Below are 60,948 nucleotides of genomic sequence, written 5' to 3'. Positions count from 1 at the left end.
AACAGCTACAAAATTATATTGTAATATAATGTTATATTATAAATTACAAAAACAGAGACCCATCTCAATAGAAAAATTAGGTCAAAATAGGCCAAATTTCTTCATGCAAATCGAATGATTCGGCTCAAAGACACCACAGCGTGTTTAACCCCGCCCCTCCCCCTGCTCAGTGTGGACACAGAGACGCCGCCACACATCCTGACCAATTACATTCGTCTTTAACGGAAAAAAAGACGATGAAAAACTAATCGGCTCCCAATTGACTCCTGTCTTTCTTTTCAAAGAGCCGGCTCTTAGAGCCGATTCGTTTGCGAACGGCACATCACTAGTGTGTGCGCGCTGCTGCTCGGATCGGTTCGTTGCGGTTTCGACTGGGACTTTTGCGCTTTTCCTCCGGTCTGTGCGTCCTAGGACGCAGAGGCATCGGGAACATGGGGTCCTCATCATCTTCATCATCATCATCAGTATTGCCACCATCTTTCTTTGCATTAAAATCACATTTTACTTTGGTTTTTAGCATTGGATCAGGAGGAGAGCTCCCTTGAATACGTTTGAAAAACTCAGGCTTTTGGCGTTCATTTCGACTGCTGGAGAAACTTTGATTTTATTGTTAATTTTAAACCTGTGTGAAGATGGAGCTGCCAAATTTCTTGCTAACGAGCCTTGCTCTGCTGCTTCTTGGAAGGGATCTTTTCACCAGGTGAGATTGATTTTACTTCTTGCAGGTGTCCAGTTATATTTGAGAACATGCTGGTTGCTGTTAATAATGCATTAAATTAGAATTATTTTTATTTCAGTGTGAAACATTTGGTCCTACTTTAAAAGACATGGTGTTTATTCCTTTAGCCTTTAGCTACTTTTCCAACCTATTGACCTAATACATATTAATGAACTATACTCAATAGTGAATTGAATTTACTTGCATAAAAGCACAAACACAGCCTGCTTTACCTCTGACACCATTTGCATAATGCATATGCATCGAAGGAGGTGACTTGTTTGTTATGGAGATGAATGCTAGATGAGGGTGGGCAGGTGCACCCTTCCGTGTGTGTGGTGGACACACAATGTCACCTACATCCTCACACACACAGGGCAATAGGGGGCAAACATCAGGTGGTGCAAAAGAGAGCGTTTAAGACAGACTTATCTCAGCTGCTTTGACGAGTTGTGGTCTTACCTTAGACACGGTACCCTTGGCTGACAGCTTGGAAACATACCCATTCCTTTTATGTCAAAGACAGTTACCCAGAAGTCCAATAACTACCAGTGAAAGGCACAGTATCTCACAAATGGGACTACACGCCTCACATGTCAGCAGCCATTTTTATACATCTTCTCAAGGGACAATCCACTCCTGATCAAAATTGGAAGACCAGTTGAAAAATTGAAAGCAATTAACTTTTGCACTGTTGGATTTGAAGGAGGTTGTAAGTAAAACTTCAAAATGCTGAAAGAGGAAGTGGGAGTGAGTCAGAATATTTTTTCAGTAAGCAATTAATTTCAAACAACCATGAAAGTGAAATATGCTGTTCATGAGCTGAAAAGTTTAAGACCATAGCGATCTTATGGTTATTGGACTGCACTCGGCACCAGTGGCAACCTTAATTTGGGCCGAAGATCGTCCTGCGTCTTGATGGACAGCCAATCGGACACTCCGGCTCAGGGCTGGTGACATTTTTTTGGGTCTACCACTTGACTTTATTGTTCCATTACTCTCAGGATCTTTTAAGAGGTTACAGCGTCCAGCCTCAGTAGCAATGGCGCACTGCTTTTGCAGCTCCACAATCCGATTGCGTTCAAAGAGAGAAAGCTTTTTTGCCTTTACCATCAAGAGATCATGACACTGTGTCAGAAAATCACATTGAATCCACATTTTTCCATCCATTTTTGAATCCATCATCCACAAGAATTGGGCCTTTAGAGACTGTGATCTTAACATTTTGATCTGCTGATGAACAGCCTATTTCGTCTGGTTGTTAGCAATAAACTGCTTACTCAAAATCTGTTTTCCTCTCACTCCAATTTCTTCTTTTTGCATGTTGACGCTCTAGTGCAGCTCTGGTGAATTCCATTCCCCAAGAAGTGGGGGTATCTCACAAAAGTGAGTACACGCCTCACATGTCACTGTTTTATTATATCTTATCAGGGGACAATACGATAGAAATAAAACTTGGATATACAGTACTTTAGAGTAGCCAGTGTACAACTTGTAGAAGTACAGATTTACAGTACCTACCAGTGAAAATGACTCAACACACCGCCATTGTTGTTTAAATAAATACTGTCCAAATTGTGTTGAAAACGCCAATGTATAGTGTGAGCACCGTTGTTGCATAGGATTGCCTTAACTTCAAAGGGAAATACATGAATGAGACACACAGACCTCACAACCCTATAAAGGGTCCAGGAGAAAATGACACATGATAATGTAAATGATAATGTAAATGATGATGTAAGAACAATGTGCCTTTATGCTTTTATTTCATGTCCATTGGCTGCTGTCTAGCACTCATCATAAATAAACTGAAAAATGTACAGTTAATCCATGTGATTGGTATCAGCAAATCTCACTCATGGATGATTGTTATCGGAATCTGCAGCATAAAACCCTTATCGGAGCATCCCTAGTATTTATATATACTGTACATACAGTATACATGCACATATATGGCCTGTTTAGGCTACCGGACGTTTCCAAATTATTGTTATTTTTTTAAACCTTTAACATCGTAGCAGTAGCAGGCATTTGGATTTGCAATGATATTTTAAAATGACCGTCTTAAACTATTAAAATGATTCCAGTGTTTTTTGAAGTTAGAGACTGTGCTTACTAGTGATGTATGGGTCATTTCGGTACTCGTACTGCTTCACATGAGCTTCAGGAAACTGAGGTTTTGCTAGAAAGCAGAGTGGACGGAGTCCGTGTACTAGGCAGCTGCTGCCCGTGTGACGGAGATGATCGTAGAAGCAAGCTTTCTGCGACAAAGTTCTCCAGAAAAGTGTTATTAGATATTTTCCAAGTGTTTTATACTGTTTGTTTCCTTTTGTTGTGTTTGTTGTGTTTCGCCATGTTTGTTTTTTTTTTGCTTCATTGCAAAACATGTTGAGGCTGTCTGTGAAGTGAACAAAGAGGGACGATCACATACTCTCGCTATTCAATGCTTTATAGTTCACATTGTAAATCTCACATCCGTTATTCACGTACATTGTGGGTGTTTTAAAAAGCTGTAAAATTCAATTTCATTTCTTGAGGTGGTCTGTCATAAGATTTTAGCTGTATGCCATGTTGATGGAGACTTATCAATTTTTATTGTCTGTGCTCTGCTGTGTGCCAGTCTAGTTCGCCCTGTTCTAACCTTTTATCTGCGGTCTGTTAATCTGTGAATTTTACTTTTTTCCCTACAACACATAAACTAGGAATTTGTAAACCACAGTTTAGTGTGGTAATGTTTACATACAATACATGGATTTCATGGTTTGTACTTACTGTATCTGTATGCTGTGAAAAATAACCCAGTCTTTGGAATAAGCTCTCACAAGTTGTTGGGATAAACACCATAATCTACTGAGCTGCAATTCCCCCGAAGTGCATACAGTGTACTGTATATGGCATCAAGGCCCTCAAGTGAAAAGGGCAAAGGGTGAAGCTGCTTAGGTTTTGGGTTGAATTTGGTCAAATCACTGTTATTCTCCCTTTTGGCTGTCTATTGTGAGGATGACATTTCTCGCTCTCTTTCTCGCTCTCTCTCTTCATCTAGCAACTATATTATTTTCTTCACAGTACAATGCGTAGTGTAGGCTGGGTTTCTTCCACCTCGTTGTGTGTCAGATCTTGGACACACACACGCACGCGCGCACACACACACTTAAAGTTGCCTGCATCACCACAACCGCCTACCCATCTGAGAAAATAATTATACTCTTTCTCGCTTTTCAGCTTCTCGTTTCTCCAGTCTGCTGAAGTTGCTTATGGCTCAAGTTAGGACTTTTGCCACCTTTGCAGTTTTTTTATGTCACTTACTGTTCTTGGCTGCTGAAGTGTCACTCACCTGTCAATTCACCATCTAATAATAGATGATTGTTATTGAATGTGCACGCTGTGTACTGTAGTACTGTAGTAAAGTGTCTTTGTCTACTTTAATTTAAAGGATGTGTTGTTAATTGATAGCATTTTGATGATAGACTATTGTTTAGATTTTGTTGTTTATGTTTTAATCAGATTAATCAGTGTACAAATCAATTCATCATGATTAATCACCATTAGCAACTATATCTGAAATATGCACATTTCCACTGTATTTTATTAACAGAAAGATACATGACATAAATTATAAATTATATATATTTAACAGTTTCAAATGAAATGAAAATGAAAATCAAGGTAAAACATCTACATAACATATTATAATATCTGTCCCTTGCATGCCTCTATGCATTTCCTCTGAACTTGGTTATCGGCTGGAGTTACAGATATGTGCAACAGTATTGTCATTTTCCAGTGTAGTACAGTTAGAATAGCATAACAGATCCTACAGAATTAAGTTGGACCATCTTAGCCATTGCTGTTTTTTGTGTGGAAAATCGGAGATTGCTTGCGTAAGCTATTTTTCTGAGGCCCTTATTTGGTCAGTGCAGTCAGACAGGATGTAACGTGCAGTGCTTTATTTTGAAAGCCGGAAGTGTATTGTTTGTTTTGGAGCTCTTGACGGCTGTACTTCAGAGTGTCCAAGATGCACCTAGCGGTAGTGCGGTAATGTGGAATATTTTATAGCAGACTCGGGTGGTGAAGTTAAACAGAAAGATGCGCTAGCATAGTTGAAATCAAAAGTGTGAACTCACTTTGGCTTTCATAGCGTGGATGAGACAAAGCTGGTGAAGGACTTTCCAGTATGGAAGAAGTGTTTCACAAAAATACAACACCTGGCCGACACGACAAACATAGCCGCCTCCTATGTCACCACACTCGCGGAGAAAACTGTGCCTAGTAAGAGAAATGTTGATTTTTCTATTTAAATGCTAATTCTATTCAAATGTAAATGTGTTCAAGAGACGTGTATTTAGTTTACATGTTTTATTGTCAACATTGTCCTCATGTTCCTCAACCTTATCCGGGTCATTGTCTGTCTCTTTCCAGTGATTACGTCACGACAACTATACTACACTAAATATTTATATTTTTCAGACTTCTACTTAATAGATTTGATCTACTTGAGAGACATGAGATGTTGTGTTTTCTGAATGACTTGAATGACACCTAAAATAAAATCCAGTTTACACTTATGTTGCACTAAAACAGTCTCAATGTTTTTGCAACATTGCTGGTTGTATTCTGGTTAAAATCCATCCATCCATCCATTTTTTTATACCGCTTCATTCTCATTAGGGTTGCGGGGGCATGCTGGAGCCTATCTCTGGTTAAAATATGCCGCAAAATAGCCACACATTTTCTATATGTCTTGTCCTCATTAGGGTCATGGGTAAGCTGGAGCCTAGCCCAGCTAAATGCTGCAAAATCTAAAATGTGTAATACATTTTGGGGGTTTTGTTCCACCCTACCACCATATCAAGGTTTTATTGTTATTGTGAACCATTTATTGCAAATTGTATCGATCGTGAGCTACGTGAGAAGTGAGAGTAAAATGCCATAAGATATTTTATTCACCATCATGTTATGACAATATTTGGCATATTATAAGTTAAGTTCCTGAGAAGGACCATTTGTGATTTTGGTCTTGAGCTGAAAAAGTTTAGGATATCTCGAAACTGCACTCTGTGTGTGTGCTACCGGCCCTGCCTTCACCCACCGAGACAAAGAGACTGCATGACTGATGAAAACACTCACGCCGTTCATGCCGTTGTTCTGTGGAACAAATGCGGCAAGGTGCTGAAACCAATGCATAGAGTCAACTCCCTTCCTGCCTGTTTGGAGGCGGGAGACGAGGAAACACGCATGCACAAATTATTGACTTCATTTTCATTTAATGTGTGATGAATTTATTCATATTGTCCCGGGCTTGGTGCCCATGAGACAGTTGTTTTCTGAATGAGAAATCTTGTGACACGAGACCTTGTGACTCCGCTAATAATAAATGTTTCTGCAACATTATATTATTGGCGACATACTGACAAACAGAACGGGACAGGCGCCATGATCCATCTCAGTCCACTCAAACGGTTGGCAGGGCATGCACACTGAACCAAAAAGAGACTCTTGCAGCAGCCTCATCTAAGGCTATGTTCACACTGCAGGTCGGTTCAATTTTTTTTTGCTAGTAAGTGATCTGTATCTGATTTTTTCATGTCAGTGTGAACAGTACAATTCTGATTCATTCAAATACAACTAAGGCCTCGTTTGTATGTATAAATCTGATTTGTCTCCAAACTACTGCAGTCTGAGCAGTGAGGTTGCATATACTGTATACGTCATCGAAAGGCGTGTTTTGCCCTGCAAGACTTGGATAAAGGTACTCACCTTTGTAGGCAAAAGTTATTCAATTAAAATTAAGACTGAATTATTAAAGTCATTTCAGGGCTGCATGGTGGCCGAGTGGTTAGCATGTTGGACACACAGTCAGGAGATTGGGAAGACCTGAGTTAGAATCTCCATTGGGCGTCTGTGTGGAGTTTGCATGTTCTCCCCGTGTGTGCGTGGGTTTTCTCCGGGTACTCCGGTTTCCTCCCACATTCCAAAAACATGTATGTTAGGTTAATTGGTGACTCTAAATTGTCCACAGGTATGAATGTGAGTGTGAATGGTTGTTTGTCTATATGTGCCCTGCGATTGGCTGGCGACCAGTCCAGGGTGTACCCCGCCTCTAACACTAAGTCAGCTCGGATAGGCTCCAGCATACCCCCGCGACCCTAATGACGATAAGCGGCATAGAAAACGGATGGATGGAAAGTGATTTAAAAAAAGTGTCAGTGTAGCGGCTCACGTCAATGTCCCACCACTCCTGGCTTCGACATCCACCCACATGCGCGTCACTTCCTTCGGCTTATTTTTGGTAATATGAACGGTAATGTGAACGGCCACATAAGATTGGATTTTAGCAAAAAATGGGAATTGGGCCCCTGTGAATGTAGCGTATGGTTTCTGCACTGAATTTGATCAGGAAATGTGCAAATTCAACAATTTTTACTTAAGAAAATGTTAAAAATGTTTGGAATCATACAGAAAATACATACAGAATACAGTTCAATGGATGAACATTAGGGGTGTCACGATACACTCAGCTCACGAGGCGAGGCAATACACCATATTGAGTTTATGAGAGCGAGACGAGACCATATTTTAACATTACTTTTAAGAAAACTACAATTACAAAATGTTAGGCGTCATGCACAGATCGATCACCACAGATTTCTTTAATTTTGGGAAATTGCCGATCGTCCAATCCTTACATATTAACCAATCTTATCCGCATAGGTACGTCTTCTGCGTGAGTAAACAACAGTCACTCGGAGCATATCGTCAGTCCGGCAGTATTACACAGTAAAAGAAAATTTGCAAAAGATCGCAGTTTGTAATTTATGTAAGGCTAGGCCTGTCACGATAATCGATAAAGAGATTGAAAAAAAACAATAATTTTGCCAGCCTCAATAAATTAATATGTGCATGTGTGTTTGTTTTCCTCTCTCTCCTCTCTCTTTACTGCACAGGCTGGATGAGGGTTAACTCTGCACCGTGGTGAAGTTAGTTTCATGTTGGACGTTGGATATTCGTCTCCGTCACTGTTAATTTCACGTTGGCAGTTGAACATTCGGCTTCATAGCAAGAGCGGTAATTCCCACTCACTGTGACTGGACTGCTCTCTCATGGTGCGGGGAGCTCGCACAGGAAGTGTCGCTCTAATTGCTGGTTATTTATACTAGGGACCGCCTGTATCCCCCATGCGGCACAACACGGGGAGCTAAGCTAGCAGGCAAGAGAGTGGAAAACATGCCCTCTGTCGCTTTCTTCTTTTGTCTTTGATCTCACACCGGTCCGATTTAGATGAGTTTGAAGAGAAAGCACAGAGCACCATAAAACAAAATAAACACAAACAAAACAGAACAAAATGGGGCGCACTCACAGACAGTGGCATTCGCTACATGTTAAGCCTTGCTGTTAAGTTCATTATTTATTCAAGTGCAATTTTTCTCTACATAGACTTGATACTTTATTGTTGTGTGTGCATTTTATTGGAGTATTTATATTTTTATTTATAGCGATCTTATTTATTATGTATTGTGTAAAACGAAGACATGAACAACATCTGAATGCCGACCCACCATCCACCAGTTCAAGCCTGGAGTTTTTCCAGAGAGATTATTACATCGCTGTTTGACGTGTGTGGTAAAAGGCAGTGCGCTAGCATGAATTCACTTGATACAAATGTGCACATTAGCACTCAATAAGTCATCAAAACTTACCTTTATGCATTCCCACATAGTATCAGCATTTGACACCAAATATGAGGTGAAAGAAAAATGCTAAAAATACAGTAGTGGTCTATCTGGAGAGAAAGTTAGCACACGCACAATGGACATGCGTCAAGTGAGACGGATGTAACAGAGAGAATTTGGCCACTTTTCAAAATAAAACATCATGGAACTTATGTTTTCTTTCTGTGCGGCAAATGACCCATGGCCTGGTACCGGGGCGTTGGGGATCACTGCTGTACATTACAATCTTATATAAGCGCAGTGGAAAGATTGAGGAGTTCATAGCATTACGACGACCAGCCATTAGTTTGTCCTTAAGAATATTATTTTATGAACTACTTCAAACCTTGTGATTTTCTTTATTTGTAAAAGCAAAATACTGTTGTGCCCTCTATTTTTGATAAGAGGCTCAAATCAGATCGACAGTGTGACCTGTTGTGCAAGTTGGGTTTGTTTTTAAAATATGAAAAAAAAAGACTAAAGGAACTGATAGAACTGATTAAAAAAAACAACCACAATATTCAACAATGGAGAATCAACTATGGAGAAAATAGAACAAATCAGATTGAACTGTGAAAATCCTTAGTTGAAGGCAGCCCTACAATATACATACAATTTGTTGTGTGCTGTTTTTTTTTTGTACAGCTGGCTTGCAGTGGGGTGAAGTGGGGAAGTGACCCACCATATCCAACAGATAGAGATGCGATAAAAAAAATGATGTGGGAGTTGGCATGCGCTTTGCATTAGCTCCATCAACAGGACTGGAGCGGAACAGGCAAAATATCATTTTTTCAATCCCACAAGTCTGTGGAAAAAGTCTAAAGAACATTAAAAAAGGGAGGAAATCAGAGAAGAGCGTGTATACTTGCGGATTATTTGGATAAACACAGTGAACATCCCACACAACTGTACTATATCAGGACTTAATCCCAACATTCTATGATCGTCCTGCACAGTCACACTTGTCCTTAAATCAGCACTTAGGTGACACAGAGTGCACAAACTAATCTGTAAGAGAGGCTGAATCAGCTGTGCACACATACATACCACACACACACACATACACGCACACACACACACACACACACACACACACACAAAGGTCATTCCCCAAGGACACACTCTTTCGTGTCCCATGCAGCTATGAAGTCAAGTTCAAGCATGACTCTGCTCTCAGGCTGCCAAGGCAAGGTTGTGCAGGTGTTGAGCTTCATGTTTGCCTATTATGTTCCTGGCTAATATACAATTTCATTTTTAGGCACCTTTAAGGGCTGTTAGAGAGACAACAAAATGATTTCCATTGGCAATATACGGCTCATTCCGGAACTAGAGGACATTTCGGCTTGTTCTGATTTGTATTCATCAATAATAGGTAATAATGAATTTGCTCAGCTCAGGCATCAAAGGCATCATTTTTATTACGTTTTGTTTTTTATTTGCTATTTTTGTCCCAACCGTGACGTTGACAACAGATGTTCAGGTACTTGAAAACAGGTTAGAAAAATAACAGCGTTGCAAATTTGTGCTTTTTCTATAGCTGTTACTATACTTAAAGCGGACAAACTTATTTAAGTAAATGAATAAAGAAAAACATTTTTTTTATCCCGATAATTTGCGGAACTGTGTTGCATGAGGTAAAGGGAGACCTTCAAGCAGGACTAAAAAAGTTATAAAAATAGAAAAAACAGACGCGAGGACATTGCTTTGCTCTAACTGTTAGAATCTAACAGTTGCTAACAGTTGTGAACTGACATCATACAATAACAGTTCGATGATGTCAGCTCCCTAAAAATGTTTGGGTAACAAGGTTGCATGCGTGTTATTGTTGCAATATTGCATTTGAATTGTTTTACTTGACATTCAATTTGATTAACATAGGAGTGCGACAAGAGAAAAATTGCATTTTAGGCATCATTTATTTTAAAATGTATTATCCATCCATCCATTTTCTATACCGCTTCATCCTCATTAGGGTCGCGGGGGCATGCTGGAGCCTATCCCAGCTGACTTCGGGCGACAGGCGGGGTACACCCTGGACTGGTCGCCAGCCAATCACAGGACTAAAATGTATTATATTTTCAGTAAATATTTTCTTTTGATTTGGTCTTAGGACAAGTACAGTTTACTGAACATCTGCATGCTTTTGTAATTTTATACATGGATTATAGAAAATGTTATGGCTGGGACATAAAGTGTCCTTTATTTATGGAGGACCCATACAGTGATTATTGATTTTATATAATTATTGATTAAGGGCTGTCAAATTATACTTTTTAAATAAAATTAATCGTAGTTTTCAAATTAATTCATCATGATTAATCGCCATTTGCAACAATGTGTGAAATGTGCCCATATTTACTGTATTTTATGAACAAAAAGATAAATGAACAAAAAGATAAATGACAGGACAAAATTACATATATTTGTCTGTATTACTAGCTCCAAATGAACTGAAAATTTAACTCAAACTAAAAGATAACACACATATCTGAAAATCAATTTGCACAACACTAGTCTCTTTAATAGGAGCAGAACATTTAAATCATACTTTAACCGTGTTATTCCGAGCCATTAATTGCGGGGTAGATCTTGCGCAGGTTCACGGCAGAGACCAGCGATCTTTAATGCATCTTTCGCACACTTTCCCTTCACAGAGTTTTGCAGCCTGCAAAACATTCCACGAAAAATGTCTCGCCGGGATCGCACGTTTAAAAAACTTTAGTTTGTTGCGGCATTTGGGGGGCGGGCACTTGGCAGGGTGTGGTGAGTTATCAAGGCTTGCGATGTGATTATCGGTCAGGCGGCGGCTGATGTGGCCAAAACTTGTGCGTGGCAGTCAGAGGTCTAAGGCAGATAGCCCGAATAGTGGTTGGATTTTGTCTGACTGCCTGGTGGTCCTGCTGGAGCGTTTCATTCAGTTAATAATGTGAGAACACTAGAAAGAAATGCATTCTGAAATACAAAATGTGAGTTGTGGACACCAGCATTTTGTTAATGTTCTGGTAAAACAAGCATATTTGGTTTGTTTGGGTTGAAATAAGCTATGAAAATAAATGTCACAAAAATGAGTAGCTCTTGGCCATTTTCATTTTGTAAAAGTAGCTTTCACAAGGAAAAACGTTGGTGACCCCTGGTATACCCCTGGTATAGTCAATAGCAAATTCAAAAATTTGCTATTGACCGGCTTGTGTTCCCACAAATCTCTCACGGACCGGGGGGTTGGGGGGTTGGGGTTCGTACATTATAGCGATGTAATTTATGTTATCTCTGGAGTTTTTCCAGAGAGATTATTACATCGCTGTTTGACGTGTGTGGTAAAAGGCAGTGCGCTAGCATGAATTCACTTGAGACAAATGTGCACATTAGCACTCAATAAGTCATCAAAAGTTACCTTTATGCATTCCCACATAGTATCAGCATTTGAGACCAAACATGAGGTGAAAGAAAAATGGTAAAAATACAGTAGTAGTCTATCTGTGCGGCAAGAGAAAGTTAGCACACGCACAATGGACATGCGTCAAGTGAGACGGATGTAACAGAGAGAATCCGGCCACTTTTCAAAATAAAACATCATGGAAATAATTTTTTCTTTCTGTGCGGCACGGTACCAAATGACCCACCGCCCGGTACCGGCTACATGTAATTGATCGTGGCGGTGCACCACTACAAAATAAAAGCCGCCACACCTTAAAAATTAGTTGTTGTTTTTTTTACTTGTAAACAATTTTAAGTAATATATTGTATGAATGTACGAGGGGTGTATGAAAAGTTTTAAGCATCAAAAAGCATCAGAAAAACTAGGATTTTTGATTGATTGATTGATTTTTCAACATAGTCCCCCTCAAGGGCTGAACACTTGCTCCAAAGGCGCTGAAGCGCTTTTATCCCGGCGTAGAACTCTTTTGTTTGGGACTCAAGAAACCCCTCAACTGCAACTATGACATCATCATCACTGGCAAAAAGCCGACAAGCCAAGGCTTTTTTCATTTGAGGGAAAAGATGGAAGTCGGAGGGGGCCAGGTCTGGCGGATAAGGTGGATGGGGAACAAGTTCGAATCCACAATCATGAATTGTTGCCATGGCAGCCACTGAGGTGTGGGCTGGTGCATTGTTGTGGTGGAAGAAGATTCCTCTTCTGAGCATTCCTGGTGTTTTTTCTTTGATTACTTCCCGTAGGCACAAAATATACAGTATAAGAAGCATGTTAGAATCTTAAAATTTGGCAGGAATACTTACAAAAGGTTGAACTTTCAAAAAATCATAGGTTTGACCATGAATCAACGCTTCTTATACACGATGCTTAAAACATTTCATACACCCCTCGTATATACAGTATATGCTATATAGATACAGTACATATGTAGCTTATTATTTACACTCATACATACAACAGTGCTGCCTTGCTTGCACTTGACCAGTGACCAGATACGCGACACGTCTTGTGTTGACTTTCACTTTGTTTGTTATTATCAGGAGAATGAACAATAGCCCGTAAAATGTGTAGTCAATTGACGACAGATTGTCACATGCTAAGCCTATCTATGCCAGCGTGTGTGATCGCTCACGTTTCAGTATCATTCCACTTTCTGGCATTTTTGTTGACATGCCTGGCTAGTGGCACCTCGCTAGCTCGGAGCTACAAATGGCTATCACGTTCATGGGATACAACAATCATTGATCATCATCATAACATACTTTTGTGTCACTTTACAATCTTGCTCTTGTTATCATTGTAATACTTACGGCTTATCTTCAAAATACTATACTATAAAATTAGCATCATAACTCCTCTCTGATGTTTCTTAGCTTGATGCATCTCTCCATCACCATCTCTCACTGGTTTGTGTGAGTGACTGGAAGAAAAGCTCAGACTTGCTTGGGGAGAAGTCGTTTGGCGCCGCCTGTTGCATGTGTGACTTCTTCCACGCCAAATATGAGACAACCTGTCTTATATTCATTCACGTCTATGAGGTAGAAAAAAAATACATCACCGGACATTTGTGGTACAAAATACTTGTCATTGAGGCTGTTTTTCATTGTTTGGCAAATTTCCACAAGATACTTACAATATTGTGTGCATTAGTGCTGTGTCGGTCGCAAACGAATCGGCTCTAAGAGCCGGTTCTTTGAAATGAACGACAAGAGCCGGTTAAATATGCCCTATTTCAAGACCAAGGATCCCGATTTAGATGGCTTGAATGACATCCTGGCCCATCCCATCAGCCTCTCCAGCCCCGCCAGGATCCACCTGCCTCGTGGCACCAAGTAGTCACTGTCAGGTCGTCCATGAAAACGCGGAATTGGGGGTTGTCGGATCCCAGATTTCAACTTTGGACCACGGCACTCTGGTTCATCAGATTTCACCAGCATGTTCATTGCCAGAGCTAACAGGATCACTGAGATAGTGCAGTCTGTGATGATTCCAGGCTCCAGCCTGTGCTGCTTTGATGTTATTGATCCTCAGGATGAACTCACTATAATAGTCCTGGATGAGGTCTCTTACTTGGGCTGGACCGTGGTGCCTCTGTAGAGTTTCAAGGATCAGCTGTGGCGTATTGAGCTGTAGGAATTGGCCAGATCTAGCCACAGCGCCACTAGATCTCCCTTGTTCTCCCTCGCTTCTCTGAGGACCTGTGTTGCCATGCCTGTGTGCTCCAAATACCCCGGAGTGCCAGGGATGCTGCTCTGCACTGAAGTATCGATATACCCCTTTTTGAGGAAGAACTCTGCCAGTGGCCTAGCTACAATGCTGAAGAAAATCTTCCCTTCAACTCTGAGTAGCGAAATGATACGGATGTGGCTGATGACCTTGGAGTCTTCCTCATTCGGGATCCACACTCCTTCCACAAATAGCCACTGCTGCGCTGTTCTTCCCCTCCTCCAGATGACCTTCAGGGTTTTCCAAAGCCTGGGCAGAAGCTTGGGACAGTGCTTATAGACCTAGTACGGTGTTCTGCTTGGCCCAGGTGCTGACCTAGACCTAGGTGCTTTGCGCACCACCTCCTGAACTTCTTCCACCTCTTTAGCCTGAGGTGGTGTGATCACAGCCGTGCACTGCCCGAGCTCTTGGTCTTGTGGATCCCTGTCAGTCACAAAGGTGTTGGTGTACTTCCTCCTTTGTACAGGCCAACCGTCTGCTGCGCTTCTGTCCAAGCTCCTTTGTGACACCAAAGGGGTTGTTGATGAAGGCAACCCGCTTCCTTGCCCTCTCCTTCCTCCACCTTCTGTGATATTCAGCTCTGCACAAGATTAGGATCCTCTTCCTGATCATTATTCGTAGCTCTGCCAGTCTCTTTTTTTCATTGGCTTCCTTGTGTTGTTTCTTCAGGGCTTTCAGCTCTGTCCTGATGTTGTGGATCTTAGCTGCCTGATTCTTGGTGTAATGCTGCTTCACTCCCCTCTCCTCCATGCCAAACCTCTCCACGGCCATACGCACTATGATGGTTGTCATAGTTTGCAGCCTTTTTTCGACGTCCCCTTTGCCTGTTGCTTCAAGCATCTTGTCCACATCCTCGTCAAACGTCTGCCAGTCTGCTGTTTTCGAGGCTTGGGTCCATCGGATCCTTCTTTCCTCAGACTTCCTGGTGGAAAGAACTGTTTGGAGGCTCTGGCACTTGGAGGCTCTGGGCTGTGTGGGGTGTCTCCAGACCCGGCTCCTCCTCTGTCTCACCGGGTACTGTACCTGTGCAATTGTGATGCTTGCAGTCGCTCCTTGCATTTCATCCTCGCTTGATGGATCTTGAGTCTCTTCTCATTTTTGCGGATCTTTCCGCACAAGCATTTTCTGATCGTCAACATTTGTCCATTGCAGTTGTTCGTTAACCTTGAATCTGTCCGGCTGGGGTGCTCATTCTCCCCCCCCCCTCGGGCTTCCCTGAGGGTATGTTTCCTTTCTTTGTTCATTAGCTTGTCTGGTTCCTCCTTCGCATCATTATATAAGTTATTAGATCATTTACATGAAATACATGTGAAATACATGTGAAATACACATATGTAATACACATCACATATAAATATACACATCAAAGAGTAACATGATGTTCTGCTATTGAATAAAGATAAATGAAAGCAGGTAAACCATGAGCGCCTTTCAAAACTGAAGTTATACAGTGACTCTACAAGATAGAAAGCACGGATTCAAAGCATATTATATAACACAAGAATAAATACACATTCAAAGATCTGTCTGTGTAGGCTCTCAGTCGTACAGGAGTTGTCCATCGAGGAAAAGGCTTCTTGAGACGTCATCTGTACTTCTGTGTAGAAGGTGTCGGACGTTTCGCTCCTCATCCGAAGAGCTTCGTCAGCAAACTAATAAGTGCTGGTAGCTTAGGCCTTAAATACAGTAAGAGTGGGCGGAATTGGTGTGCCAACACCCTCCTCCTATTGGTTCGTTACACTAAGCCTGCATTCCTCATCTTTACAGTGGTATAATCCTATCCTGTTATTCACACCTACGATAAAAGGGAAGTGTCGCTCCCTGAATTGGGTATGAACGACTCTGATACTGGCTTGTTAGCATCTATTGTTCTGGCTCGGCCCTGCCTTCACCTCATTTGCAAGACTAAGAGCTGTGGGTTTTGGTCTCAGTAACCTGCTGAACACAGGGTCCAAATTGAACCTCAAACCACCATTCCGATTCAATGATGGGTTCTGTTGTTTGACAAAAATAGCTTCCTTTACTCCTCTTTCAAACCATCTGTTTTCTTTGGCCAAAATCTTTACCTCGCTGTCCTGAAAAGAGTGATTGGTAGCTTTCAGGTGTAGATGTACTGCTGATTGAGGACCACTAGCATTGTCCCTGCGATGTTGATAAAGCCTTTTTTGGAGCATTTGCTTAGTTTCCCCAATGTAGTGCTCTTTGCATTCCTCATCTTTACAGTGGATGGAATAGACCACATTGCTCTGTTTCTGGTTTGGAGCCTTGTCTTTAGGATGCACTAATTTTTGTCTCAGGGTATTTACTGGTTTGAAATAGGTAGGTCTATTCCATCCACTGTAAAGATGAGGAATGCAAAGAGCACTACATTGGGGAAACTAAGCAAATGCTCCAAAAAAGGCTTTATCAACATCGCAGGGACAATGCTAGTGGTCCTCAATCAGCAGTACATCTACACCTGAAAGCTACCAATCACTCTTTTCAGGACAGCGAGGTAAAGATTTTGGCCAAAGAAAACAGATGGTTTGAAAGAGGAGTAAAGGAAGCTATTTTTGTCAAACAACAGAACCCATCATTGAATCGGAATGGTGGTTTGAGGTTCAATTTGGACCCTGTGTTCAGCAGGTTACTGAGACCAAAACCCACAGCTCTTAGTCTTGCAAATGAGGTGAAGGCAGGGCCGAGCCAGAACAATAGATGCTAACAAGCCAGTATCAGAGTCGTTCATACCCAATTCAGGGAGCGACACTTCCCTTTTATCGTAGGTGTGAATAACAGGATAGGATTATACCACTGTAAAGATGAGGAATGCAGGCTTAGTGTAACGAACCAATAGGAGGAGGGTGTTGGCACACCAATTCCGCCCACTCTTACTGTATTTAAGGCCTAAGCTACCAGCACTTATTAGTTTGCTGACGAAGCTCTTCGGATGAGGAGCGAAACGTCCGACACCTTCTACACAGAAGTACAGATGACGTCTCAAGAAGCCTTTTCCTCGACATTCAAAGATCTGTATATAATTGCCCTATTTAATATATATAATGTGGCCTCTGCTGGAGTTAGCATTTGGTGACCTGGCCTGTGGCTTTCTTGTGGGCTTTGAAAGATGGGAGCAAAAACAAAAGTGTTAATATTTTTGTTGAGTGTATTTTTATACACTTTGTTTTGTGGGCACACTCCCTCAACACTTGCGACATCTGTGGCATTGTGCTGTGTGATAAAACTGCACATTTTGGAATGGCCTTTGCGGCCAGCCCTAAGGCACACCTGTGCAATAATCCTGCTGTCTAATCAGCATTTTGATAAACCACACCTGTGAGGTGGATGGATTATCTCGGCAAAGGAAAAGTGCTCATTAACACAGGTTTAGACAGATTTGTGAACAATATTTGGGAGAGTGCCAGCTGAAGGCCAGCTTCTGGTGCGACAATTAAAACAGTCGACGGACAGTGACTGTTTGACTTTTGACTTTTAACGCTACAGAGAAGTGAAGTCAACCTGTGTAAAATGTGCGGATTATGCAGTCCCTTTTTTTCCTAACTGATACTGCATTCAGGTGGTACAGACAAGGTCTGTTAAAGACATTTTAACATGCACAGTGTACATAAAAAAAACAATGCCACAAACATGACATATGAAATAGAATAGTAAAGTGTGAACTAAGTTTGCGAGAGTTTGTCTTGGGCGCGTGATCCAAGATGCCTGCGTAAACAACAGTTTGTTACACGCACCATATTGCACGCAAACCAGGCAGGCGAACTCAAACCAAGGCAAACTTTTAGCATACATTTTTTTATGTTAACCGAAAAACGTGCTAACTGGGGCGGACGATGACCGAGGTATCACTGTATTGTGACCTTGAGTTGAGGTATTTAATATTGGTTAGATTTCAACCAATGGGAGCCAAATATGAGTGAAATCACTTTGATGGACACATTAATAAGCAAATAGACAATAGCATAGACGGGGTAAAAATACTTATACCCGTTTAGTCCTGGAAATTTAGCATTTAATAGCAAAATGTACAACCTTTCAATAAATGGCTACTTCCAATAAATAGTGACTGCTCGTAATATCCATCCATCCATTTTCTATACCTCTTGTCCTCACTAGGGTTGTGGGTATGCTGGTGCCTATCCCAGCTGTCTTTGGGTGAGAGGCGGGGTACACCCTGGACTGGTCTGCTTGTAATATTGGTAGAAAAAAATAACATATTAGTTGTGTTGCACTATTTGAATGGTTTTTGTTTTGTTGGTTCCTTGAAAACTACTCTAATCTGTGCATACAATGATAATAGGGCATTAAATCATTTTGAGTGAAGTACCTGTGAAGTCCATCAGTGAAGGACGAAACTGAACTCCGATACTGTACTTCTATTTCTGACAGTGTCCCCTGCAGTGTATGGCATTTTTGGGTCATAAAAATAGTTATTAAGGTCATGAAAGCATGACATAATGGTTCACATTTCCCAAAAACAACAGTCAAATTGATCCCAAAGCTCACCATTCATTCAGTCAAATCTGCTTAGATCTGAATGAATGCTCCTTAGCTGTTTTTGTGTTGTGATTATGGTGAAAATGGTTTTCTGTTCAAACGAAGACAAAAGATGTACAATACAGTGCATACGACAACAGTCAGTGTCATTACGATCCGAGAGCTCTTCCCGCCATGAGGACTATGGCCTGTTTGACCTTCCTGTATTAAACATACTCCCAGTACAAAGAAAAAAATAACTCTTCAATTTCACATTCAGAAGCCACCAATTTGTGAACACAATCCAGGAGTCACACGGTGATTAATTAATTTGCACGAGGCTCCCATTTATTTCAGACATGGCAGTGATTGCCAGGCTAAAAATACGGCTGCTACTGCCACTACAAAATGGATCCAGTGAGGGAATTATGGCAGAAATATAATTTGAATTGCTATTTTTTTGAATGAATGATGACAGATATTGTCTCGGCACGCTTTATAACATGTGGAAGTGACTCGTCTATGTAGCAGGTGGAGTGCTGCAAAGGTGACTCTTATCAGATGCTGTGACCTTATTTCAAAAATTTCAAAAGGTCATGCTCGCTTTTCATTGGACAAATATAAATGCTTTCCATCGAGCCCTCATTCCCCATCGATGCCTTCATGGGACGCTCTTGACTGTGAATGTCAGCGAAAGCGTTTACAGTATTTGCTTGCATTTATTTTCTGCACGTCAAAGTCAATCTGTGATGACGGGTCTTTGCATTCAATGAAAACTCATTATTGAACATGGGCCCCTCTGGTGACAGGGTGGAGTGGATTTGACATTCTGTCAAGTGCAGTAAGATGCAGAGTAGACTGTTATCTGCATGGAAGATGACAGGCTCTCTGTTGTGGAGTGCAACACTGCTACCCGGTGGTCATAGAGCAATACTGCACTCAGATTACATGCGGTACTGAGGCTGCTGACGGGTTGTTTTTAAAACCAAATAAAATGTTGCATATCAGTCTCCTCCAGAAAGCTGTGTAAAAAGTTGCAAAGAAACATCTCATAAACTGGTGCTTTGAAGCAAAAATAATTAGAACTCATTTGGACTCCATAAACGATTTTTTTTTTAAACTCTGAGACAACACTGAGCTGAATGAAAGCTTGACCCCTGCTAGGAATTTTTATGCTGTATGGATATGACACAAGAAAACATCCCAATTTGGATTTAAAGGTGGATAGATTATTTTGTTTACTTGTAAATATGTACTGTACATTTAATGTACGTCATACTCAGTAAATACCCAGATTCCAATGCTTCAATTAGTCTTTAATTAGTTGATTATGTATTCATTTCTAGTATAATAGTCCTTGTGTGGCTTTTCCTTTATATATACAGGATATAAATATCAATGAAAATTAACACGTGCATAATAAAAATAAAAACGAGAATTATTTTATGGAAATTATTAATGATTAAATTACATCAAATAAAGTTAATTTCTTTTTCTACTGCTTATCCTGTTTGCAATCACAGGAAAGCTGGAGCCTATCCTGGTGAACTTTGGAGTACACATCTATATCGGTATCAGAGCGAGATATGGGTACACGTGAGGGGTGTCACGAGATGACAAGATGCATGAGATTGGGTCCACGAGAACGGGACGAGACGAGATCTTAACATTGAGTACAATGAAAAAATATGACTGGACAAACTAATAATATATCTCGGGAACTCGATTGGGCACCTTTGGGTACTTCGCCGGGTACTTTGGTTTCCTCCCACATTCCAAAAACATGCATGTTAAGTTAATTGGCGACTCTAATTGTCCATAGGTATGAATGTGAGTGTGAATGGTTGTTTGTCTATACTGTATGTGCCCTGCCATTGGCTGGCAAGTCCAGGGTATACCCCACCCTCTCGCCTGAAGTCAGCTGGTATAGGCTCCAGCATACCCGCGACCCTAGTGAGGATAAGCGCCATAGAAGATGGATGGATTTTAAATGTCAAAAAGAGTAAAAAGAATGCAGTTATAAAAAACACGAAAATCTGGTTTAGACAATTAAAATACAAAGCCCAATGACAAAACATCATTACGCTCGTTTTTCTGTGAGCATTAAACTCTATTGTTTGATTTCTGACTGTATTTGATGTGCCTGAATGTCCTTTAAAGGCTGCTCTTGTTTGTGTCTCCTTCAGGGCCATGCTGAGTGACATAGGAGACTATGTAGGTACAGACATTGAAATATCCTGGTTACCCAATCTGGATGATCTAATGAAGGGCTATGCCCGAAACTTTCGCCCTGGGATAGGAGGTGAGTATGAGATCTTCTGCTGGTGGCGTTGGATTGCATTTCATCCCACATTTTACAGCCATCCTTAGCATGATGTCACTCTAATATGCGGTTTTAAATATTCTCAGCCAGAGATGCATTACACAAGCAACAACAGATTGGATCAGTTGCATCTGGCTAACAATGGCTGCAAGATGTGAACCATCCAATGACCACGCAGAGAGATTTCTCAGTCTCACAGCTTAACTCAGTTCTGCAAAGGTGAATTTGTGCACAATGACCATCATCATGCAGCATCCTGTGCTCAATGCTTGATTGCTAACACATTCAAATGAAGGGCTGCGCTGACCATTCAGGAATCATTTATGTTGTTGTGTGCTGCCATTTTCCTCATTCAACTCACTTCCATCAAAAAATAGTCTCAAAAAGTATAAAACATTCAATTCAAATCTACATTCACAAATATGCTTTGAGTCATGGTACTGAAACAACATCATGTCTCATTATTATAGTATGCAAATAGCTGAAACTGAATTGCAGACTGGAAAACATTTGTGAATGAAAGACGTAGTGTGAACAGCTTTAGAAAGTGACGCTATCACAGGGTCTCCAACAAGTAGTTTGTAAGCTAGCAGTAGCTCACCAGCTGATGCTGAATAGTTCACCAAATATTATTTGATTCACCTCTTTGTATTTTATACTGTAAGTGTTCTATTCAAACATGAAGCCTGTATTTAATGACAAAGGAGCACACTGATTGGAGATCTGCTTTGTAAATAAAATGTCAAATAGATCACCTCTACTTTCTTTTTGTCAAAGTGGTTTTAATAGTGTTGCAAGTTGGACATACCTGTGCTATCATAACCCAGGACTCTCAATTTATACTGTTTATACAGGACAGATTTCTACAACAAAAATATTTAAATTGTTATTTTGTTATTTGTGTTGTTTTGAACTAAAAATATATTATATCCATGTATTTGTATTACTCTAAAACATGCATCAAATAAAATTTTGGTTTGTGTCAAATAGTACAAATTGTACCTTTAGTACTATTGGACTAAATAGGTCAGGTAACAAAAGAAAGCTCGACATTTTAGACGTTCACTTTAAGCGCTCTCAGCAACTTTGCCATTAAATTAACTTTTGCAATGTTCTCGGCTCATGTGCTGCTGGTTGTTGAAAAATTTTAAATGAATAAGTTAATAAATAAATAAATCATAAAAAATTGCTATTTGTCCTTTAAAAAAATGCAGACGCAGCAGCGCACCACCACAACTTAAAAAAATCCTAGGGGAAACCCTGCACATTGGGAGAGACGATTTCTGCAAACTGACTTTATTTAAGTCTTCATCATTGGAAAAAAACAACATTTTGTATACAGTGGAACCTTGCTGTTATGACGCTGCTTGACCTCCAATTTTTTCAAATTTAGATTTTTCCCCAGATTAAATTTGGGGAGTGACCAAAAGGTCAACATAGCGGGTACAAGCGGCCAAAATGAGTTTTCTCCGTAAGGTGGCTGGGCTCTCCCTTAGAGATAAGCACTGTCATCCGGGAGAAGCTCGGAGTAGAACTGCTGCTCCTCCGCATTGAGAGGAGCCAGATGAGGTGGCTTGGGCATCTGGTCAGGATGCCCCCCGGACGCCTCCCAGGGGAGGTGTTCAGGGCACGTCCAAGCGGTAGGAGGCCTCGGGGAAGACCCAGGACACGTTGAAGAAACTACAGTATGTCTCTCAACTGGCCTGGGAACGCCTCGGTATCCGCCGGGAGGAGCTTGAGCTGGGGAGAGGGAAGTCTGGGCTTCCCTGCTTAGGCTGCTGCCCCTGCAACCTGACCTCGGATAAGCGGAAGAAGATGGATGGATGGATGGATTTTTCCCCATTCAAAGTAATATCAATTATCAAAATGATCAGTTTCAGTGTCAAATTGTCAACCCCAAAAAGGGAAATATTTAAATTCAATATTACTGCTCAGTGTTTGATGACATGATTGACATGTAGCTTTTAGGAACTGTCATACAAGTGTAGAAATACGTAAACTGCCATATATTAAGAGCTAAAATGCAAACATACACCTTGAGATTACTGCTTCACAGGTTGGATCTCATGCACGTAAACACATAAAGATTAACACAGCTGACTTTTGCAGTATACATTCCGTTCTACTTCATGTATTATTATTCTCAACATATTCTCAACAGCCATATTGTACTGAGCAGCCAGGACAAAGGCCTGAATACCACTTTCTTGCCATAACTGACATTTCTGGTTCTGTTGTAGGTGTCATAAAATTTCACGAGATTAAAATGTGGCCAATTTCATGTGACAGGCAGGAAGAGAGTTCACTCTGTGCATTGCTTTCAGCACCTTGGTGTGCTTGTTCCACACAACAACGGCATGAACGGAGTGAGCCCTTTTGTCAGGCATACAGTGTCTTTATCACGGTGTGTGGAGGCGAGGCCGGTAGCATACACAGAGTGCCGAAGAGTAGTAGAAATGAAATTAGTAGATTGCGAAATATTGTCATATATTTTGTCATTGTGCTTTTCTGAAAAGGAATGTTAAAATTTTGTTTTGTCTCCGTCTTGTAAACCCAATCTTGTGTATTGTCTGGTGACACGCCTATTTTCATCATTTTGCACTTCCAAGAAAAAAGTTAAAATACTAAGATAAACAAATAAACATGGTAGGGGTGCAACAACAGTACCTTTATGTATTTAGTAACACAGAAAGCAAGATGAACAAAACCAAAAATGAGGGTTGGCAAGTGGGCCTAGTAATATGCCCACTTGCCGACCACTTGCCGACTTGTCTTGAAGTGCATGTGGGCATATTGGGCATATGGTGCATCAGCAATGTGCACATAAAATAGGATTAAAATGGCTTGAAAACAACACCTTGCCAAAACTCTCAGTGAGCTGCCTAATTTATTAAATTAAAATCCACAGATGTGCTATAAAATGACGTTGGCGTAACAGCCTGACCTGTTGTTGTCGTGTGATATGCAAGAAGCTGCTGACACAAGTTGCACATCACGTTCTTGGGGTTATCTTTAACCTTCTCAAAATACCTTCACACTTTGGATGATTATTTAGTTGCCATCATGAGCCAATAATCCATAGATGTGTACGGTTTACCTGGCATTGAAAGCTACTGTAGTGCTCACCTCAGCTCCTTTGGATTGTGATACTGCAGCAGATGATTTTATTAATGATTTTATTAATATTTATTAATTCATAAAAAAAAGGACATTCTTATTATTACTGACTTATTGTCACTTTAGCCTGTTTTTATGGGTATCTGATTCTTTCCAAACCACATAACCACAGTAAAGAAAATGTGTATTTAATACTGTAAATGCCGATTGAGATGAAATCTTTTGGCATTTGTCGAAGTCTTGTGACATATGCATGCATTCATCTTTCGAGGTTTCACTGTATACAGTGTATGTGTGGGTCCGTGCACATCTTCATTGAATGCATCGATAGTGAATGCATCACATGACACTCTCCTCCATCGTGACTTTGACAATGTGCAGTAGTAAACATGTCATGTACTGCATAATTCATCTCAAAGCATCATTATGCAGGATCTGGCCAATGGAGTTTTCCATAAACAATTAGAGTAAGGTGTTGAATGGTGGGGGAATAGCTATAGGTGATTCCTTAATGTTCAGCCTAAATAGCCTCGATTCCGCATCGCTGAGCTCCCCTGCAGCTTATGCCGTCAAGCCTTGCAGGCACACACACTTGCAGGCTAATGTGTGTGTGTGTGTGTGTGTGTGTGTGTGTGTGTGCTGAAATGCCAGAAGAAGCTCGCCTCATGTGAGGCCATGAAAACTCAATGCTGTTTATGACGGCCCCGTAGTGTGATGGGCCACTTAGCGTGGTAAAACCGCATGCTAAGAATGCCTAATCTCTGTGCATGGCAGGAGTGTTGGCGATATGGAAGGGAACTAGATAGACAAGTAAGGATGCAGGATAAGCACTCTGTGTATGTGGAGGGAGGGTGGAATAGCTTGAATGCATGTTTGTTTTGCTGCGCTAACGTCTCCCCCTGCAGGTCCCCCCGTGAACGTGGCCATGGCTATTGAAGTGGCCAGCATTGATCACATCTCTGAAGCCAACATGGTAATGTCGAGCCACTCCTATCTACACAGAAACGATCACAGACGTTGAATATTATTATTTATTATTACCATATTTTTATTTATCCCTCTGGACGGCTTGGAGAGAAGCAGTCACATTTGCCTGAGTTGTTTCATCATTCATCACTTTTGTAGTAAGAAACACATTTTGCATTGATGCTAAATGTTAACATGTGCAAATCCACTGAGAACAGTTTTTTTGCTGTAAGAGCTTACCTAAATAATAAACCATGCCTGGTTTCATAATAAAAAAGAACAATATGTAAATTACTGTAGCCCTTATTGGTAAAGGAACCATATTTGGCAGCTTAAGTGGGTGTTATACGAGCAGTTCCCAACCACAAATCTTCTGAAGGGACAATACTATACTGTAGAACAGTGGTCACCAAACTTTTTGAGCCCAAGATCCCTGGTCTAGACCGTGAACCTGCTCAAGATCTTATTTTATCTTTTTTATTTTATCTTTATCTATATTTATTTATTTTTCAGACCGTTTACTCTTATTTTGTAGAAAGTAACATATTTAAAGATTAATCTTTAAATAAAAACCTTTGTTTTATTATTGGTTGTTGGCTTCAACATTTTAAAAAGTAGCATATTCCAAATCATACAACAACAACGAAAGAAGGAGAGATACTGACGGGTGTGTGGCAAGGGAATTGTGGAGCTGTTCGGTTCTGAGAGTGAAGAAGACGACTTTGGTGGTTTTAGTTCCCAGGAGGAGGAGGAGGGCAGCGATTAATGACTTTTCTGGTAGGCTACTGTTTAACCAGCCGTGGTACACGCACTGTTCGGCACTGTTTGGAAAAAAGGCATTTATTTAATTAAAAGTTTAAACACACACTTTCTGTGTACCAAACATCCCATGTTACGACGTGGTCACCTGCAGCATAGAGATCGGTGTGGTCCATATATATGTACAAATATTTTTTTCTCCTTAAATGGGGCTTAAATATACAGTATACAGTAAATATATAGCCTGGAAATTATGGATGCAGCAAAATATGTTTGGTGCACAATGAGAAATTGCGAAATTGCAGCAGCTGCATGTCACAAAATGGCGATGTGCAAACGGGCTGAAATTAGCATCAGATCAGGTTTTATACACAACACAACCAAAGAAAATATTCAACACTGTCTCCCCTGTTTTTTTGTAGTATATTTTTATTCGCTTATAGCTGCAAATCACTGTCGTCTGTGTGTCACGCTGCTTAAAGTGACAGTACCCTCTCTGTTACCCTTTTCAGGAGGCTGACCCATATACTTTAAGAATAGTGGGTGTACAGTTTGTATAGCAGTATAGACTTCCAGTCCACTGAAAATGAGTTAACACACAGCAATTGTTGTCTAAATAACTGGCAACAAATTGAGTAGAAAGATAATTGCATCTTTCCTATGTTACACAAAATGAGGGGTCAACTCCTCTCCGCTGCAACATATTTATTTTTGTAGGAACTCCATGTCTCTCCACTTCCTTGACGCACTGACTAAACTGCTTCTTCTCACTGTGTATTACAATGACACAATATACTTGCAATGTAAAACACAAAACCAAAATGGTAGTGAAACTACTTTAAAAACTATAGTAAAAACAGGAAAATACAGGTTACCAAGGTCACACTCGATGTGTGTCTGTATACTTCCTCATCACGTACTGGCTAACTTTTTTTACTTCTTCTGACATGCCATCAGCTACTGCAGGGGTCACCAACGTGGTGCCCGCGGTGCCCGTGGTGACCCCTGAGCTACTGATACCGAGTGCCCTCTACTGGTGAAAATGTACATTACACTCTAACAGTGCAAAATATACATTAACAGTAGCTTTACTACCAATAGTTAAGCATATAAATACATTATTTTATGAATTAATAATTAATAATAATTTAATTGATAATTACTAATTTAATTATGCATAAAATTACTTATTTTCATCTATGTCACGCTCTGGGCTGCACGAGTGCTGCTGGCACATGGGAGCTGCGGTTCGTTGAGGGGAAACATGAATTCCAACATGTCCTGTGATATTGTGAAGCAGAGCATGAGCCCCTACCTAGGAAAATTAGGCTGCTTGGCAGTTTTCAAAGATGATAAAGAGCCCAAACACACCTCCAAGATGACAAGCGAAGGTGGTGTAGTGCTTAAGTATGTCTCCTCCAAACCTGAACCCAATTTAGCACCTGTGAGACATCCTCAAGAGGACGGAAGGTGGTGGAGCGCAAGGTGTCCAACATTCGCCAGCTCCACCAGTGATGTCATCATGGAGGAGTGGAAAAGGATTGCGGTGACAACCTGTGCAGCGCTGGTGAATTCTATTCCCAAGAGGATTAAGGCAGTGCTAGATAATGGTGCTCATCCTAATTAGTGACACTTTGGACACAATTTGAACACTGTCTCAGCTTCTCCTTACCAGCTATTTAGACAATAATGGCTGTGTGTTGATGTATTTTCAGTGGATAGTGAAATCCTGTAAGAGATACTGTGAGATACTGTAAATCACAAATAGCCTTGTAATGTCCTTCAATAACACTTAAAATGTTTATGTTATATTTCAAGTGTGTTGGTACAGCCATGATTCAGACTGTCTGTGTGTGTGTGTGTGTGTGTGTGTGTGTGTGTGTGTGTGTGTGTGTGTGTGTGTGTGTGTGTGTGTGTGTGTGTGTGTTGTTCTTGGCAGGAGTACACCATGACCGTATTTCTACGCCAGAGCTGGCATGATGACCGCCTGTCCTACAACCACACCAACAAGACACTGGGATTGGATAGTCGTTTTGTGGACAAGCTTTGGCTGCCTGACACCTTCATCGTCAACGCCAAATCTGCTTGGTTCCACGACGTCACAGTGGAGAACAAACTGATTCGCCTGCAGCCCAATGGGGTTATTCTGTACAGCAGCAGGTACGGACAAGCAGAATGTTGGAAATGTTGCTGTCCTGCCCTCATTCACACCATGATAGGCGAATAAACACGGTTTCTATGGTAACCTCTAAAGTTTTTACTTGTGCGTCTTTAAGTTCCTGCAACTGTCTCACACTGCACGCCTTCACTGTCTTTGTAACCGTCTGAAATTACATTATACAGTATCAACCTGCAGGGCACTAGAAGTTGAGAAAATCACACACAAACATACTGTACATGGCTGTAGACAACCACTATGTATCCCAGCAGGCAGCTGGCATTGTGGCAGCCTACTGCTGGGGCACAAACTGACATTTTTACCTAATTTATGACAAATTAACTTTAAAATTGAAGCAAGTCAGTGATCAGTTAGTGAAAGATATGAGTGCATTGCTGATATGCCGGGTGTCATGAGATCTCATGTCACAAGGTCTTGTGAGATTAAAACGTGATGAGATTTCTCGTTCAGAAAAAAATGTCCTGCGATAAGAAATAAATTAATTATTCACATGATAAATAGAAATAAACTGGATAATTGCCTTCATATATTGCCATGTGGGCCGCACGGTGGTCTAGTGGTTAGCATGTTGGCCACACAGTCACAGTCAGGTGATCGGGAAGACCTGGGTTTGAATCTCCTTCAGGCATCTCTGTGTGGAGTGGTTTTCTCCGGGTACTCCGGTTTCCTCCCACATTCCAAAAACATGCATGTTAGGTTAATTGGAGACTCTAAATTGTCCATAGGTATGAATGTGAGTGTGAATGGTTGTTTGTCTATATGTGCCCTGCCATTGGCTGGCGACCAGTCCAGTCCTGTCACCCGAAGTCAGCTGGGATAGGCTCCAGCATACCCCCGCGACCCTAATGAGGATAAGCGGCAAAAAAAATGGATGGATAGATGGATATTGCCATGTGCATGCATATCTGTTTTCCTTGTCTCTCGCCTCCAAAAAGGGCAGGAAGAGAGTTCACTCTGCATTGGTTCAGCAGCGAGACGCTTCATAGAGCAACAGCGTTTCATAGAACAGCGGCAAACAGAGTGAGACCTCTTGTCAGTCATCCAGTCACTTTGTTGAAATGCAGAGCCTTCGTCCTGACAGACGTTTGTTTGTCAAAGTAAATACAAACGGAACAGCGCAAAATTGTGTGCATTCACAGAGAGTCATCGCAAAATAAATGCTACTTTTTATGACAGTTTAAAAGTCAGCATGTCAAGAAATGCTGCAAACATTAGACAATACAGCCTGTTAAAAAATACATGTCACAAACGGCAATTCCACAACTTTACAGAGTGAATGATCGCGTATTAAAAGAAATATTACATTCTTATAATATATTATTATTATATATTATCATTACATTAGTCGTTTATTTGGTCTCAAAAAATGTTGACAGTGATATCGTTTCATTTCAAATTTCAAAACTCATTTCAAAACTCACCTGTATTTTTTTGTGATGCAGTTAAATAAAAAAAGTTATATTGTTGGTTTGTCCAGAAATATTTTTATTGTACTTTTCTTAAAATTAATGTTAAAATCTCATCTTGTCTCTTGGACCCAATGTCTCTCGTCTTGTGAGTTGGATGTCTTGGTGCCCCGAGCCGATGTACATTGAAGAATTCACATTTTCAGTGTCTCTGATTTTGTTTTATGGCCTACAACTTGATGGTCTTAATGCATTCTTTCTTAACAAAGTGGGTCACTGCATATTTGTGCTGTTTTAAAATGTCCCCAAACAGCTCACAGGCAAAGTTACAGTGAACAGTTAGTATATACTGTACAGTATATAGATCATGTATTGAGCTAATGAGTAACCCAACCCTTCAAAAAACTTCAACTAAATGTTTTTAAGGACTGAATTCATCTTTATTGTTTCCTTCCCAGAATTACCTCAACAGTGGCATGTGACATGGACTTGACCAAGTATCCCATGGACGAACAGGAGTGTATGCTCGATCTTGAAAGCTGTAAGCTCCTGCACACAAAAGTAAAAAGGCAAAACATGCACCCCGACTGCGTTAATTTTCTGACAAATACACCACATGGTGGCACTGTTAATTTAATCATAAAGTTAAACCCCAATGCGCCCTACAAAAGACCAGCTGTAACTTTAGGGTGTTAAGGTAGATCACCACGAAATTTGGTACACACCTTTTGTGGGCTAACAAGCACATGTTTGTAAAATATGAGAAAGGTTGAAAAACACGGCTTCCATCAGGCAAAATGTACAGGCAGGCATTAGCAACTAATTGTCCATAGGTCATTGACCATTTGTCTAATGATTATAATACTTTGAGGATGCCTTTATTACATGAATGCCAGCATGTAGTCCAACAGCACACAGGGGCGCCACAAATGTCATTTACAGTATGGACATGCTTGTATTAAAGACTGCAGTACGCTTCCCGAATAAACTGTTAATCTTTTTTGTTCTGTTCTAGATGGTTACTCCTCAGAAGACATTGTGTACCACTGGTCGGAAAGTCAGAGGCACATCCACGGGCTGGACAAACTGGAGCTCTCACAGTTCACCATCACAGACTATCGCTTTGTAACAGAGATGATGAATTTCAAATCTGGTGAGTATCCATTTTTAGTTTGACACTTCATTAGCGTTTCATGCATTCTTATGTATCTTTTTGAAGTAACTTATTCTTTTGAATTGAGGGTTTATATTCTGTGCACAGAAGGAATGTACTAGCGGCCATACTGCAGCAATAATGCACTCTGCAACGTCACTTTGGATGTCTTACAGTTTAAAGCTTTGATTCCAGAGAAGAGACATATTGCTCCGACATCACCATAACTCTGAAGAACAGCAGAAGACATTTGATAATTACTCTCAAAAAAATACCACAGTTAACCACGGGTTGTCTTTTTCTTCTCAGCGGGAAGATTTCCAAGGCTGAGCCTTCGCTTCCAGCTGAGACGGAACCGAGGAGTTTACATCATCCAGTCATACATGCCTTCCATATTACTGGTGGCCATGTCCTGGGTCTCCTTTTGGATTAGCCAATCAGCAGTCCCGGCTCGTGTGTCCTTAGGTCGGTATCAGTTTAAGCAGATTTGGTTTAATTTAACCATTTTGCTCATCGGTTGTGAATAGTTTTTCGTTTCAAGCCTGTTGTGACAAATGGTATGGTATTTCAGTTATACCTAACAAATTGTATTCAGCATGTGATTACATTTTCACAATTCAACACGTCTGACAAAGAGCAGGAAGAAGCTTAGAAGTGTCTTTTACTGATAATTCATCCACACCATATCTTTGACATGAGGACACTTACAATGTTTCACTTGCTTAGAATTTGTCATTTACATTTTGCTGACTTCCCGTGTGAAAAGAAAGGAAGGTGTTAAAAAAATAACAAGGAGCAAGTAGGAGATTAAAAATAATACTATAAACCTTGTGCACTGTTAAAGAAAAGGAAGAAGCAGAACAGCTTTAAATTGTTGACCCATTCTAGGGTCCCTGAAACAGACGTTTTTGTATAATTCTGAAATAGACAATATATTTCAGTTTTGGGTAATCTTACCTTTTGTTGCACTTCACCACTTACCGTTGTACCATTTCAAACTATTCATTAGACTTGAATGACTTGAATTTCAATAAATAACTGGAAAAAATGGGGTGTTCTAAAACTATTGATAGTGTATATTGTGATATGTTTTTAACATTTTTTCATTTTACTTTTCTGAAAAGTGAAGTTAAAATCTTGTCTCGCCTCGTTCTCGTAGACCCAATCTCGTTTATCGTCTGGTCCCGTGACACCCCATTCATAATTTCATCCACCTCACAGTTTAACCGGTTTAACTGTATTGAGGGGTCTGAAAACCAGTCATTATCTGCTCTGACCATCAAATACCATACAGGCAGTAACATGCGGTCAGGGGAGGCAGATGAGGCAGCGCCTCACTTGTCATGATAAAAAAAAACCATTAAATAAATATGAATATTTGTCCAATAAACTGTAGTATACTGTGAATGTATTTTATGTGTGATTTCAATAATTTTTTTCATTTTCTTAATTAAAAATCGCTGAATTTGTACATTTCCTTATATGGATGAACTGTCTTCATGTCCACGATGTGTGGACATTGCTCGATTGCTCGAACTCCCCTCACCAGAGATTCTAGCAGCAGTAAAAACATCATAAAGCATGCATTGTTGTATTAAAATACTGTAGCACACCATAACCTGTGTTCATGTATCTCCCAACAGGTATCACGACTGTCCTCACCATGACCACCCTGATGGTGAGTGCCCGCTCCTCTCTGCCTCGCGCATCAGCCATCAAGGCGCTGGACGTCTACTTCTGGATCTGCTACGTCTTTGTGTTCGCTGCGCTAATCGAGTATGCCTTCGCTCATTACAATGCCGACTACAGACTCAAAGAGAAGGCCAAGGTGAAGGCTAACAAGCTTGGCTCCGAGGTGAGGAACCCATGCAGTACATGTTGTCCTGTCAACCGGTAACTGCTGAAGGCGCTGTTGTGAGTAATTAACATGGCTTGTAGGCATACAGTAGACCTCCACAGGCTTCAACCTTCAACATGACTATGGAATACCTGAGCACATAATGGGACAATTTAACACATTACCTTATAGAGAGTAATACCATTCTGTCCGTTTCTGAAGGTAAGGCCATGGCACTTGAAGGCCATGGTGTATCAGGTGGAGATACAAGACATAAATAATCTCAAGGACCGTATCACCAGTGCCATTACAAGTATAACTTTAACTGTGCTAATGCAAGTTCATCAACTGTGGAAAACACGTATTAGTATATAGAGATGTAGGTAATCATCCATCCATCCATCCATCCATCCATCCATCCATCCATCCATCCATCCATCTTATTCCGCTTATCCGAGATCGGGTTACGGGGGCGGCAGCCTAAGCAGGGAGGCCCAGACTTCCTTCTCCCCGGCCACTTCGTCCAGCTCCTCCCCCGGCAGATTCCGAAGCGTTCCCAGGCCAGTTGGGAGACATACTGTAGTCTCTCCACCGTAGGCCCGGACATGGTTCTTTGATGGACTGCAAGAAGGCTGGGCACTCTGAACTGTCGTTCCGTGCGTACCCACAAACGACAGTCAGGACCCTTTTCCCAACCCGAAGACGTAGGGGAATGACCCTCTTGTTCACCGGGGATGACACCAACACAGACGCACCGAGCCGGGGGGCTATTAATAAGCCCACACCAGCTCACCACCTCTCCCCTGCAGTAACTCCAGAGTAGAACAAGGTCCAGGCCCTCCCGAGGAGTTTGGTTCCAGAACCCAAACCGTGGGTCGAGGTGAGTCCGACTATATCTAGTCGGAATGTATCAACCTCTCGCACAAGTTCGGGCTCCTTCCCCACTAGAGAAGTGACATTCCATGTCCCAGGAACCAGATTTGGCCGCCAAAGATCAGGTCGAGCAGGCGCCCGCCCTCAACTGCCACCCAAAACACATTGCACTGGAACCTTAAGCTTGCTCCTGCAGGTGGTGGGTCTACGGGGGGGGAGGTCCCATGTGACATCTTCGGGCTGGGCCCGGCCGGGCCCAACGGGTGAAGGTCGGACCACCAGGCCCTCGCCTGCGAGCCCCACCCCCAAGCCTGGCTCCAGGGTGAGGGCCCAGTATCCCACGTCCATCCATCCATCCATCTTCTGCTTATCCGAGGTCTGATCGCGGGGGCAACAGCCTAAGCAGGGAAGCCCAGACTTCCCTCTCCCCAGCTATTTCATCCAGCTCCTCCCGAGGCGTTCCCAGGCCAGTTGAGAGACATAGTCTCTCCAAAGTGTCCTGGGACGTCGTTCGGACGTCCGGTTGGACGTGCCCTGAACACCTCCCCAGGGAGATGTCCGGGAGACATCCTGACCAGATGCCCAAGCCACCTCATCTGGCTCCTCTCAATGCGGTTCTACTCCGAGCTTCTCCCGGACGAGCGTGCTTCTCACCTTATCTCTAAGGGAGAGCCCAGTCACCATATGGAGAAAACTAATTTTGGCCACTTGTACCCGCGATCTTGTCCTTTCGGTCATTACCCAAAGCTCATGACCATTGGTGAGGGTAGGAACATACTGTAAATCGTCCGGTAAATTGAGAGCTTTGCCTTTCGGCTCAGCTCCCTCTTCACCACAACGGACCGATGCAGAATCTGCATCACTGCAGACGCTGCAATAATCCGGCTGTCGAGCTCACGTTCCATCCTCCCCTCAATCGTGAACAAGACCTCGAGGTACTTAAAATCCTCCACTTGGGGCAGGATCTCATCCCGGACCCAGAAATGACACTCCACCCTCTTCCGAGCGTGAACCATGGACTCGGACTTGGAGGTGCTGATTCTCATCCCAGCCGCATCACACTCAACTGCAAACCGATCCAGTGAGATTTGAAGGTCACGGCTTGATGAAGTCAGCAGGACACATCATCTGCAAAAATCAGAGACCCAATCCTGCAGCCACCAAAGCGGACCCCGCCACGTATAGAGAACATACAAATCCTCTATTTCCAAAACATTCTATTTCACAAATATTAAAATTTGCTGATCTAGTCAATTTTCAAACAGCTAAAATTATGCATAAAGCAAACATTAACCTGCTACCCAAAAATGTCATACAATACTTTTCAAAAAGAGAGGAGAAATATGATGTAAGGGAAAACTAAACTTAAAACACTTGAATGCGAGAACAACGCTAAAAACCCACAGCATTTCAGTATGTGGATTTAAATTATGGAACGGATTGAGTAAGGAACTCAAACAAAGCACCGAGATGAGCGATTTCAAGAAACAATACAAACAGTTGATGTTTGCAAAATACAAGGAAGAAGAGTTTCGAGCCACTGTGTACAAAATGCTAGTATGTCTAATCACTACAACACTCATTACTCTTTTTTTTTGAGAGTTCATTGTCAGTACTCAGCCATTATTACAGCTAAGTTCAGTTACGTCTTTAAACTGATTATTTTTTATTTACTATTATACAAATGATGTGATTATTATTTATTATGATTGAAGAAAAACCCTGTCAATTATATTTCTACACTGTTACATTACCTTATCATTTTTTATTGTATCATTTTCCCATGTATCAACTTGTAAAGATTACATCGGAATACAGGACGTGAACAAATGTATCGTAATTGATGTGAAATTGATGAGGGGTAGGATTAAATAAGCTTTGCTTCTTCCTACTACTTTTGGACATGTGGAACTGTGAATTGAACTATGTGATGTATTCCATTGTAACTTGTACGCATGTTCAAATAAAATGAACCATAACCACTATCATTAATACTTCCCTCTGTTCGTAGCCTTTGAAATGTCTTTTTGTCTTCCACCTTTCTCTTCCTGTAGTTGTCATTGTAAATTATAAACACTGGAAGATGGTCATTTATATAATTCATTAGCAGCCCACTATTTGTTCAAATCAATAGTGTTTCTCACCTTCTCCATCAAATGCTGGCACTTGCAACTTTCTTTGGCTTAATTGTGGATTATTTTGCAGCCGTGATTAATAAGAAAAGCAGAGACTTGTGGTGTAACTGTGATAGTTAGCATATGCGTACATTTTCTGAACCGAAAAATGCGCTAACTGAGGTTCCACTCTGTACTTCACTGTTCTCCTGTTGAGATTTGTTCTGCTTAATAAAAGCCTTAGAGTTTAAAAAATCCCAAAAGCAAAATATATGCCTGCTCAGTTGAGGCCAAGATTGGCCTGACGCGATGAATGAGTTCTTGTACAATTTAGAGGCATTTTTTTTTTCTGAAAACCTTGAAATTGAGGCGCATTGAGAGCTTCTACTGCAATAGTAACAGCTACAATTCAGACTGTTTTGACCTTGTCCTTCAGAGAGTGGTTCCTTGTGTGTCCTTCCAGGCCATCGTGAAGAACGGCAAACAGGCCATGGTTCTGTTTTCCTTGTCCGTCACCGGCATGAACCAGGGCGTGGTCATTTCCAATCGCCAGAGCCGAGCCCAGCACTCCAGCAGTGAGATTCCAGGGGAGGCCGTCTCTGAGGAGTCAGAGTCCAGGAGGAGGTCCAGGCAAATGAGAGAGAGTGAGGAGGAGGAGAAGAAGTGCTGTTCCAAGTGCGTCTGCAAGCCCATCGACGCCGACACCATCGACATATATGCCAGGGCCGTGTTCCCGTTTACCTTTGCAGTGGTCAACGTAATCTACTGGGTGGCATACACTATGTAAAAATGTAAAACATGGCTGCCATCCAAAGAGGAAGGACTGTGTGTGTGTGTATATACATATATATATATCTATATATATATATATATATATATATAGATATATATATATGTATATATGGACTGCTGGAGCTGAGCCACTTAAAATTGTCTTATGCAGCACTGTGGGAAACACACAAAAATAACTTCAGAGGAAATGAAACAAAATGTTCCAGCCCAGTCTGTCAAAATGGAAAATGAAATCCTTAATGAAAGCGGTGAGCTGTCTAAACAGGCTTGGGACCTTCAAAAAGGGACTTAGTGAGAAATAAGTGACAGATAGTGAGCAAGGTCACAACTTTAACAGCTTCCTCACCCTGCAGTAGTGACCACACATATATCCTTCAAACACAACTATTGTTCGCTTGGAGCTGCAGTCAGGAGTGGGATGCGTGTTGTTATATAACACCACTCAAGCAAGGATGACAAGACGATGTCAATGATGATGATGAAGATGTGTTCCTACTATTCTGCATGGCTGATAACTCTTTCACCTCATTGCCATTGTGCCCTTACCGGCCTCATCCCCGTTCTGGTTCGCTACTTGCTTTTGTTTTTTTTTCTAATCATTTTTCATTTTGGACGCTGTCAAGAGTGTCTTATCTCCTTCTTCCATATTTGCCTGGTCCCTCACCATTAAATGACTTCTTCCGCCACTGGTCTGAGAGTGTGCATTACAAAAAATGGCATGAAAAAAAAAGAAGCCACCTATGGTACATCATATGATATCCTAAAACAAACATTTCTGGATATCGGCAATTCACAAAAACTACTCCTACTACTACTACTACAACGACTACTAATAATAATTCATTACCGATATCATTACCGATATCAACCAATACCAATATTGACAGAAGCTCTTATGCACTGTAATAATTTTACTGTCTTCTTCTTTTCCTCTTGGCTTTTCCCTCCAGGGGTCGCCACAGCGAATCAATTGCCTCCATCTAACCCTGTCTTCTGCATCCTCTTCTCTCACTCCAACTACCTTCATGTCCTCTTTCACTACATCCATAAACCTCCTCTTTGGTCTTCCTCTAGGCCTCCTGCCCAGCAGTTCCAAACTCAGCATCCTTCTACCTATATATTCCCTATCTCTCCTCTGGACATGTCCAAACCATCTCAGTCTGGCCTCTCTGACTTTATCTCCAAAACCTCTAACATGTGCTGTGATGCCACAAATAAACACTGTTTGTGCAGAAACACACAAATACTGCAGTATGCAAAGTCATAGAAAAAATGGCATATTTATTTTAAACATTTTGTCTCAACAAAATAGTCATTGTAAAAATCATGACCTATAGTCAACCAAAATAACATGTTGTACTATTGACAAGCAAGACAGACTAGTGTAAATAAATTCACAAATAAGAATCCAATTAAATAATGCTGGCAGAGATACAATTTGGAAAGCTATAAGAACAAAGTAAAGTGCAAAGAATGAAAATGTGGAGTAATACAATCAGTGAAATACGTAAGTATAAACTGAGCTCATTCAGCACGTTAACTGTCCCTTATTATTTTGCTGCAAGTACGCTAGCTTTGTCTGTTATTCTTCCTGAGGTGACATTGAATTACAAGTATTTGTAAGACATCATAGACATCATCGATGTTATGATAGGGTGTCAGGCTTCGTACCGCTCTCTTGTAGTAGATGGCGTGGAGGATGGTGGGTGGTGCAAAATTTGGGAGGGCGAAAAAACAGTTACAACCGATCATAAATTAAGAGTTACCTTCAAGAAGTTTTTTAAAATCTTCTACTCATTTTAAAGTGTTTGTAGTCACTTTTATAGTACATACAGTTATCCCTCACCACAAACCCTCACTCTATTGTTCTTATTCGCTAATTCATTAATAAATGATCGCTGTTTCGTGGTTCGTGGTTATTACCTATTATTAGTAGGGGTGTCACGAGACACAAAACTCATGAGACAAGACGATGGCGATATTGGGTCCGCGGGAACAAAACGAGACAAAATTTTACATTAAAGGGGACCTATTATACTACTTTTTGGGCCTTTGTATTGAGTTCTGGACTCCTATAGAGCAGCTACACACAATAACCTGCACAGAAAGCTTTCTAGATCTTCCAGACTCTCCACCTCTTCCTGTAGTGTTTCCTGCCTCCCGCCCAAACAGTCTGTGTAACTTACTCCAGGTACGCCTCCCGCTGAGCCCACTCCACTGTGATTGGTCACACTCCCAAGCGCTCCAGAGGACTTCTGGACAGCTGCCAAACCCCTTTTGTCCCATTACTTACACAAAAGAACACAGTCAGGACACTGATAAATTGTTACTTACACTCTGCTCTCCTGACTCTTCAACACGACCAAGTAACATTGGAAAAGTGTTGGACTTCAGCAACAGTTTGGTGGCTAGTCCAGCTTCGCATTGGCCCCATGTTCACAAAACAGTTCCGTGTGAAATGCCGTTGACAGATGAGCATATTTTTCTCTTTCTGGCTGGGAATCAGCAACTCCAACCACTTCTGGCTGATGCTTGCCTCTTTAGATCACACCCGAACAAACGCTTACTGGGAGCCACTGCTCGACGTGTTAACACCGTGAACAGCGCGAAGCAGAGTGGGGGTGCTGGGCATATAAGCAAGTCCGAGTTGTATGGACTGACGGAAATGGAACTCTGTAAACTCTGCAGAGCTGTCCAAAACTGCTTTCAGGGCCCAATCCAAATGTGCAAATCTGACACATTGGCGTTGTTTAACACGAGAATACAACATTTATAGGTCAGAAAAGAGGAAAAGCATAATAGGGCCCCTTTAATTTTAAGAAAGGTACAATGAAACAATTTCTGGACAAACAAACTTTTTTATTTAACAGTGTCACAAAAGAATGCAGGTGCGTTTTTGCTACCACTTTTGGATAAATTCGGCATTTAATATTCATTAATATTCCCACACAAGGACTGTGGCATATGGTTCTTTTTCCCTTATAATTTCTACAACGGAGCTCCACTCATTTTCTGTGTGTGTATGCTAGCGACACCGCCTCCCCCCACAAAGCGACTGTATGAATGACAAGAGGTCTCACTCTGTTCGCCGTTGTTATATGAATCATGTAAGTGCTGAACCAATGCACAGAGTGAATCCTATTCATGCCTGTTTGGGGCAGAGAGACAAGGAAAACAGACACGCATGCACATGGCAGTATGGACGCCAGCAAACTTATCAAGTTCATTTTCATTTATCGTGTGAGAAATACACTCCTAATCAAAATCTTAAGACCAGTTGAAAAATTGCTAGAATTTGCATTTTGCACATTTGGATGTTAATGAGGTTTTAAGTAGAGATATAATACGCAAAAACAAGAAAGGGGAGTTTTTAAACGTAATTTATTGAAAACAACAATTAAACTGAAATAGGCTGTTTATCACCTGATCAAAAGTTTAAGACCACAGGCTATAAAAGCCAAAATCTGCTCAAAATGTTCATTTTCTGTCAGGCATTCACACTGTCATGCCCTCCTGATGGCTAAAGCTAAGAAGCGTTCTCTTATTGAACGTGGTCGGATTGTGGAGCTGCATAAGCAAGGCCTCTCGCAGCGTGCCATTGCTGCTGAGGTTGGGTGCAGTAAATCAGTCATTCTACATTTTTTGAAAGATCCTGAGCATTATGGAACAAAAAAGTCAAGTGGTAGACCCAAAAAAATCGTTATTCTCTGATGAGAAAAAATGTAACCGCACACAGAGCAATGAACAACTTCATACTTCTGTCTCCTTTCGCTCCGTTCTCCTAGCGCTGTGAGGCGTTCAGGCACACTTGTAATTGTGAGTTTTACGCGCTAATTGTTTTTAATTTTTATTCATGTACCCACTATAACAACTGCTGTACCTCTGGGGGTACATGTACCCCACTTTGGGAACCTAGGTTTTAGAAAACTTAAAAATATGCCTCCTCATCCCGTGGGCGTCAGGAGGTGGATCTTCCTGAGAAGGTGACATCAGACCAATGCACAGTAGGTGATGGCTTATGACTGCTGAGGAGACCAACTTTAAACATCGCCTTCTCTCAGAATTGAAGCAGTGTGGACTGTAGGTTAGTTACTGCATGCATCTTCACTATTCATACCGTTATGTCAAGAACTGAAGTGTTGACTTTCAGCTATGATTTTAGAGGTTTCACAAAAATATGGCACTGGCCATGTACATGTACATCCATTTTCAGGTACTCAAAAGTTGTTGAATTATGACATAATTGCAAATACAGTAACCCCTCGTTTATCACGGTTAATTGGTGATGAGTGATCGTGATAAGTGAATTTCATGAAGTAGGAATCTTATTTATAAATAGAATATTTTTGTAGAGCACCTATTCACAACCTTTTAAATACGGTTTTTAATAATAATAGAGCCCTCTAGAAATGAAATAACAACCCTATAATCACCTCTACGCTGGTACTACCCAATATAGACTTAACAGAAAATAAGACATTAAATATATAGTACAGGACACACCTTCTCATTCAATGCATTTTCTTTATTTTCATGACTAGATTCTCACTGAAGGTATCAAAACTATAAAAGAACACATGTGGAATTATGTACTTAACAAAAAAGTGTGGAATAACTGTAAATATGTCTTATATTTTGGATTCCTCAAAGTAGCTTTTTTGATAGCGCTACAAACCCTTGGTGCTCTCCCAATGAGCATGAGTCACCTGAAATGGTTTTCACGTCACAGGTGTGCCACAGGTGTACTTTTTATAGACCTGAATGTTTTTGTCCGTACGGACATTTTGGGTTTCTGTCGTACGGAGACTTTTAGTCAGATTTCCACGCACATTTTATAGATGACCGCATTGCAATAGCTGTTTCCCACTAGATCAGATACTTCACTCATGAACAACACAAAACGAAAACCGGACGAGTCAGGAAAAGATTACACCAAATGCATGTTATTCACTTGGGAAATCCACACAGGAACTTGGCCACTAACTGAGCCTTTACAGAAAACTTTTCAAACAAACACTGATTGAGGGACAGGATAACCCTATAAAACTTGAAGTGGAACGGCTGGTGGGAGGGGAAAGACATTCCCTTAAACCTTTGGAGGTCTATCCTCGCACATCACCTCGACTGTCATGATGAAAAAGATCCAAACAACAGGACAGGGAAGTGGACACGCTCAGTGTCCAGCTTCTTAAAGTGCTCATGACACCAAAACACGTTAATCTTTTTATTTGCGCCGCAAAAAATTACACGGAAAAGCATATTTCCTAAGTTACAACTGTGCTTGAATAATGACTTTTGTTAAGGTTTTGTCACTAAAGACAGTGCCTCCCCTTATTCTGGTGCAGAATGCGGAAGTGACCCCCTCCATTTCTTTTGTGTTGAGGTGCCACCACAATAGAAATGCAACAAAGAACAATCGTGTGGCGTGGGTCCATGATGAGCAATCAAACCTGCTGCCACAGGTGTGATTATAAAAAGGGGTAACTCAGATAAGGAACATCTGTGCCTCGTTCGGCAGCTCCAGCCATCAAGGTAGCCCAGGGTCTAGAATGAGAAAAAACACCAAAAGCAAGGCAGGAGAAACCAAACCCAAAACAGAGAAACCAATAAGGTGCTCACCTGCAGCACCAGAGTAGTGTGGCTGCAGAGCGTGACAAGGAAATTCAAAACCGCACTGCTGAAACAGGGAAAGAAGCTGAATGGTACCAACATCTACATGAATGAGTATCTGACAAAACGCAACGCTGAAATTGGCAAGAAGGCACGTGATCTGAGGAAGCAGGGAAGGATCCAAGGTACCAACTGCAAAATGTTCATCAAGTTAAATGGAGGGTCAGAGGCCAGAGTGCTTGTTGTCAAAGACATCAAGGATCTGGATAAATACTAAAGATCATATCAACATGAAAAAGGAAAATAACTCAAATGTCATCAGTATGCCACACGAAGATCTACAATTGGATACCTCTTGTTTCACAGACCACAAACAATTGGAAGTAGAAAAAGACATAGATCCAGACACATTTTGTTTCTCATTTTAAAATGACTGGCTGTTACTACACGGAGGAGCAATACAACAACCTTAACATCAGCAATAAGTTCTCAATTATCCACATAAACACACAGGAGCTGAGCGGTGCCTCATTCACGTACACGGTACAATTGGCAAGTTGAAAACGGCTCGTGTGGCGTTGCCCGCTGCCTCCGCTTTATTAGGTTTTCCTTAGCTTGCCTCTATTTCGGTTTGTATGTAAAGTTACTTGGTAAACTTGTTTCGTGAAGTACGCGGTGCATTTGACAAGACAGCGCTGTGCAGGCTTGTGTTGCGTCAGTCACTTATGCAACACAATTGGGGTAGCATGACCGCTTTTTTCCTTGAAATGTATTTTTGCGTAATTCCATGAAGTCATCATAAAAGAGGCGTGCTACCTACAATATAAGTATTTTGTTTTTAGTTGGCAGTACACAGACAGTGGTAACAGTAACATAAGCATTGACTGGCCACAACATTAGGTACACCTGCATAGCTGCATCAAACATTCTGCCTGTATGGCTATCATACTACATTATATACATAAGCGTGGTCAAATATTACACCCGTCAATAAGCTGCAGTATGCACGTTGCAATGTTAAATTTTGTAACATACTGTACGTGGTGCATTTCACAAGACAGCTCGTGCGTCAGTCACTGATGGGTTTTTTTTCGTCTGCTTGCTTGTAATTTGGCCGGTGATATAAAGTTGGAAAATTTAGCTTGTAGTACTGAACGTGCTTCTTTTGAGAAAGCTACAGTGAACAAGGCTGACACATTATTTTCCTCTTTGCCATTAATGGATGTTTGCATGACTCACCAACTTCATACAGATCATTAAAAAATAAGTAAATAATAATGTCTTACAGATGACTACTGATGAGCCAGATACTCGTAGACGAGTGTCCGTTACGGATAATGCATTTTTGCCGAGTACGAGCCTGGAACGAGGACAGCGCCTCATTATCCGTAATCCTCATGACGGAAAATCCTCATTATGTATTTACTCTTCACGCTCTGTGATTGGTCACTCACACACAGCGACTGCCTCTCCCTAGACATAAACACAAATGCACATCTCCGCTATCACATAAACATTGAAATAGCATGCTAACAATATAATGAATTGGTGGCAATGCTGACGAGGCTAACTTTGCTCAGCCATTAGTGACCAGCTCGGCGGCTGGATGCTTAAGGCACATAACACATACAGTACATACATCACGGTGCAAACAGCGTTTAGCATTGAATGAATGAGAAATAACCAGGATACTCACATTTATAGACGCACACTGTTAGTTGAACATCAAAAACAAGGTCCGTGTTACAACAACTCTCAAAGCTCCGCGGCTTCCCTGGTGCATTCATGTGCCCATCTCACGTCGTAATTGATAGCTACGTTTAATCACATGTTAACTTAAGGGAACAAAAGGACAGCCTTTTGTAAAAGTGTTTTTTTTCATATATTGTCATTTCCAGTTTGCATGAAAGTGTGATTTTAAGAATAGCAACTAAAAAAAAATAGCTGCAGCTCGCAGGTAAGTGGCACTATTTCAGCTCTCTTTAGAACAGGCTGGCGAGCGACTGGTGGGGTCCTTAAGGGCCACCTGGTGCCCGCGGGCACAACGTTGGTGACCCGATTTAGACCAGACATACACCATAATAAAGACGACGTGACGTTCGGAGTGTCCATGAATCATCTCGCGGTCTGTCTTGTGACAACAAGGACGTGTTGTTGCAATGATGACTGGACTAGACGTTTATTTAAAGTTGGAAATACATGTATGATGAAGACTCTGTGGGGAGCTACACTGTCGTCATAACAGAGAGCAGTGGCTTGCCATGATGCGCATGTGTTAAATATGCTAGAAAAAAATTACACAGTACACATATAGCTGAATAATAAACAATATAGCAACTTCTGATCAATCCATGTCAATTTCAGACTTAAAATAGGCCCACACATTTCCGGTTAAACCACGCCCACTTCCGGTTTATGCCCTGCCCATTCCGAGTACAGATACAGATAATCTATATGGGTGAACAGATACTGTCTGTCACAAGTGGGAGTAGCCACTTGTAGAAGGGGCGGAACCCAACGCAGGGAAGCAGACCAAAAATAGATACAAAAATGTATTTAATAACATAAAGTGTCCCAAGCGGGGTAAAGTACAACACAGGAAAAGTCACAAACCAAAAGTAGAAACACAAGACGCTGTCAGCAGAAGGCTGACAGGAAATAACTAGAATATAACTGAGAAACGCTACAGGCAAACCTGAGCTGGAACAACAACTAGTGCAACAAGAAATAGTACAGAGCAGAGGGTACAAGGGTGAGCCAGAAAGCGGGGAACAGGTAAGGAGCCGGACGAAGCGGTACAGGTAGCAAGGAGTACAATCTGGCACTGGTCCCTCGTAGCTGCTGAGTATAAGAAGGGTGCCAGATGAGATTGCCTGCAGGTGTGTGCTGGGGACTCCACCCACACCGGCTGAAGCTGCACAGAGAGCAAATACACAGCAGGCGGCAGCAGAGCGACAAACACCATGTAACACTGTCATGAGTTAGGGTGCTGCTCTGCTGCCATCTAATGGTCTCTTATTGCAGCGCACCTGCCCACCTTGGGGAGGAGCTCAGACACACCTGTTCTCAATCTTCGTTGGACTACCTTAGCTCTGCTTCCATGTTCAGTCATTGCCGGATGGTTCTTCCATGCTCATGTCCTGCCTTGTATGCCCTTCCATGTTTCTGGCCTCGCCTAGTTCTTGCAAGTACTTCTAGTGCAAGTTCCGGTCAGCCGTTTTGCCACAGTCCATTTCTTGTTATTTCAAGTTCTCGCTCCTGCGCAGTTTTTCCATTGTAGTGAATTTTCTGGTTACCCTTCTCTGCTGGTTTTTCAGCAACTACCTTAGTTAGCATTTTTGCATTTTTCTGTTTCCCCTGCCTGTTATTTGTGCAGCGCCTTTAGTTACTGTAGTGTTTCCCGGACTTATGTTTTGGACTGTTAGTGTTTTTTTTTGTATGATAATAAATCTTTGTAATTCTACACCGGTGTCTTCTCTGCATCTTGGAATCCGGTTACCGGCTGTGTGCCTACCTGTTACAGATACAGGTGTACTCGCTCATCCCTACTTAAGCATTGAAATGTTTGAGGATTGGAGTAAAACAAACTTCACAGACATTAGTCAAAAAATAATCTTTGTATGTGGAGACTTCAATATTAGAAGAACAAGGTAATAGATGACTTCATAGACACAATGTGTAGTTTGAGTCTATATCCTAAACTCACCAGACCAAGCAGAATAACAGACCACTTTGCCACCTTTATGGATATATTCGCAAAGACTTTGATAACAACACAACTAGTGGTCTGCTTATCAACGACATCAGTGACCATCTTCCAGTGTTTACAATTTACAACTAACACTACAAGAAAAGAAAGATGGAGGACAGAAAGACTTTCCAAAGACTACGTAGAGAGGACAGCGTCAACGCTTTTATGAAAGATTTAGAAGAACAAAGATGGGAGAGTGTGTATAGCGCAAATGATGTGGATGAGGCATACGAACACTTTCTAAACACTGATATGAAGCGCTATGATAAAAACTGTCCCTTGAGAAAAATGTCCAAGAAGCAAAAGAAAAATAATCAGCCATGTATAACAAAAGGACTAAAAATGCCTGTAAGAAGAAAAAAACACATTATATAGGAAATTTATCATTCAACAAACTAAAGCAGAAAAAAAACATGTAAGACATAAAAATAATTTGACTAAAATCTTGAGTGTGTAAGAAAGAATGTTATAGTCAATTATTAGACACAAATAAAATCATCATTAGAGCAACTTGGGACATTCTAAACAGTATCATAAGGAACAGCACTAAGAAAGCAGACTACCCTCATTATTTTATGGTTGGAAACACCAATGATATCAAAAGGGGTTAGTTGAAAAGTTTAATAACTACTTTATAAATATTGTACCAAAACTGGAAGAAGAGATTCCAAAATTGTGGACAGTGGAGGAAAGCAATGAAAATACATACAGGAATCCTAATTCCATGTTCCTCACCGATGTGACAAAAAAGGAAATCACCGATAAGCAAAACCATCAACTGATTGTAATGGAATCAAAATGGAAATAATAAAAAGGGTTATTAATGACATCATAGAACCACTGACTACATCAGTCATTTATCATTCCAGATTGGCAAATTTCCAAACAAAAACCCCCCAGCTAAAGTAGTTCCAATTTTCAAAAATGGAGACAAACATCAATTTACAAACCTTCAATAACAGGTTAGACAAATTTATTAATAACAATGAATTACTCGCAGATAGCCAATGCAGATATAAAGCTAACATTTCAACCTCCATGGCACTGATCGAGCGTAATACAAAAGGGTGAACATAAAAGGCAAAAGTACAACAAAAAATCCTGCGGGCAAGCCACGGGTAAAGTACAAGAACGAAAAGCGCTGCTAGCACAGGTAGCAGGAAACACACTGCTGGAATTGCCAAGCAGGGGAGAAATACTCATAGGATGTCACGATAAACACCTGCTGGAAATAAGCAAGCAGGGGACACGAGGCACGAGATGACCAGAAGATAAGGCGGTACAGGAGGTACAAGAAGCCGGCAAGAACATGGAACAAGCTGCATGAAACAATCTGGCAACAGAGGACAGGTGTGTGCTGCTTATGAAGAGGACTAGGGAATTAGCTGCAGGTGTGCGTGCATGGCTCCTCTCAGGCCAGCCGGTCTTGCACTGCAACCAGAACACAAATAGGGGGCAGCAGAGCAGCACCACAGATCATTACACCTGTCATTAAATGCCAAACAATGTCTATTAATTTGTCAGTTGCACACCACTGCAAATGGTACTTCAACCACTCCTATTCTTTCCATACTTTATCACTAAAACCATATTGTGACTGTAACTATAGTTTTGCCATTTACACCGCATGTAAATATAAATAAATATGTAACACTTCACTTCAAATTTGTCGTGCAAAAATACATAATAACACATACAACAGTATAGTTAAATAACGATTTTTGTTGTAAATTAATTATTGTAATATTTTGGGTTTGTTATACGATGTCCAATAAATACTGCCTTCGAAAAAACACGTTTAATCTCACCACGCTAAACTAGGTTGGCTGCTTATTAGCTAAAAGAGGCCCGGTCACACCGCCCGAACTTTGCTGTAGCGTCCCTGGAGCGGTGAAAAAAATTCATCACCGCTCGTAACCGCACACCACCGTTTACAGAAGTTGGCCCCCGTTAAGGCAACGCCGTATACGCTCGGCCACCGCTGATGGTCCCTCCTACCGCTCCGAAAGTTTTGAACTGCACAAAATATTCCCAGCGGTGAGGAGCGGGCAATTTTCTACGTTGTACCCTGTTGCCACTTAACGTACCTTTTAGAGTGTCAATCGTAACCTCGTCGAGTGTATCCATCGCCAGACAGACTTTTTTGCAAGTTGGTTTTCCTTCCACGCTAATCTTTTAGTCCCAATAGCAGTACGACTGCAGTGCCAGGTAGGCCCGGGTCGTAACAACTCTTCGTGCTCCACCTTGGATTTAAAAAAAAAAAAAGCACTGGGCACTGGACTAGTTCATTGTGAGTGGGTGCGGGTCAACAACGTAGTTTGGCATTTTGCTATAATCGTTTTAACAAATTAAAAAAATATATATAATATATATAATAATTAAATAAGTAGTATATAGCTATATACACACCTGATCAAAATCTTAAGACCAGTTGAAAAATTGCTAGAATTTGCATTTTGCACATATGGATCTTAATGAGGATTTTGTGGCTATGTATTGAAAAATCATATATGAAATACAGGAAGTGAATAAATGTACAGCAGCAGATGTGAAACAGAAGGGGGGTAGGATTAAATAAGCTTTGCGTCTTCCTACTCCTTTTGGACATGTGGAACTGTGACTTGTATTATGTGATGTATGCCACTGTAACTTGTATGCATGTTCAAATCAAATGAAACCATTGCCATCACCATTATCATATTTTTTGATATAACGCCTGAGTATTGTGAGGCAGGCTTTTGCTCAGACATTCGAGCAGAAGGAGTAAGCTTGTTCACCTTTCCAAAAGACCTAATTCGTCGCGATAAATGGACCGGTAACGCAGACGTAGACGGCAATCAATACAAAAAGTCAAAAACCCAGAAGACGTTCAGATTCTACCAATCTTAGAATAAGAGTTTTCATGTAAAATGTCAGTGCTAGCATACAAGCCAAACAGTATGCTAGTCTTGTAACTAGCATACTGTTAAGACCCGAAATGGTCTTGTAACTCCTACATAGATATCTGTGCAGTCACAGCCAGTAACATAACATTCCTGTTTCTTATTATTAATATGTTTTTGTGTGCTATATCATATGTTCAATGAACTGCTTGGTCAACAAGTGGAGACAGCTCTGGCTTTGCAAACTGATACAGTGCCAGCCGACAGTGCTTGTTTAAGTGTTGAAAAACAAATGTATACGTGTATGTAACAATGCACAATTTATTAATAACTACTCATCACAACCATGTAGAACCATGTTCACGTGTGTTTTTTATTCTATGTATTGCGTTGTTAATATTACATTTTGCAGACTATGTCAAGGAACTTGTGGTGAGTGTTCAAGACATCCGTTGCAGCAAGGGCTACGATGGAGACGACTTCAAGGACCTGTCGTGTGTAACACGCACACTTGCCACTGACTGCTGCATGCTGTCAAAAAAGATGCTGTGAGAGAGCATGTAAATTTGTCTCATGAATATATTGTCTCTTAATTAAGACAATTTATTGTCTTAATTAAGAGCAACAACAATACCTGTTACAAATAGCAAATATTTTGGCCAAACAATGGGGCCATTGGTAACTAAATCTTCCTGACTGCAGTTACAGCCCATAATGGGAGTGGCACGTGGACGTGTCCGCCACACTACTGGTAACACCAGCAGATAAACTGTCTGTAGGCAGTGTACCCCTTCCAGCTGAAATGACATGTTAATGCCATGTTATTTTATAGTACATTATATGCCCTGAAGTCAAATGTGATTCAGACTAACATCTTTTGCAGCTTCAAGATGACAAAATTAATAAAAATGTACAAATTGACCTATTTCAGGTACTCTGAGGGTATTCAATTGATCACAACTGGACTGTTCAGGCTGTGATCTACTTAATGTCTTGAGAGTACAATGACATGAATGAGAACATTCACAGGCATATTTCAGGTACGGTTATGAATATACGGTGTGTACACATATATGAGATAACACCCATTCCTTATATCATGTCGGCAGTGCTGAGGGTAAGCATTGTATGCTGTTACTAAGACGTTGGTGTTGAGACACGGGTTCAAATCCAGAGTGTTTAGTGGTGCAGCAGATGTTGGATTGCTGCTCTGTCTTCACCATCACTTTGGGCTGTTTGCAACACACTCTCTCTTCCACAGACTTCACTGGCTAACATCGCCCACATAAACTTAATAATATCATGGTCAGAGTTCAACATTTTTACATTGATACAAATTTACATCAAACTTTACATGAGCAAATACTAGTATATTAACAGTCAGATTATTACTATTGCTGCCATTATTGTTGGACAGTTTCAAAACATGTACAGTATGAGCTGATGTTGTATAAAGTAATGACTTTATACTATATAAGGTATATACTGTAGTATATACTGTACTTGTTGTATATCTGGGGTCACAGCCAAGATGGCGACGGTTCAGCAACTTACTGGGGACCGTATCCAAATCGTGTCCAAATAACCACTTCATTTCATTCATATTTCATTGTTGTTTATTTATCCATGGTTATGGTTGTGGTTTAATTTATTTCGAACATGCATAAAGTATACATTGAATGCCTCATGTTACAAGTCACAGTTCCACATGAAGAGCGTATTCCTCATTTTATTTCTTTATTGAGCTGGCCCTTGCAAAAGAGGTCATTGTTATTGAATGTAGTCCTTCTAGCTGCATGGTTCTTTCTTGTAGGTTGTATCCTCCATTATCCTTATTGTCATAGTAATGTGATCTTTAATATGTACCCAGATTGTGGATATCTTTGACTGCAAGCACTCTTGGTTCTCCTGGACCTCTATTTAGCTTGATGAGGATTTAACCGTTGGTGCTTCAAGTGCTTTGTACGTTTGCCTGCCTCCTCAAGTGTCGTGCTTTCTTGGCGATGTCGGCATTGCGTTTTGTCAGATGCTCATTCATATAGACGTTTGTGCCTCTTAGCTTCTTTCCCTGTTTCAGCAGTGCAGTTTTGAATTCCCTGTTGGTGAACTTAACAATGATGACAGGTGCGGTGTTGTTTCTGCCATATAGTGGGACGCAAGCGTCGATGCTGTTGATATCTACATCCACCTCCTTTGATTGTAGGAAGTTAGCAATCTGTTGTTTTATTGCAGGAACATCACTTGGCCTGGGTGTAATTTGGGGCCCTGTGAGGACCACATCATTCACTCGTGCATTCTGATCCATCTCAATTAAGTTTTTCATTTGCTTAGTGATATTCTTCTTTGATTCTTTCTCTTCCTCATGGGTGGTGCAAAAGGCAGCATTATCCTTCAGTAGTGCCTTGTTATCATCCTGTAGAATGTTGATATCATTGCATAATGCTCTATTTTCTTCGGTAGGGTCTTTAACCTCCTTAAGAGCAGAGCACAAGGCAGCGTTGTCTTCCTATAATACCTTAATATCGTCCTGCAGAGCCTAGATATCTTCTATAGGGTTTTTAACCTCCTTAAGAGCAGCACTCAACTCCGCATTTTCATCTTGCAACTCCTTGACCTCTTTTCTTAGTGCTTTGGTAGCCTTGCTCAGTGTTCTATTTTCTTCCATAATGTTTATGACACCATTATTGACATCCGTGATAAATTCATAGAGGCTATTATGTCATGTTTTGTGTGCTACGTTGCTGCCCTCTGCTGGTTTTGTCTTGCAGCACACGTTGGAAGTCAGCATATGGGACTGATGAGGCACACCTGCAGCTCATTACTGGCTGCACATATAAGCAGCAGCCAGGCACTCTATCTTTGCCAGATTGCCAACTCCTCGCCAACACCAGCCTCTCACAGCAGTTGCTCTCTGTGCAGTATTGTACCTTGTACCTAACCTTTTCTACTAGTGCCCTGCTAGGCTTCCTCCTGCAGTGGTCTGTTTTCGTCCGTTTTTTCCTGGTTGGTTACTCAGCAGTGATTTTGTGTTGAACTTTGTGTACCTTTTCTCAGCCTTCTTTTTCGGCAGCTCTTTTTGTTCTCATTAGTATTTCCCCGTGAGTGTTCCGGGAGGTTATTTTGTGTTACCCTTTTGCTACCTTGAGTTGTACTTTGTATTTTTGTATTACACACTGTGTAATAAATATTGTTTTCATAACTACTTTGGCTCTTGCATCTTGGGATCCAGAATCCGGCTGCCGCCGTATCGTAACATATTGTGATGAATTATTGTGATTTAATTTCTGATTCCAGACACGCTTTATCCATCCTTACATTTGCAGAATTTTTCACTGCTTTTAACTGCTGATTTCAATTCCTTGCATTATTTGTAATGGAGTAATCTCTGATGTCTTGAAAAAAAATCTTTGAATCCTGGAGTTTTTTTTTTTTTCCTCCGAATCTGCGTTTTGTTGTGTCTTCTTCTTGAGAAAATCTTCAAATCCTGGAGTTTTTTTTTTTTTTTTTTTTTTTTTAAATAAGTAAATCCAGAGCTAGTATCATTTTGCTTTGTGTTTGGCATTGTTGCTAGGCAACCGCTTTGAGCTTCAGCAGCTAGTCAGTTATCTTGTAGCAGGTATCGACACTTGTAACTCGTTTATTTCTATCCAAGTTAAAGTCGGGGGATTCAGCAAGCAGTGATGAACTTGTGTTCATGAAGTGTAGCCCAGAAAGCACCAAAATAGTTAAAATTTCCAATATCTTCAACAGTGTTCCTGCCATATACGTCCTTTCCAGTCGAGGGGAAAAAAAGCAGTATGACAAAAATGCTTTTATTAAGTGAGTACTTTCATTTTGTGATTGGTTTTTGCAAACTTTTTGGCTGTCATGAGCACTGTAAAAGTCAATTAAAATCCATATTGAAGTTTGCTGTCAAGGATGGTTTTGTGAGCTTTGTGCCTTGGCAGCAAGGATCTCCAGGTAGAAGGGTACTCCTGAGGTTTATTAGAAAAAATTGGAGGTATAGAGTTTGTCCTTTTAAATGTGACTATAATATAGAAAAACTACCCATAAAGTTGTCGTCCTTTCACAAGCAGGTTCTGTTATGCTGGAAAAGTATATCATAATTTTACGCCACACCAAAGACCTATCTGGAACAATAGATATGTCTGTGTAATAGAAAATCTCTCTTTTTGCAACACTGGATGGATAAAGGTATTTGGTCAATATCTCATCTTATGGATAATCATATCCATAAGATGAGATATAGAAAATCTGAATTGGTGTTAAATCTGATGGTTATAGAAAATCTGAATTTAATAAAGTACCCAAAGCAATTCCTACACCACTCAACTTGTACAAAACATTGATTTGGAGAGTCTGCCCCCTCCTAATTTACCAGTACTCTACATCAATGAACAAGACTTTCTTAACAAAGAGATACCAAACAAAATCCTACGTAATCATTTGAATAACACTCTATATCCAATATGTTCAAATAGAAACTCCATTATGCTGAAGTTCTTTGATTTAGAGGTAAAAAAAATGGAGGACCCACTAAGTCCCTGTAAGTCCAAAAGTGAAAGAAGTACATTTTAAGACCTTAAATGAGATTTATCCATCTAGTGAAATGCTAAGAGTAAGATTTCATATTGATCATAACAACTGTATTTTCTGTTACTCAGAGATTGAAACCACAGACCTTCTTTTCTTTCACTGTATTTACACAAACACATTTTAGGAGGACTTTGAGGACTGGCTTTCTTCTAAAATACACCCTCACGATGGACAACATCTTATTTGGGGTGAGCCTGAAGGAATCGCAAGCGGACTATGTTATAAATAACCTATTATTACTCTCGAAATATTTCATTCGTTGCTCAAAATGGAAAAAAAGTAAAGCCTCTTTTCACAGTGTTCAAAAAACATCTTGTAGGAAATTATCTAACTGCCTTAAAATGTATTGTAGCGACGGGTATATTGTGTTGCTCCTAGCTGTGGTTTTGGTGTGTGAGCTATAGGGGCAGTCGGGTTCAGCATGTTGGTTGGAGCAAGCGTTTGGAGGAAAGGGCGTAGATTAAGAAGGTTAAGGAAGTGTTGCTGTTTTACACACATGTGTAGCTAAGGCTCCTGCATCTGTAAGTGTTTTTCGATCTATGAAAATAAATGGCCGACTGAATACCGCCATCCTGACGTGTAGTTATTCAGCCAGCATTACAGTATGAAAGGTAAAAAAAAAAGCAATGTCACTCTTGAATGCATTTGAAAATGTGAAAATATTCGAAGACCTCTAGTGTTTATCATACAATTGTGTGTGTTTTGTGTTTTACCTTGTGCCTTGAAGTTGTTGCCAAATTGTATGTAGGCCTATATACTTTTTGTTTGTTTAACGTGTGTTCTAGTGTCAGGATTGTGTGCTGCGTTGCTGCCATCTGTCTGTCCTGTGTTGCAGCACACTCCTGAGCATCCTGATGGACTAATTCGTCTCACCTGTGGCTCATTAGAAGAGCTTCTTAAGCTGTGTGCAAACTCCTCACCAGTGCCAGATTGTACCCTTTGCTACACCTTGTCATGCTCCTTTCAGCATTCCTGTTGCATTGTGTTTTTGGCTCTCTGATCTGTTGCTCTTCTAGCCTTTGTGAGTACCTCACCTGCTTGACGTTTTTCAGCAGTAGTTTTATAGCATTTGGTACTTCTGCTAGTTTTTGTTAGCAGCCCTTTAGTAGAAACTTGTCTTTTTCCGTGCTAAGCAGTGTTTTTAGTTATTCATTCTCGTGACTAGGTCCGGAAGTATTTCAGTTGTACTTTGCTTCATGTGTTACCTTTTTGTATTTTGTTATCCTTTTCCCCTTTTTGTATTCAATTTTTTGTTACACGGCACAATTGTCTCTGCATTTTGGATTCCTTGACCAAGTGTAACCCGCCCTATTTCGCACTGCCCGCACCGGGGCTTGAACACAGGGCTTGAACACAGGACTTTTGCAATGGGAGGCGAGAGCGCTGACCACACGGCCAAAAGCCCGGACTGTCCACTGCGTGTTCAGCGCAGCAAGGCAGAGGGAGTGAGGTTTACCAACGTACACTTGCGCAGCCTCACAGGCTGGCATCCGTTATACAAGGCCTACGGCCGCACGTAACATCTAGTCTAATTAAAAAAAACAAGCTGGAGTCGCCGCACGGTGGTCTAGTGGTTAGCATGTTGGCCGATACAGGAACAGCCTGGAGATCGGGCATTTCTGTGTGGAGTTTGCATGTTCTCCCCATGTGCGCGTGGGTTTTCTCCGGGCACTCCGGCTTCCTCCCACATTCCCAAAAACATGCAGGTGAGGTTAATTGGCGACTCTAAATTGTCCATAGGTATGAATGTGAGTGTGAATGGTTGTTTGTCTATGTGTGCCCTGCGATTGGCTGGCGACCAGTCCAGGGTGTATCCCGTCTTTTGCCCGAAGTCAGCTGGGATAGGCTCCAGCATTCCCCCGCGACCCTAATGAGGATGAAGCGGTATAGAAAATGGATGGATGGACAACCTGGAGCCAGGCGAGCCGCCACACTGCCCCCTGATGTACAAAATAAAACTTTTTTTTTTATACAAACATGGTGGAAACCAATTATATTCCGCACACAATTGTGATCACACTTCAGTGGGTATCAACTGTGTTTGGAAATAAATAAAAAAAAGTAGCACATTCATGTATTTGAACACTTGCAGTATACTGGCCCTGTGTTTGGAAATAAATCAAAAACGTAAAAACAAGGAATAGAAATAAAACATTATCCTCACAGGGCGGAATTTACATTGGGATTTTTTTTCCTGCAAGACTTGATTAACATTAAAGCAGACATGGTGGGGGACGTGGACATGCTTTAAACATCAGAGTTAATTACCGTGATCCATTTTTCTTATGTAGTATGCACTTTAAAGCTGAAATAAGTATTAAATGACACAAATTACATTTGAAATGTATGCATTCATTGCCTTTCAAAAAATAGAACAGTCATAAAACGTACAATACATAAGAAAAACAATAAACAAATTAGAGTTTTTGAAAGAAACACTATCACACGGGATGAAGTTGTGGCTGTCCGCGGTACTTGATAGGTTTTATGACATGAGCCTCTCTGTCCTATGTTCAGACAGTCTGCAAATTACAGCTTCATCTGGTTGTTTTAAAAAACATATACGATCAAACAGTCTGCGGACCCCTGTTTGTATTGATCCACAATTGCTAAGTTTTATGACTTCAAGATTCAAGATTCAAGAGTTTTATTGTCATATGCGTAGTAAAACAGGCAGTTATATTAAGCAATGAAATTCTTATTCTGTTCATTCTCCCAAGAAAAGAAAGAAAAACACAAGAAAAAGAATAAGAACATAAGAAACATAAATACCAATAAATTAAGCAACAACAGAAGAGACATTAATAAAGATAAATAATACAAATAAATAAATTAAATAAAGTGTTATGAGTGTGTGCGTGCGGCGTGTGTGAGTGCTTTGTTGAGAAGCCTGATGGCCTGTGGGTAAAAGCTGTTTGCCAGCCTTGTGGTCCTGGACTTCAAACTCCTGTAGCGTCTGCCTGACTTAGTCATGGGTTGATAAGCTATGGCACCAGAATCACTCTGTGGACGCCATACTGCACCATACTGAATGAATGAATGAATGATATCAGTACCTTTGTAGGATTTCATGCAAAATAATGCACAGGTGGCATGCATATTGTGTACTAAACTAAAATGTTGTAACTAAAAAATGAAATAAAAAATTCTAAAACAAAACTGAAAATACTTCACATGTAAAAAACACGGAATAGAAATAAAAGATTATAACAATTATAAAACCGCAAAAAAGAAAAACTGGAAATACAACAAAAATAGATAGCTTAAAAATCTTTTAGTATATGCATGTACTAATAAAAAGGACACATTGAAAAACAGTACATACATCAAACCATCTGCAGACACCTGCTGTGTCAGGCTAGACTATCATCTTGATCAGCAATTGATAAGTCATATGACTATGTCATGGGGGTGATAAGACAATTGGCCCAACCTTGATGGTTTATGGTTTCCTCCTCCTCCTCCTTTGATCTATAGTTTTGTTGTTTATGGTTTCCTGTGTCTTTGATGTTGTTGTTTTTTGTTTTATGGTTTCCTGTTTTTATGGTTTCCTGAGTCCTTGATGGTTTCCTGGGCCTGTGGTATATCAAATGGACTAGGCCTTTATTAAGCCTTTATTTGCTTTGTGTATAACAACTGTTTTGTCTCACTCCATGGGAACCCCAAGCTGATACATCTGTTTTTTCAACAATTATAGTATCAGCGGGTTGGGGGGGGGGGTCTAGATGGGCATTCCTACTTTGCTCTCGGAGAAACAAGGCTGGTGGTTGGACCGCTAACAGGTAATCATGACATTGCATGAATTTTTCACAAAATAGCTGTAGTAGAATGGTGGTAGCTAAGGATGTAATGCTTTGTGTAAAAGTACATAACAAATTAGGTCTTCTAAAAACAATGAATATAGATTATAGTTGTAAAAGTATCATAAGGAATTGGGTGGACTAAAATACAAGAAAGCGGTAAAAAAAAGCGTTTTTTATGAGGGGGCCAATCTTGACAGGTGCCATGAATCGTTATGAAAGAAAGTGGACTATTCTTTCTCTATGGGGATGAAATTGGTACATTATTTTAAGTCTGAAATTGACATGGATCGATCAGAAGTTGCTATATTGTTTACTATTCAGCTCGATGTGTACTGTGTATGTGTGGAAGTCATCTATAAGACTTAATTATTTAATTATTTTTCATATTTAATTATTTCTGGGGGCAGCATGGCTCAGGTGGTAGAGTGGTCGTTCGCTAACCTGAAGGTTGCGGATTTGATCCTCCGTCCTCCTGTGATCATGTCGCAGTATCCTTGGGCAAGATACTGAACCCTTGTTGCTTCTAATGCTGCGTCATCACTTCAGTGTATTTTTCTCAAAAGCACCACTTTCAGTACGACACGCAAAGTTTTCCAACTTTATATCACCAGCTAAATTCTAAGCAAGCAGGTGAAAAAAAAGCAACCGGCAGTGACTGACGCACAAGCCTTATACATCTGTCTTGTGAAATTCACCTCGCACGTTACGTATGATAGCCATACAGGCAGAATGTTTGATGCAGCTCTGTGTAGGTGTACCTAATGTTGTGGCCAGTCAATGCAGGTTACTGTTACCACTGTCTGTGGACTGCCAAGTGAAAATGAACAAAATTCTTATATTGTAGGTAACACGCCTGTTTTCTGATGACTTCATGGAATAAGACAAACATACATTTCAAGGAAAAACGCGGTCATGCTACCCCACTTGAGTTGCTGCATAAGTGACTGACGCAACACAAGCCTGCACAGCGCTGTCTTGTCAAATGCACCTCGTAATTCACAAAACAAGTTTACCAAGTAACTTTACATACAAACCGAAATAGGCGAGCTGAGGAAAACCTAATAAAGTGGAGGCAGTGGGCAACGCCACATGAGCCGTTTTCAACTTTCCAATTGCACCGTGTACATGAAAGAGGCACCGATCAACTCCTCCGTGGCTCCAGCCTGCAAAATGTGTCTCGGCAGGGGCAGTCACTGCGTGTGGCTGGCCAATCACAGAGCGTGATTTTCTTTCATCACGATTACGGATAATGACGGGATGTACTCGTTTCATGCTCGTATTCGGCAAAAATGCATTATCCGTAACAGATACTCCTTTATAACGAGCATCTGGCTCATCCCTACTTTTCACTTGAAGACAAAAGTCATGGCAGCAAGAGACACAAACAAGCAGCAAGTGAAGGCCTGCCTCGTTCTCCCAATATTAGTTTCAGTATCTTGTGAATGATTTACTCTCCATGGTATGTCATTCTAAGCAACATGTGCTGTCTATAAGATAAGCTTGCTTCTGAGCCCAAAACATAACTGAATATTCATGGGTCCATACATTATTCATCCACTCATGCTGAAAACAAAAAAAGACATTTCTAATTTGGCACACATTATGAATATTTAACTGAGCGAGAACTTATTTGTATTGAACAAATACACTAACTTGTTTTTTCATGGATGAGGCATCCTGAGCAATGTTTTTTAGAAACATATCATAAAGGGATTGTTTGATTCCTGAAGAATTCATGAATGAGTGTGAGAAAATCCATAGTTTATGATTAAAAATCCAGTCCTACGAATCTCGATCTGGTTGGGGAAAATTGTTGTAGGATTGAATTAAAGTATATTAAAAAGTATTATGACAAGGATTTCTCTTCTTCATTCAAAGGGTGACATGTATTTTGTCATAATCAAGTCATCACTGTAATCCACCGACAATCCCTTTGTTTTCCATTCCCCACACGTTTTTTATTTCCCTCGAGCTCAGGCGCTTTAATTCCGCCCGCTAATTAATAGGAAGGGAGGTTTCTGCACTGCTATGGTGCAATGTTAATGTACGATACGAGGCTTAATGAGCGAGGAAGCTGCATACGTTTGAACAATTATTTGTTTGCTCTCACATGTGTTAGTCTGACACTGACCATTCTATGTAAGTTTTAACAGGCCTTTGGTGCGTCCTCATTTTACACACCGTACTGGAGTTCTATTATCATGATGTAAACCATAAAATGCTCTACACAGGTTCTGCAGTAAACCATGTGCCGTTTACTGAACATCTTGCTGGCTTTGCTGAGCCGCATCCTGTTTTTGCTCCACGGGATAGTGACAGTATGGCGTGTGGTGCTAGTGAAAGGAAACTTTTACTGGCTGCTCTTGTCTGGAGTGGGTCTACTGGGTGTTGAGATGGCCGTCACCCTGAAGTGTACACGTCACGGAGAATGGAAATGGTAACGCACACATGCAAAGTACATACTGTATGTTTCACATAAAAAAGCGCAAGGAATTGTTCAAGAACGTAACAACAGATGTGTGCATGCTGTTCATAAATTGCATTTGATGTGGTTGCATAATACTATTTGAGCCAATAGTAAATCATCATTTTAAAGTATGAAATTGTTCAAAGTCACAAGAAAAATGTGGTGGATAGGATAAAAATGTGAAAATACTGCATGAAAATACTGCATTAAGTTGATCATAAGACGACTATGCATATAATTCTAATAATAATATAAAATTCACTTTTCAGTGAAATAACTGATTGCAATAAAAAAGATTTCATATTATCTGCTCGACAGTCAATTGATGACACTTCAGAAGTCTAAGGCTAAGGCCCTGTCCACAGGGCAGGTTGAAAAAAATGCGCGTCCACACTGCCGTATTAAAATAGTTGCATCCAGACAGGAACAGATCACTGGGTGAAAATGATGTAATATACAAGGCACACCTACGTGTGGTGCTGTAAACAGGCACGCAGACAGAACCACATGACACACCAAACTATAAATGAAGAAAGGACACATGTGCATAAGTTCGTCATCTTCCGCTTTCCAAGGCTCATCTAGCCTTACGAGAAGTGAAATTACATCTGCGAGTCTTTTTGGAGAATAAGACAAGAAAATATCAGGAGAATGTCGACTGCGGTGAGTCATGTCCATCGAACTATTTAGATATTATGTTGGCTTGTTGACGGCGAGGGGGTGGCGACTGGTCAGTGATGTTTTTGTAAAACAGTGGTTTCAGCTGTCTACACGGAAACGACAAGCAGGCATTTTCAGATTTTCCCACTCTGAATAAAAAAATACCATTTCAGGGCAACCACAACGGTGCTTCCGTGTGGAATAAAGGTTGAAACGATAAAAACCTTGCCATTTTGACCTCAAAACATTTCTGTGTGGTTAGCCCATAAATATATAGCTATATTACTCTCAAATTCCATATGAAATTATTGTTATTTAGAGCCTTTGCATTTCACCTGAAAATTAAAAATGGTCAAAACACTAACAAAATATTGGTCTAAGACTATCAAGGAACCAGATCCTTAGCAAAACACAAAACGGCTATTCATTTTATGTACACATTAACAAGACCATCACAATAAGGTAAATAGGAAAATGATCATGACAACATTTAAACTAAAACAAGCGTCTTGGCATGTTGGCGTTATGGCAGCGACCCCAGGATGAGAGAGATGAGACTCCATTGTAGGTCAAATGTTGCTGCTGTGCAGCGGCAGGATACCAACAAATGAGCAGTTCTATGACAGTGTGCCGACAAACTCAAGCGTGCGCACCTGAATTCCCTTTCACGGGAATGGGAGGTCCAGCAAAGCCGGCAGGACCCCTCCGGGGACGGCTGGGACAGTGAGCCCAGTGAAGCTGCACATCTTGGCTTCCAGGAGTGGAAGTAGACTGTGCTTCCTCAGCCGCACAGCAGATAACACCATGCCCCCTCTCCACAGGCGGGATGGAATGTGTGTCACCAGATGCCGTCTTCAACCAAAACCAGAACAAGGGAAGTCTCCATAGCCCTCGCAGTCCTTCCTGAAAGCTGCTCTTCAGCCCAAGCAGCAATTCTCAGAAAAAAAAGACCTGGTTGTGGTCATCTCCACAAGTCAACATATCGTAGTATAGTATTAGTATAGCGTACAGTATAGTATTCTGTCACGTCTTGGCATTTTGCCGTTACACACCTGTTGTGGACGCCCTTGCCAACATCCAGGAATGGGAGGAATGGAGGCG

At 40.9% G+C, this 60,948-nt stretch overlaps 1 protein-coding gene across 3 annotated transcripts; it reads left to right on the top strand.

Annotated features, from left to right (window-relative positions):
• The first annotated feature begins 338 nt into the window (after nt 1-338).
• Nucleotides 339-36,764, top strand: gabrd (gamma-aminobutyric acid type A receptor subunit delta). Of its 3 annotated transcripts, XM_054780613.1 has the most exons (10): nt 339-700; nt 2,055-2,104; nt 20,746-20,861; nt 24,905-24,972; nt 27,664-27,884; nt 29,768-29,850; nt 30,325-30,462; nt 30,772-30,927; nt 32,106-32,317; nt 35,750-36,764. In XM_054780613.1, the coding sequence occupies exons 3-10, from the start codon at nt 20,750-20,752 to the stop codon at nt 36,071-36,073; spliced, it is 1,314 nt and encodes a 437-aa protein (XP_054636588.1). In that variant the 5' UTR covers nt 339-700; nt 2,055-2,104; nt 20,746-20,749; the 3' UTR covers nt 36,074-36,764. The 3 variants fall into 3 exon arrangements, with proteins under 3 accessions (XP_054636588.1, XP_054636587.1, XP_054636589.1); XM_054780612.1 differs by lacking the exon at nt 2,055-2,104 and having other exon boundaries at nt 340-700; XM_054780614.1 differs by lacking the exons at nt 339-700; nt 2,055-2,104; nt 20,746-20,861 and adding an exon at nt 20,868-21,101.
• The last annotated feature ends 24,184 nt before the right edge of the window (nt 36,765-60,948 follow it).

Source organism: Dunckerocampus dactyliophorus, chromosome 1, assembly GCF_027744805.1.
Source record: "Dunckerocampus dactyliophorus isolate RoL2022-P2 chromosome 1, RoL_Ddac_1.1, whole genome shotgun sequence".
NCBI lineage: Eukaryota > Metazoa > Chordata > Actinopteri > Syngnathiformes > Syngnathidae > Dunckerocampus > Dunckerocampus dactyliophorus.
The sequence above is the reverse complement of the archived record's forward strand: the minus strand, read 5'-3'. Positions and strand labels throughout refer to the sequence as shown.

Coding starts and splice junctions, on each gene's coding strand:
- gabrd (XM_054780612.1), top strand. CDS start 633: ATGGAGCTGCCAAATTTCTTGCTAACGAGCCTTGCTCTGCTGCTTCTT. Junction 24,973..27,663: donor ACATCTCTGAAGCCAACATG/GTAATGTCGAGC, acceptor TGTTCTTGGCAG/GAGTACACCATGACCGTATT. Junction 32,318..35,749: donor CTAACAAGCTTGGCTCCGAG/GTGAGGAACCCA, acceptor GTGTCCTTCCAG/GCCATCGTGAAGAACGGCAA.